The sequence below is a fragment of the Mugil cephalus genome, chromosome 17 (genome assembly GCF_022458985.1).
Source record: "Mugil cephalus isolate CIBA_MC_2020 chromosome 17, CIBA_Mcephalus_1.1, whole genome shotgun sequence".
Taxonomy (NCBI): Eukaryota; Metazoa; Chordata; class Actinopteri; order Mugiliformes; family Mugilidae; genus Mugil; species Mugil cephalus.
The window spans coordinates 22,499,610-22,560,572 of NC_061786.1; the positions used below are offsets into that span (position 1 = coordinate 22,499,610).

Below are 60,963 nucleotides of genomic sequence, written 5' to 3' on the forward strand. Positions count from 1 at the left end.
AACTTCTCTTAAAGGGAAATTCCACCCACTGATCCTCTTAGATATCATCCGAGTGTTGGAGCACGCTCTCCTGGAGCTCGGCTCTCAGCTGTGGGCCGTGCGTGGGTAAAGTTAAGCTGCTGTAGACACTTTACTCCTCAGATGCTTAAAGCAGTACTTTTGTGGCTTCAATAATCTGTGGAGAAAGAACAATATTTGTGGAATAATGAGGCAAAACAGCAGCTTTACTGAGGGTGGTTCTCAGATTTTCAAGGAACTATCACCAAAGGTGTCCAGTCATAAAACGTCTGCAGACCTGCAGCTTTATTCAGTGCTGCTGTTTCCTCCCCTCTCCGTTCTTGTGTCTGAGCTGCACTGCAAAAACAGCATTAATAGAAACTATTTTTTTGCTTTGATGACATTTCTTTTTTGCAGTGTGTAGGTTGGGATGATGGGTTGCAAGCTTTTTCCCCCCTGGTTGGCCAAGCTTTGCAAAAACACCTCCAGTCTCAGAGAAGCATGGTCTGATGTGACCGGTCTTCATCACAGACTAAATGATATGGGTTCCAGGTCTCCAGTTCCTCCCACTGGTCAAACTGACACTAGTGTCCCCGGGATGTGGGCGGGGCCATCTTGTGAGTTTGGAGCCAGACTCTGAGCAGAACTGTCTGAGGGCGCGGAGCGTTCAGATCAATGAGATCAACGTGTCCAAGCCGAGCTGAGCCAAGTTCAACCCCCCGTGCACTAACAACACGGAGGGGGCGGGGCTCCACACGTCCACGCGCTTAGGCTTTTTCAAGGGGCTGTCATTGCGTCCGTTATGGTTGAGCATCACTGTACGTGCAAAAAACACATCTGGTCTCATGAAAAAGAAAAACATTTGAAAAAAATGGATTTGCACCAGAGATCAGGGGGGGAATTCCACTTCTGAGTCGCTGTCATGTCATCCACTGTTTATAGTTTGTAGTTTGTGCTATATACGTCTGAGGCATGTTTGCAGATAACTGTACGCTGCAAAAATACATATTGATATAAAACAAGAACAAATGTGCAAATGTGTTTAAAGACTGAAAACGAGTAGATTTGACACAAGGAAAATGTAACATTGACAGAGTCCGTTCTGTCATTGCTCTGTTTTGTATTTCATCTGCACAGACGTGGTTGCATCACTGCAAAAATTAGGAATTTCAAGAAAGAAAATTTGTTTAGAGACAAAAACTTTGTGCTTATTTCAAGAATTCTTGTCAGTCAAAAGAAAGATTTTCTTTTCTTTCGTAATACAAGATGATTTGATGATTGAATATAAGAATATTTTGCTTCTTTGCAGGGAGATTGTCTGGGTCTTTTGAAGGGGGCCACAGACATTTAAGTCCTTCTACATGCTCTAGTTGTCGTATATTTCTTTTTGCACAATGCATCTATTCTGGAACAGTGTGGGGGTGTGGAGCATCTTTCCGCAAACACAGACCTCCACCCTGTCCCAGCGCCGCCGCTCTCTTCTCCAGCCGCGTTGTGATTAGCGCTGATGCTACAGCGTGAGAACGTCCCTCCAGTGTTTTCTGCGTGTTTGTGTGCGAGGACTCCTCCAAAAAATCCATTCTCCAACCAGGCCTTTCATCTTCCTGTTCTCACGGCCGTCAGGACTTCCTGCTCAGGCCCCGCCCCCCCGGCCCCGCCCATAGCTGTCACTGCAGCCGTGCACTTCCTTCCCTTTGATTGCACCGTGCCCCCTTTAATTGGACGTGTCATTATGCACTCTGAAGCGTGTTGCTGGTGGACTGTGTGTGTGGTTGTGAGAGGAGGTGCATGTGTTTGTGTGCGGCGAGTAAAACAAAGGAGTTTGACATCTGCGGGAAACCGAGATGCTCCTCCGCAGGTATAATTAACTCCAAAGACGTTTGTAAGAGCAGACGGAGATTTATAGCTCAGTGAATGTCTCTGCGACGCTCTCTGCTCCGTTACACAAGCTCTGGTCCCGGCTGCAAATAAACAGACTGGATGGCTCTTATGCAGGGATGGGTCAAACGCTGGATTTATTTAGATTTATTTGCAGTAAGTAGTCATGATGACGGCTTGTGTAGAGATTAGCAAAAAAGACAACACGTAAAGAAGCTTCAAAGAACCACACCTGTGTTTTTTATATTTATTTTATTTGAAGGTTTGAAGCTTTTAAGCTTTTAACCTGTTTTTCATACTTAGTTCTTTTATATGACGCTGTTTGTCAGGGAGACTTGGAAAGCAAGAATTTCATTGCATGGTTTAAACTGACGTTTTTTTTTCTGAGCGTATCACAATAAAAACATCTTCAAATGTTTAATCGTTTAATTACAGGATAAAAAACAAAAATCAACTCACAGATTTTTGAGTTGGTTTAAAAGTTTAAGCTTTAAATCATGAAGCATGTGATTGGAGTCGGCGCTAAACACATAAAACCCAAACAGCGTGAGTGATGTAACAGAACATTATATAAAAGGCATTACATTATGACCACCTACTGAACCGTGTGTAGAGGGGGCCCTGCTCTTAGTGGGGGGGTCTTTGAGTTTGGGATCTAGTGAATTTAGAGGCCAGGTCAACACCTCGTTTCATGTTTTAGTTTAGTTGTTCCTAAAGCGTTTTTGTGTCTGCTGCCATCATGGAGCGTCATTGCTGTAGGGTGGAGGGTGAAGGGCGGGGGGGTCTGGTCTGGTCTAGGTGGGGGCTACATGTCTGAGTAACATCCACATGAATGAATGAATTCCAGGTCCAGAAAGTTTCACAGCAGAACACTGAACTGTCACAAAACGGTTTAAAAGTTCTTCACTCCTCCTGTGAGTGGTCATAATGTTTCGGCTGATCGTGTCCAGGACATGATACAAACGTCCCGAGACCCAGAACTTCAAAATGAATTAAATTTAAAGATGGTCACCGTGTTCTTGTTCTTCTTGGTTCTTGAACAAATGGAAACATCTGGAGTTGACTTTATTTACAGGTTCTTATAATAAAATGTTCATATTAGATCAAATTTTAAAACAGTTTCTGATTTAGTTTGTTTCTGTCCAAGCTGTTGTGTGTAAATATGTTGAATTACTAGCCCATGAATAATCTGCGGTGACTTCACTGGAGAAGTGGTGACGCTGGAGTCTCTTAACAATAATAATATCTGGCGTCTCTTCATCCTTTCATTCACTCTTCCTCCTCCTCTCCTTTCTTTCCTGTGAGAACTCTCCTCTGTGACTCACCGTTCTGCAGGTCTGTCGCAAGAAGACGATGAGACATGCTAACGTCTTCATGCTGCCAGCTCTGTCTGCCTTATTGCCCTTCTGTGTGACCCCCCCCCCCCCCGGTGCAGTTTGGAGAGTGCAGAGGCTATCATTAGCAGGACCTTTGGCCCCTCCCCTTCCCTCTGCAGCCAGCTGCTCCGTCTTTAGCTCGGTCCAGCTCGGCACCGCTCTACCTGCCGGTCACCTGACAAACCTGGCAAACACCACATAACCAGCTCTCTTTAACCTTGCCCCCTCCTCCTCCTCCTCCCCCCTCCTCCTCCTCTCTTAATCTGTCTAATGTGTGTGTAAATAACGCTTGCGTGGTCCAGATAGCTTTTGTTTTAGCATCAAACAAGCCCCGGCCATGGGAACCTGGTCATTAATTACCATGTGATTCATGGTTATGGCTCTGTGTCTCGTCTCACCACCAGTCTGTCATTAAGTCTTTCCCAGACTTCCCATGGCGGCCTCTCCCAGCTAACGGCTCTCACCCACACCAGCACTCACTCAGCTCAAGCCGTCGCACAGTATCAGCACCTTCTCTTCCTCCAGGAAACGCACACTTGTTTCCACGCGGACGACAATTAACACGTCTAGTTTGTGGCCGCGCAATTACAGAAGGCTGGAGGTTTAAATACACAGGAGGAAGTGAGGCGGTTTTAAAATTAATGAACAATGCTCATATTTGAAATGGTTTTTTTCAGCCTTTAATGAGACGGTGGAAGGATCAGCCACAACATTATGACCACTGACAGGAGGAGTGAATAACGTTGTGAGAATTCAAGGTTCTAGTGGGACTTTTTTAGACCTGGTGTTCATTCATGTGGATGTTACTTAGACATGTAGCCCCCACCTAGACCAGACCAGACCAGACCAGACCAGAGCTGAGCAATCCCTCTATGCTGATTGGTTCTGAGCTGATCACGTTAATCTAGCCTTATGCTAGCTAGTTATCTAGACTAAAGGCTTAGAAAAATACATCTAGCGTCAAATATACTGTGAAACTCATGTGTTCATATACATAGACTTTGGTTACTATGGGGCCTGGTCCAGAGCTGTAATTTTAGCAAGTCCGACCAATTCAAATCATGGCGCCATGTTTGCTGCATCAGAGGTTAGATTCTACAGTGTAACCCTATGTTGAAATAAATGTCTTATTTCCACCATTAACGTTCCTATAAATGTTATTACCAACATCTGTCAATATGTAAAAGGCTTTTACACTTAAATATCCCAGCGTCTACTTCCTTTAAATATCTTAAATTAGTCTGTAAAATGCTTTGTAGCCCAATCACCTCATCAGTCATGGAGCTGTGTTTACCTTCTCCTCAGTTTCCGTGTTCATCCATCACCGTTAAAAGGTTGAAATTACTATTAAACTAGTCTCACTGTTATTTAGTATTATTATTATAGCATTAGCATGCTAGCCATAATAACTTAGTGGTAACTGAGGTAAAGTTAGGTGTCAGTTAAATGTGTTTGTCTACATGGACATAAATTACATGAACACATGGGTTTCACAGTATATATGAGGCTAGCTGCTATTTTTCTAAGCCTTTAGCCTAGATAACTAGCTAGCATAAGGTTAGCATGAGGCTAGGCTAACTTCAAACTTCATTCATTTGTAAAGCAGAGATCAAGGTTCACATTAATGATGGTGTGACTTTATTTTTCTATATGAAATCTTCTGAGACATTGACATTTACCTCATCACATAATAGAGAGAAACCAGCTGACGTCCAGTTCTAACTTTTAATCTTCTGCTCCATAACTTTCTCTGTTTTCGTTCACTGGGGAAACGGTGGAGTTTCCTCCGTGTTTTCCTGATCCTGTGCTGGAGCCGTAGGCTGAGCACTGTGGCACATTTTAACTTTTAATCCAACTTTATTCTCTGTTGTTGCCACTTCTCTATGGATGAATATTGGTTAGATGGATCCAACATGGCGCCCATGAAACACGTGACCAGCTCAGAACCAATCAGCATAGAGGGACAGATCAGACGCTCAGTTCCCTGGTTGGACAGACTCTCTGTAATATACGACTCTGGACCAAACCTTCTTGCAGGTTTTTGTGGAAGTTCATTGAACATGTTTTCCCACTCATCCAACCACCAACCTGTTCTCATGCACCTGAAGCCTCCTCTTTGCCCTCTTGAACCAGGACGACTTCACCGTGCAACTCTTATCAAATCATGTGAAAGCTCGTCCACCTTTAACCGTTGGTGCCAATCACTTCTAAAAAGCCTCTGATTTCTAGGTTTTATTGATTTAAACGTCTCGTTTTTTGAAGGAGGAGTTTTCATTGACTGTTTTGTTGGCTCTGAGCTCAAGTTGTGTTTTGTCGTGTTGAAATGAAGGCCGAGGCTCAGAGGAGGAGCAGCAGCAGCAGGCGGGAGGGACGGAGGGAGGAGGAGGGAGGAGGAGGGAGGATGAGGAGGAGAAGGGGGGGGTCTGCTGTCAGTCTGAGTAATGGCTGCAGTTGCTACATTCGGCTGGAGGTTTAGTAACAGCTACAAACTGGAGGGGAAGAAATAATCCCACCCTCCCTACCTACCCCCCGCAGACGCTACAACACACTCTGCTTCCAGTGTGTGTTGTTGTTGCATGTGTCTCTTTCCACAGCGTGAGTGTTAATGGAAGGTCGCTGATGACAAAACCAGTCGGGGAAAGGGGAGCAGTACAGTAACTCAAGTTTAAACCAACATGAGTCATAGCGGCTTAAATCACGGCTGCACGAGTTCAGATAAAGTCTCTGATGACGTCTCTAATAAAAACCCGGTAGAAAGAAAGTGATAAAATCTATATTCTTGACCTGGATAAATATGCTGAGCACAGACAGACAGAGCCTGTATAAAAACATGCAGCACCTCAGCTCCATCAGTAGCATTTGGGTCGATATATAATAATCAGTTTAACATTTTGTCTGTTTTCAGGCCTAAAGTCAACATGGCCGCCTATAATCAATCACCACATGGCACTTTTAGATTCTTCTAAATATTATATTTACAGTTGAGGAAACTGAAATTGAAAGTTCTTTATAGATTTGTGGTAGAAACACTGTTGACATGCGATAAATCCACACTTGACTCACACTCTACTGTATATTAAATAACAACCTTGGAACAGGTCATGTGATTTGGATTTAACAACTTCCTTGAGAGTTGGGATGTTCTTACTTTTAGTGATTTCCATTCATTTTTTATTAGTAAGTGATTGATTTAACTTGGCTACATAGTAAATGAGGCCACTACCTCAATATACTTCAGAGTCTGAGATCAATAAATAAATGACTCTGATCTCTTTTATTCTTTATGAAGCTATGATTTGAAATACACATGTTTTTTTTAGGTTAATAGACACATTAGGGTGTATTTACACAAAGTATACCAGTCTGAATTTTACTTGGTGTTGAATCGGAAAAGAAATCAGTGGCATCGAACATCACTAGTCCTGAAAATGAGTGACATGTATTGTTTGTGCAGTGTATAAGTGGTATCTTATACACTTGATGAGCTACTGCTAGTTTGCTGCAACGTCCTCGCGTGTCGTCCATGTTGTTTTTGTCTCAGTGATTTGATTAAGCAAACTGAAACAGAAATTGTTTCATGCAGTTAATCGCACATGATCAATTAGAAAATTACCAGCAGATGAAAGAGCTTTAGACACACATGACATAACATTCCTCGCTGTGAGTTGACGTTTTTTTTTTTTTCCCGTTGTTGTTTCTCCAGCTGCCCCAGACTGTAACCTACTCCTCTACCCTCCTCATGTGCTCAGACACATCCCACTCCTCGACCTCTCAGGCCAAACAGTTGCTCACGTCACTTCTCTGGAGGCGAGAGGAGCCAGACTCTGATCAAACGGTTCACGTCTAAATCTGCCACCCAGTGTCTCCGTGGCTCCTTTTACCGTTTGTGAGGTCCTGATACAGGATTCAGTGTTTCGGTGCTGCCGCCCACGTGGATCCTGGTTTCATTCAGCTTATTATTAAAATTAAATATTTAATCATAATTATTACTAGTGGTGCATTATTGTAATGTGTTTCTTAATTAAATCCCAGTACATAGTACGGGTTGATTTTTTAAAGTCGACTAATATTTGGTGAAAGTCGAGTTCTCGTTGAATAGTAGTAATGAAACTATATTGTTGACCTAAATGCAAAAACGAAGCTACAGAAGATTTTCTGTCACTTTTCTGAAGCTTGAACACGAGGCTACACCATAATCAACACTATAATCACCGTCAGTCTGACACTTCTAATACGCGACTCTCAGCTCGACCATAACTTCAGTCTCTCCGTGGTGCATTCACTGACATCAAGGGAAAAAAAAACAGCAATAATGTCAACGAATAGAACATAAATGAACAGAATCACATGAGCTTATCAACACTGTGCATTGCAGATACATTACTGGTCAAAGGCTTTAGAACACTTCAATATTTATTATTATTTTGTTATTTATTAATATATGAAGTTTAATGTCTCATTTTACTCTGAAATGAAAGCATGGACCAAATTAACAAATGAAAACCATGGAATCAATAAATAACCCAAAATATATTCTAAACTTTGGACTCATCAAAGTGGCTGATTTAACACGTGAACACGCGTGAAATATTTCTTCCTAGAAATGTGTGTCATCACGAACCGGCTCCATGGGGTTAAAGTCTAGAGTCTGGGCCATGGTCCACTCCATGTTTTCAAGCATCAACAATCTTGTTTTTATCCTGAGGTAGTTCTGGTAGAGCTTGGATTAAAGATATAAGCAATATGATAAATGTCAACTACTTTACTGACTTTACATCTGGTCGTAAATTTGACATAAATTAATTTAAAAATTGCAATAATGTCCATGTGGTTGTTGTTGTTTTTTTTTTATTTTATTATTATAAATACATCCTTTCTACCTTCCTTTCTACTTAAAGCTGACAGGTTACAGGTGACTGTTTTCCTGTGGTTGCACTCGCTGCCCAGACTTTTCTCTCCACTAAATTCCCCTGAACTCCTGCGTTGCTGTTTTTAAATAACTTATTGTAAAGAAGCTTCTTCCCGAGGAAAAGCCCCCGACTATTTTTAGGCGCATCCTGTTTATTATTGAGTGTTTACATGTATATATTTCACTTCAGGAAGTGCAGCGCAAAAAATAGACGAGCAGTGACAGACTGACTGGAACTAAACATAGAAAACTTTTACCAAAGACGTGATTATAGAAAGAAGTTCTGTCATAAAACATTAGAATATACATACATATATATATATATATATGCACCAATATTATTCCAAACTTCTCATTATTCCTTCCTGCTTTATTTTTGTCCACAAACTATTAAAAACACATTAGCGAGCTGCACACGTCCTGCACATACTCTAAATGTGGATTCATATATTACTGTAAAACCAACCATTTCCTCCCATTTAAGGAGCTTTTCTTTCAAACTCTCCAGCTGTTTCATGGAACGACCGAGTCCAACAAAACTATTTGCTTTTAACTATTTTTAAGGATTTATCTCTGAAAACCACAGGATGGAGAGTGCACATTCACACGAGGGAAAAGATTTATCGCATTTTGTTCGGATCAACACAAACACTGACTTTTAGCGGCGCACGTCGATGCACAGATGCCAGAAGCCGCACACGAGGAGTGAAGTTGTGAATTTATGCTCGCTCACGCTGAGCGGCGCGAAGTCCTGGCTCCTGGCAGGTTCCTCTGATCCTTTATGAGCTTCCTCCTATTTTTAGCCACCTCATTAAACGGCCGCTAATGATTCTTAGCCGTGTAAATGGTCTGATAGGCTAATTATTGGAGGAGAAAAACCTATTTCCATCCCACGCGCAGGCCTCTCTGACTGCTGCTCCGTTAAAAAGTCGTGCGATTAATGTGAGGTTTGTTTTTTCTAAAACTGTGCATCCAGCAGATCAGAAACTTTGATCCCTGCAAATACTTTCTGTTGTTCTTCATTTTATTTTGCATGCATTTGTTTTTGTTTTAGACAGTTGATCAGGAATCTGATTCTGCTCCGACAAAGATGCAACACACTGCTTACAAGAATAATACAATTATTGTGTATTACAACTAAATTTCAGTGAAATGAAATGAATTACTGTGAAATGTGCCAGCAACAATAAGTCCGGGCGTTTTACAGGATGATGTCTTGTAGCAGGAAGGACGTCCTGTCGCGTTCTTTGAGACAATGACGTTGTCTTTGAGCTTTTTAGAGAAGATGAACTGTTGTGTTTCTATTATGAGGTGGAGAGGAGGGTGGAACGTCTCGCTTGTTCCTCCAAAAATAGTGGTGATTTATCAGACTTCTGAGCGTGTCCTGATGGTTTTAATGCTATTTACTTCTCCCGTTGGCGGTCATAATGTTATGGCTGCTCCATTTTAGAACTAACCATTTACATTCAGAGGTTTTTTTGTTTTTTTTTATCTCTGTATTGGTTGAAACATGCACCATTATGAAGGTTATGAGTGTTGATCAGACTGGACCATGAATGCGTTTGGTTTCAGTCCAAGTTGTAGATGTTGAGATGTTTCCACTGGCTGCAAGCGTCACAAGACTAACAAGTCAAAAGTCAGTGTTGGCTGCATAAAAACAACAACAACACATGAATTAAAGATTAAATTAAAAGGTCAGAACCTAGAAACCAGTCGAGGATGCACCATTAAAACGGTTCAGGTGAGGACAGCGTCATGGCAACGGCAGGTCCCAGCTCAGTGAGTAGCCAGAGGACATGTCCAGACATGTGGAGTGACCACTCTGCAGATCTGAGGGACCGGAGGAATGTTTGATGAGTGTGTGTGTGTGTGTGTGTGTGTGTGAGTGTGTGTGTGTGTGTGTGTGTGTGTTTTGGGGGGGGGGGGGGGGGGGGGGGGGGGGGGGGCAAGACGCTGCAGAGGTTCAGGTAACCGTCCGCGTGTTGTCACGTGTCTTCGCAGAGGGGGACGACTCAGACACGGGGGTTAAGTTACAGCGTCTTAAATCACGTTCTGTGTTTACACGAAAGCTTCACTCGTCCTCTCGGATGAACACATCCACAGCAGCTCAGTGCTGACAGACGGGAAATGACAAATTACCGTAGCGTAAGCTGAAAATGATCAGATTTTGAGGAAAATTATCGTACATACTCGGTTTGACGTCGCACAGGACCATCTGCTACAGTAAAACATCACCACAGACCTTATAGTAGAGCTCATACTGCAGCTTTACCTTTAAATGAATAATAACCATGTACTGAAGGGTTCAAATTATGAGATTTGTGGAATTATTGATCGTACAGAGGGTGATATTATCGTACAAATACCATAATTATTGTACGTCTGACAGCGATATTCCAGCCTCCTGTGGCCTGATCTCACTCCGTCTGCTGTACATGATCAGAATAAAGAAGCCATCGCCTTTAAGGAGCAAATAAAACAAACACGGGACTGGATTCAACAGATTTAGAGACGTATCCATTCATTTCTGAGTGTCTCTGCTGTGATTAAATACCTGAACTATGTCTGTGCTGAGCAATTAGTCTGATTACAGGTAAATACAGGGCTGGTATCGCCGATACCGATACTTTTTACTTGAAATGTCATGATCATTGAATAACTCTTTTTGCCTTTAGTTCATTAATTGTGAGTGTAATGAAACACATGATAAATATTTCAGATAAATAACCAGTTTTTATGAACCAATTACCATGTAAATAAAGTTTTAACTGTATACAAATTAAATAATCCTCCTTTTATTACACATAATTGTTTCTGGGAAAAAGGTCATAAGTGCAAAATTAGAAAAAGGGACAATGTAACAAAAATATAAATATAACAACGTCAACAACACAACAACAATGAAAAATAAAGTCAGTAACAAACTCAGTCGAGCAACAGTGTAATAATAAATATAGAAACTGCTCAGAGAGGAACATGTTGGTTCATTCACCAAATACGTGAGTCTGCATCCTGTGTAACTGTCTTCTCTTTCAAATACCTGCACATTTCAACAACATATTTATATCCCTCATCCCTAGAATCGATTCTCAAATCAAACTATCGATACTTTCTGTTCTTCAGTCGTTGGAGGTGATGTAGGAGACACAGTGGAAAGTAACTAAATTAAACCTTAAACCTTAGGAAACAGCTCAGGTTAAACATGATTGTGTCTCTGTTTGGTGTTTGTGTTGTTGTATTAGTTTGGCTACATAGTAAATGAGGCCACTGCCTCATTATACTTCAGAGTTTAAGATAAATAAATAAATTAAATCTCTTTTACTCTTTATGAAGCTATGATTTTAAATACACTCCTTTTTTTTTTTAGGGCGTATTTACACAAAGTATCTGTATCGAATTTTCCCCGGTGAAACTCATTGGTATCGAACATCACTACAGGAGAAGCTGCGTTCACATGAACTCTGTGAGGATTTAAATTTATGTTACGTGTAGAAGAGAAACTGTGACACAAGTATCGCACTAGTATCGATCCAGTACCGATACTGGTGCTGATACTTGGGTCGATGGCTCGGTTCAGACCTGGGCTCCTGGTCAGCAGCTCGTCCCGTCTGCACCTGCTGACTGAGCTTCCCTCCGTGACGCCACCGCTCTCCGCTAATCACAACCTCTGGCGAACGAGTGTAAACAGCCTCTAAGCTGCTGCTGCTCCAGGCTGCACTTAAGAGATCGAGCCTGGACGTAGATTTGCCCCCGTGTTGATTGTACAGTAATTTCAGGAGATCAGCTCATCACAGTGTCGCCAGGCTGAGGTCTGTAGCGCCCCCGGGTGGACATGTTTTTATTCTCATCTCTGAGTGCGATTCCACCAAACGTTTTTGTGTGGAAGATGTTGAGGTCTCAGGTGGAGGTCAGAGGTCATGGGGGGGAGGGGGAGGGGGTCTCACCTCATCTGCTGATTTATAAGGTGTGAACCTGGAAGGAAACACTGAAGCATGAAGCTCAGAGGGAGACACAGGCTCAGGCATTAATTAAAATGTGTCTCCACACGTGTCCTCAGCCAGAACTGGAGATCTGATCTTAGTCTGTGTGTAAATCAGCTGCAGCGCCACCATGTGGTCAGTAAGATAATGTATCAGCTGCTGCCTCTGATGGATCTCTACCTACCACTGGACCAGAACCAGGGACACATGGATGGAGACTTGGATTTAGGAACCAGATGGAAAGGAAGGAAGGAAGGAAGGAAGGAAGGAAGGAAGCAAATAAGGAAGGAAACAAACAAACAAGAAAATGGGGAAGGAAGCAAGGAAACAGAAGGAAACAAGGAAGGAAACAAGGAATTAAACACACAAGAAAGGAAGGAAGGAAATAAGGACATATGGAAAGAAACAAGTAAACATGGAAGGAAACAAGGAAGTAAACAAACATGAAGGAAATGAGGAAATAAGGATATATGGAAAGAAACAAACAAGGATACAAGGAAGGAAACAAGGAAATAAGGAAACGGGGTAGGAAACAAGGACATATGGAAGGAAACAAACAAGGGAACAAGGAAGGAAACAGAAATAAGGAAGGAAACAAGAAAACAAAAAAACATGTAAGGAAACAAGGAAGGGAACAAACATAGAAGGAAACAAGGAAATGAGGAAACAAAGAAGTAAACAAACAAACAAGGAAAGAAGGAAATAAGGGCATAAGGAAAGAAACAAACAATGAAACAAGGAAGGAAACAAGGAAATAAGGAAGGAAACAAACAAGGGCACAAGGAAGCAAATAAGGAAGGAAACAAACAAACAAGGAAATGGGGAAATAAGGAGGAAAGAAAAAAGGAAACAATAACATATGGAAGGAAACAAACAAGGGAACAAGGAAGGAAACAGAAATAGGGAAGGAAACAAGGAAACATAGAAGGAAACAATGAAGGAAATAAGGAAGGAAGGAAGTCAACAAACAAGGAAATAAGAAAGGAAACATGGAAGGAAACAAGGAAACAGCTCCTTGCTTCGTGTCATGTTGTGTCTTTTTTTTTTACTTTACATTCAGGCTGATAATCATGTGGGACGATCACGTACTCGGTGTAATTATCAGCTGTTGGCTGTTGTTCCTGCATGAGAGTGTTAGAAAATTTTAAACATGGTTAGAACATGTGTTAGAACATGTAAACATGGTTAGAACATGTGTTAGAACATGTAAACATGGTTAGAACATGTGTTAGAACATGTGTTAGAACATGTAAACATGGTTAGAACATGTGTTAGAACATGTAAACATGGTTAGAACAGCTGTGACATGAGAACTGAACCGAACCAGGAGAACGTCGTTATCACCTCTAACCTCTAACCAACACTTGTTTTCTCCTCGTTAAGACGACGTTTCTGTTGATACCTGGAACAACATTTGAACCATAAGGTTCTCATCTTTCAACATCTTTCAACATGCAGTAGTATTTTTGAAAAAAAAAAAACAATATTTCTATTATAATAAAGTCACCAATGTGTGACAAAATATAAAACAGGTTATTTTAATAACTGAACATGAGCAAAACCAGAATTGCGAACAATGAACGAGTACTAGCTAATTAGCCACGTTGTAGCTTGTTGCTATTGATAACATTAGTTAAATCTGTGGCTCATATCAAACTACAAATGTTAATAAGGATAAACAATAAGTTCTAACCGTAGAATTTGATGAGTTTTTGTTCCTCGTCCACCGTAGAATGAATCCGATGAAACGCTCATGTTTTTACCAACTGCTGTATCGACTCTTTGCTGCCACTAGATGGCGAACTAAAGCGTCCACTTACGAGGACAACGGGTTCAAATGAAGTAGAATAAGCTGCAATAAAACAAAAAACTTAACTGAGATTTTATTGCTTCAATGGCCACATATTATAATAAAATACAGGAAACGTTTCTCCACAGCGGTTTATTACGAATGTGTCATTTTAAACTTATTTCATCATCATCCCCCGGTGACTCTGTTTGATCCATCGGCCCGACCTCAACTGACCTCACCCGGCCTTACCCGACCTCACCCCTGTGATTGAAAATGTGTGCGTGCTCTTTGAACTTCGCCTCCTCCTCCTCCCTCCTCCTCCTCCCTCCTCCCCCTTCCTCCTCCTCGGCCTCCGGAGGAGTCGGGTTTGTTTAGCTGCTGATCAAGTGCTCTTAAATGGAGATGTCTGCTACAATGTGTGTGTCTTCAGAGAGGGAGGGGAGAACAGTGACAGCCCTGGGGCTGATGAATGACCCCCCATCCCTCCCCCCATCCCTCCCTCACCCATTTGCAGCTGATCACCTGTTATTTGGGGGAGGGGGGGTCAGTTTGTAGGTCTTACTTATTGATTTTCTCCTGGAGAGTTTAAAAGTTGCCCCCCTTCATGATCCCCTACGCTGCCCCCAAGTGGCCACATGCTGCATGACGCATGATGACCAAACCCTGGTCCGAGGTAGCAAACATGGCGCCCATGATTCGATATGGACGGATTCCCTCTAATATACGGCTCTGATTGGCCCCACTTTAGAGAAGCTGTCATGAAGTCCACTTTTTATACAGTCTACATGTGGAGTTGAATAACTCTAACTATGGACATCACCGTGAGTAGGTCGACTGTTTGCAGGATTATTTTACTGCCGTCGCCTGTCCCAGTGTTGCCGACTGTCCCAGTTGTGTTTTTTTTTTTGCAGCTTTTTGAAGGAGTTGTTTGTAAGTCACACAGGAAGATCATCATTAAGTGTGTAGATCACAGGGGTAAACGCATGCGACTCGTGTTTTAAGTCGGATTTTCCCTCTAAGCCTCAAACAGCTGTAACTCTGTGATCCCGGGGCGCTTTGTTTTGCCTTCATCCTTCACGACTTCCAGAAGAAAAAAGGGAAGCGTTTCAGCCGCAGGTTCAGCCTCTTTGTTGTTCAGGGGTGGGTGTGGGTGTGGGGGGGGGGTGATTCTCCAGATATCAAATCTTGTTCGAGGCGGGGAGGATAATGCTGACACACAATACGCGCATATCGACGCAGCCCTCCATTGTCCGGCGGCGGTAAGGCGATTCTGCTCGCCGTCACTGGCAACAAAAGCCACCAGAGCCGCCTTTGTGCGGCCAACAAGTGTCGTTATTCAGGCCGACAAACGCATCTGTCGGCTGAGACAGAGGTGGCCCAGGGAAGCCTCCGCAGGTTGAATGAAGCCGGAGCCCGAAGAGGCCAGAAGAGCCTGGTTTCCTGGCAGCAGACGTGGGTGTTGTCACGAGAATAAGGAGTGTTCAGCGTTTTTCACCCTCGCATTCTTCTCCGCTGTTGCTCGTACTGTTGGCAAACCAGAAACCTAATCTAATTAGACTTTGGTAAGGGTTTCGAAAAACTCTGGAGGGCTGTAACGGAGTAAATGTTGCTGTAACAAACTGCGCTTCATGTAAATTTCTCAATAAGGTACATTAGATTAGAACAGCTTCTCTTGGAAAACTGGGACACTGCCCCGAAGTCTTGGGACCTGCAGCACGATGTGAGTTGCGCGACCTTTGCTTCATCGAGCTCTTGGAGGTCTGGGGAGAAACGAAACGTGTGGGCCGGACCCTGGGGTTGTTGTTGGACCCACTCCTTGCTGGGGCGTTCCAAACCCTAACCTAAAAAGCATAAACCTGTTTCAAAATACATCACCCAGAATCGTTGAGGGTTGTGTTGAGTCCACAAAAATGTCCCGGTAGTGGAGCTATGAAGGAAGCATTGTGAGAGGGTCAAGTGTTTAGTTTTGGAAAAGAACCAACCTTTTTTTTTTTGTTGCTCTATTGCTAATTCCTCTGGGTTGCAGGAGGTCTTGAGCAGTACCACAACGCTCCTCCTTAGCAGTGACGCAAACAGTGAAAGCGGCAAAAGAGAAACAAAACTGTAAATCTGCAGACTGGACATCTGAACCTCACCATAAAACCTAACGACGCAGAGAAGAGCTGCAGGTCGTATACACTCAGTTATTCTGATCAGAGTCTGACTTTACTGTTTTCAATAAAACGATCTAATCAGATTTACGTGCTAAACATCTAACCTGGAAGATGTTCTGGAGTCTGATTCTGCAGGTAGGGGGCGGGGCTTCATGTGTTGATGGACAGTAGACATGCACATGATCCGTCTCTGATTGGTTGGAGAATTCCCCTGTTGATGCACATGTGTCTTTTCTCTGCATCAGCTGAAACCACAGTCTGTATAAAGATGGAGGAAGAACAAAGCAAGTAGAGCTCCCCCTGGTGACTGGCTGCAGTATAGGTCATTAGCTCCACCCCCTCCATGTTAGTGGGTGGGACTTTGGCCAAAATAAAACACAATACACGTTGGCCAATGCAAAGAAATATATAAGCATCAAACACGACTAAACTTTATTAACAAATCAGTTCTGCTCTTGAACGTCGTACCAGAAGAAGGAGAAGGTTTTCCTCCTCCATCTTCCTACTGTCCAGAGTCTCTACATGGATTCCAGTTTGGTTCGTCTTTTTAAAGTACCAAAAACTCATACTTTAGTATCAGTGTAGTATTTCCCAGGTCCACATAAAGAACTTATTTCTGGCCACATGTCATTGTTTGTGGATCGTTTGTTATTTGGTAGTTTATATGGATCATTGATGAGCCCAACTGTCCTTAATTTGATCTGATAATGCACATTTTTCCAGGTCTCTCTGTATTTACTGATTCATTTCACCATGTGTCTGCGACTCAGGGGGCGTGGCCTTGGCAGGAAGTGACATCAGTGCGACTGATTTATTAAGTCTCCATGGAAACATTAACGCTTGAATCAGATCAGAGTGATTGATGAGGTGGTTTCAGTCTGAGCTGACAGAAATAATCAGTGATTTAAAGCTGCTGATGTGAAGCGTCGCTTTGTTTCGTGAATCGTCGGAGCAGCTTTTCTGTGTGAACATGATCCGATGTTTCCTGGAAAACCTGAACATGAAGGAGAGAAAACGACACCAACAAGCACCGGAAATCCCTCCGTCACCAGCAGGAGGGGTGACGATGGCTGTCATCCTTCACTTCTCCATCACACTCCTCTCACCTCCTCCATTCTTCTTTTATATCACCACCATCCACTCCTCCTCCACACTCATCACTTCTGTTTCTTTTTCTCACATTTTTTTTGCATTCCTCCTCTTTTCTATTCTTCTCTGTGAAAGTCAGATTTCAGACTTACTTACTTCTACTTGCCCTCATTCTTATCGCCTCCATCTCCCTCTCTTTCACCTCTTTACTCACATGTCACCTCCTCATTTCCACCATTATCTCTCCTCCTCCTTCTCCTCCTCCTCCTCCTCCTTCTCCTCCTCCTCCTCCTCCTCCTCGTGGCCGGTGGCTGAGCCCTGATTGACGGTGGGAAGAAAAGAGAGAGTGTTTTATATTTATCTTGATCCCTCGCTCGCCTCCTCTGACGGGACGTGTAATTATCGCCTCAGAGAGACGAGCTTTTATGGGAGGAAATGACTTCTACCGAGTTGGAGGTGACGGAGAGGAACATGTGTGTGTTTGTGTTCGGGCATAATGTGTAATCATGTGTTGGGGTTTGTGTAAACAGATTTCTCACACTGACAGTCTCCATTTCCTGCAGCCACAACAAAGACCGACTGAGCAGAGGCGCAGCTAGTGAACGAAGGGCCCCGGGCCAGTGGGGGGGCCAGACTGGGGGGGGGGGCCCCGAGGCGGAGACGTATATTAGAGAGAGTCTGTACAACTCAAATCATGGCGCCATGTTTGCTACATCAGAGGTTAAATTCTACAGTGTAACTCTACATTTGAATGTCTTATTTCTCCATTTACGGGCCTATAAATGTTATTACAACATCTGTCAATATGTAAAAGGCTTTTACACTTAAATATCCCAGCGTCTACTTCCTTTAAATATCTTATATGAGCTGTAAAATACTTTGTAGCCCAATCACCTCATCAGTCATGGAGCTGTGTTTACCTTCTCCTCAGTCTCCGTGTTCATTCATCACCGTTAAAAGGTTCAAATTACTCAGAAAAATTAGAAAAACTATTAAACTAGTCTCACTGTTATTTAGTATTATCATTATTGCATTAGCATGCTAGCTATAATAACTTAGTAGTAACTGAGGTAAAGTTAGTTAAGTTAGTCATAGTATATATGACGCTAGCTGCTATTTTTCTGAGCCTCTAGTCTAGATAACTAGCTAGCATAAGGTTAGCATAAGGCTAGGCTAACTTCAAACTTCATTCATTTGTAAAGCAGAGATCAAGGTTCACATTAATGATGGTGTGACTTTATTTTTCTATATAAAATCTTAACAAACGTCAAAGAGAGACATTAACATTTACCTCATCACATGATAGAGAGAAACCAGCTGACATCCAGTTCTTCCTTTTAATCTTCTGCTCCATAACTTTCTCTGTTTTTCTTCACTGGGGAAACGGTGGAGTTTGTCCCAACTAATTTTCCCCGACGTTTAGTTTTTCCAGGGACCTTTTGTGATTTGTAATAATCACGGAACACGTCTGTGATCTTAATCCCGTGCCCAGTCACGTCCGACATCTGGTCATCAGCAGCGCAGACGTCTCCGATGTGTTGCATCTTGTCCTCTATAGACACAAAGGCTGAGCTTTAATCGAATGTAAAAACAAAGGTTTCTGTTTCTGTTGTGACACGACTGGTTGGAAGAAGCGGTTTGATTAGAGCGTTAATTCCCCGCTGTGGTGATTAAATCTTATTTTATTTAAGTCGCTGACGTGAAGCTCGTTTAGTTCAGGCGTCCAGTCTGATCTGAACAATAACAGGAGGATATAATTATGTGTTCTATATAATTATTTAATTAACTTTATCTTCACAAATCATTTTATGACGAACCTGACGTTTAAAATACAGATTGGAGCTTTTATTTAAAACTTTACAGTTAATATCTTCTATCTTCTTCCTCTTTTCCTCTTTCCATTCTCCATCTCCTCCTTTTTCTACTCATCTTGTTTCCTCCTCCTCCTTCTTTTCCTTTGGAGCCAGATTGGACCCTCTGTTGGTCCAGTTTTGGACCATGACCCTCATGTTTGATACCAATGCTAGCTATGAGCTTCATTTCTTTTCTATCTTTTCTTTCTCTCCACACTTAAATGTGATGCAGACAGGATGAATGAATGAATGTGTCACTCCACCCTCTCCACAGCGCCTCCTCTCTTTTATTGCCTTTTAAACACATTTTCACAAATAACGCGACCACATCTAGTGTCTTTAGGAGCGCTCGCTCATTCCAGCCTGATTTACCCATAGACGACTTTTACTTCTTAGTTTTTCCTCCAGCGCAGTAATTACACTCATGTGGTTATAATTCATTGTCCAAAAAAAAAAAAAAAAAAGCGTCCCGAGGGTTTTTATTATTTTTATTTTTTATCTTCATGCCAAGATATGATGTAGTCAGTGAGGCGGAGACGAGAGACAGAAGACGGCGTGGAGACGCTCGGCGGCACCAGACCCGTCAGATCTGCTTTCTCCATCCTGCGCCGCTCTTAATAAAAGTCAAATGTGGAGGATTTTTTTTTTTATTGTCTTTGGTGTAAATCAGACCTCTCCTGCATCAGAGAGCACAGCTTTTGTTTCTGAAAATAGAAAAAGCTTCAGAGTCGGAGCCGTCAAATAAAAAGAGTCTTGTAAACGTTGGTGGAGGTGGCGTCCGTCCAGCAGCTCCCATCAACTCATCGGCTTCACTGACATAATTACTGTTTTATATGGATGCAATGAAAAGGCAGCCTCACATTTTTATTTATTACTTTCCAGCTGTGATAGATGACTCAGGAATTCATCGCCCTGACATCATTTGACATCGTTTCTTTTCTCCTCTCGGAGACGGAGCAGGTCATGACAGAACGTTCAGCTTTTATCTTTTAGTTTACGATTCTCAACAGTTTCATCCGCAGACTCTGGTTATTTAAACTTTTAAAGACGTTCTTTCTTTCTACCGTCTATTTAAGAGCCAGACCATAGCATATTAGCATTAGCATGCTAATGTTGAGCTTTTCGCTGTTAATGGGCAGAAAAACTTTCTGTCAAACTAAATCGTTTTCGAGACAAACGTTAAGGTGCAGCCGTGATTGATGGCTTTCTTTTCTTTGCAGCTTTTTCCCGTGACTCCTCCGAGATGATTTTCAGAGAAAATGTATGAACAAGACACAGCAACATGCTAATGCAGGTTCTACACATGCTTATGCTTCATGTTATTCTTGTGAACTCGATATTTCAGTAAGACCTTGGGGACTTTTCCTAGAATCTGACACAAGGATTAACGGGACCTGTTGGCTGTACAAGCAAAAAGATGTAAGAGTAAAAACAAAACACGATTCTCTGTTGCATTCGACCAGTGCATGTTCTGCATCTGCAAACTTTATTTGTTAATTCACCTGAAATATTCAGGGAACATGGTGTCCGGGGCACATAGCATGTCCAAAAATGTCCACACTGTGGGCATGTGCACAGACCACATGGGCCCCAGAGTGTCCTTTGCATGTGCACACAGTGGGATGTAGAACTGGGGCTCACACCTGCAGGCTCATACAAGATGGCGGAGGCATAGCCCATGTTAGGGGGGGGGGGGTTTCATCGTCTCCATCCTTCCTGACTCCATCTAACTCCCGGCTCATTCACCAGCAGTGGTCAAAGCGGCGCCTGTGAGGACACCCGGCCGTCACTCAAAGCGGCCACGCCCCTTTAATGCTGCAGAACATTTAATCCTTAGAAGTTTAAGCAGGTCGCAGCGTGATCTTAAAGAACGAGGAGCCGTCTCATTCTTTAAGATCCTTCATCCCGTCCCGGGATGAAGGTGTGTCCAGAATATTTGTGTAGGCGGCTGAAGGAAATTTATCCTTCGCTGTCAGGCCGCAGGAGATGAAGCCACCGCCCACGATCGATTAGATAGAATCTGCGGCTGATTTATCGGACAGGTTTCCACAGATTGTATGAACTTCGGCTCAGACTGAAACTGTTCGCAGTCGCAGGATTCATTTAGAAACCGCTCTGAAGCTTTTGCTTTACCTGCTGCAGATGAAGATCATGTGACTGAACGCGCCACAGTCGCTCATGTTTGGTTTTGGAAAGAACACACACTCTTTTTTTGTCCTCGTAGTTTAAAATCACAGGCTGTTCTCCCGGTTGATCTTTGCTGAGTGGAGTGACCTGGTGTGGCACTGCTGCACCTCAGCGAATAGAGCAGAGAGGGAATAAAGGACAAAGAAGACGTGGAAGGATGGACAGAGGAAGGAACTGATGGAGAGGAGAATCCTGTGCTTTCTAAGTCACCTCACTCATGATTAAAGGAGTCTGTGTAGATCTCTGGAGAGATGGGAGTCCAGGTACGTGAAGGAGTCCCAGTGGAGGAGCTGAGTCAAAGATAGAGGCAAATCGGGAAAGAATGAAGCTCAGCTCACGTTAGGCAGCGTTCATCAGTTCTTCAGGATGTGACCCATGATGAGACCTTCACCAGGGCCCAGAGTCAGGACACGTCTCTATATCTTTTCTTTTTTTAACAGAGAATAAAGACGGAGTGAAAGTCAAAAATCTTGATCTGCTGTTTTATTTTATTTTGTGGTCCAGTGAAACCGTAGAAATCTCAGGTTCTCATTCCGGGTTTCCAGCAGATCCGTGGAGCCAAAATGGCCGACGATTGTCACCGATGCTGATAAACTACGACTGCAGAGGAAATCCTGCAGAGTTCAGTGTGACTCCAGCACTGAAGCTGTCTCTGACCTCCGCAGATTATTTCTGACCTCTCTGGCGTTTGCATAAAGACGCCCACGGAGAGTCACGCTCTGCTCGGCTCTGCAGCACCGGACCGGATAACAGGCTGATCGCTTCCTAGCTTCCTAGCCTCCTAGCTAACAGCAGCTCGCCCCAGATCCAACACGGAGCCCTCTTATATATGCAAAATGCCATAAATAAATAAAAATACAATTATAATAAATAAAAAAGATGTAGCCTCCAGCTAATAACCAAAATTATTGGAATCCAAATGACTGATTTGATTATTATTCTGATCTGTTGTTTTTATCTTATTTTATTCTGCTTTCTGTCTTATTTTAAAAATTTATTTTATTTTTTTACTTGGGTTGGGACAGTGCACATTGGTGAACACTAATATAGAAGAATATTGTTGTAATTGTTGCAGAGCAGCTAATTTGCATCAGTAGTAGTAGCCTGTTCATTAATACAATGAACGTCCTCAAACGAGTACTTGCTAATTAGCGACGTTGGAGCTCGTTGCTGTTGATAAGATTTTTGCAATTTGTGGATCATATCAAACTAGAAACGTTAATAAGCGTAAATAAATAAGTTTTAACCATAGAATTTGATGAGATTTTGTTCATCCACTGTAGAATGAATCCGCTGTTATGTTTTTACCGACTAGTGTATTGACTCTTTCCTGCCACTAGAGGGCAGACTAAAGTGTCCACTAATGAGGACGACAGGCTTAAATGAAGCAGAATAAGCTGCAATAAAACCTGAAACTTAACGATTCCCCATATGAGGACGCAGGGTCTCCTCGAGGAGGTTAATAAAGTTTTCTCTTTCTTGCTTCCTGCCTCCACATAAAAAACTATTTTAGCCTGGAATGATCAACAACATGCATCCACATCTCTTCCCTCCAGAGGGTTTTATATTGTCGAGCTGTGATTACTACGTACTACTGCAGATGATAAAAGAGGAAGGAATCTAAAAAACAAAAAAAGAACATTCTCAAAACGCCCGTAAAACTGCAGCCGACACCAGTCGTCGTCCGCGCCGTTGTTTTATTTGCTGCGGGTGGATGTTTGGAGATGCTGGCACAAATCAAAAAGCCCCGACCAAACCTCAGACCCTCAGACCCCCAAACTCCAGCGGCCGCCGTCGCTTCTAATATTACTTCTACTACGTCTCCTAAAAACAGCTCTGCAGCAGAGGCTGGTGTAACAAACCTTTATTGCACCACTTGAAATGATGTATTTGTTGAGCCAGGACAAACGTTGGTCACAGTTTCCCCACGCTGGGTTTGTCCTCTGGCTCTCAGCGTGGTAGTTGTGTAATGTCATAACGGGCGCTGGAAGAGACCATGACACCAACAAATAACATAGCACGGGACGTTTGTTTTTTCTTTTTTGCTTTTTGTTTTCCTGGTGTTGTAATCCTACCGCTGTAACTGAAGTGCTTGAATAGAGAATAAGAAGAAGGTTTCGTTTCGAGCTCCTATTGAAAATACGAGGCCTGACCCCCTGGTTTCCATGCCTCTCCTGCCATGGCAACAAAACATGGAAATGTGAAAACAATGCGAGCGGTTTCGGGCCGGGCCCACCGCCACAATGAGCCGCACAATTAGCCGTTTCCACCGGGGGGAGGGAGGGATGGAGGGAGGGGCCACTTACTGGATGCGAGAGGGCTGCTAACGCTGCTCCTGCGTGGCGGGCGGACGGACGGACGGACGGACGGGGGCCACTTCAGGGACCCTGCTTGACGTCGGCGGTGCAGGATCTGGCGTCGGTTCTGGTGTTTCGGTGCCGGTGGAGTGCCACTACACCTCCCAGCTGCAAAAGCAATTAGCCTAATGGAGCTCTCAGCCGGCTGCACATCACTGGTGTCACCACTCCACATAATGAACTGTGTTTGTGTTATTCAGAAAAAAAAAAAAAAAAAAAAAAAGCTGCTGCATCCATTGACCCAGAATCGTAGCATCTATAAAACCTCGTGTCACAGTCTTAATTAGGTATTTTTATACATTACGGATGCAGATGAAGCCGGTCAGGTCACAGATATATTCTACTAATGCACCAACGGGATGATTGTGGGTTTGCTTTAATTAACGTCCTCCCCCTCCAATAAATGAACAAATACATTTCTTAATCAAAGAAGCTGCAAAAGCTACATTAGAGGCAATAAAATAAAATCTATAATGCAGATGAAGATGAGATGAGAAGAAGTGACGCGGTTTCACTGTAAACCTCCAACACAAACTCCAGCTGGACTCAGAATGTGGTGAATTCAGCGCGAGTGGGAGGTCGACTGTGGTTTATTAGGAGCCTTTTCGATCTCTGGCCTCATTTTAGCTTTGAGTGATAAATAAAATGCTTCCACATCTCCAGATTCAACGAACTGTAGATGATCGTAAGGGGATAAAACTAAAATAAGAACATGCTCTAAAAACCAATAAAACTGCAGCCGGCTCATGTTGTGCTCCGTCCTGTTACTGTTATGGTTGTTTTATTTCTTGTGGGTGGATGTTTGGAGCTTGTGTTGGAGATAAACGAAGCTCAAGCCAAACCTCAGACCCTCAAAAGCCTTTGTAACACCACTGCTTCTCCTACTGTACGTCCAGTAAAACCGGTGTCAAGAAGAACGACGGCTCTATTTGTAGTGTTTTCATGTAGTTATTTGAAGCAGGCGACAGCAGATTTGCTCACAAATGGTTTATTGAAGGTATTTCATCCAAGTCTTCAGTCCTAAAAGGACGTATCAGGGACGTATCTCCACGTACTTTAGGACAAAAGAGTTTATAATCAGAGTAGAAACAGCAGCTCAGACGGGGAAATAAAAGTCTCCCGTATTAAAAGAACATGAATAAAAGAAAGATGCAGGATATATCAGTTAAATTTAAATCGTAAAACCTGACTTTGGGACTGAGCTGTGTGTGTGGAGCCTTCGGGGACGTGGTTTTGGTTCATGGCAGAGCTAAAATAAACGCTTTGGCTGAAGCCTGAAACCGATCTGATCCCATCATTTTCGCCTGGATCGGCCCCGATACCGACCAGGACGTGACGCCGTGGCCTCTCCTCCGATGCTTTGTGCAGTTTTTATCACACGTTGGTTGTGTTAGCGCTAATGTGTGGGTATTTGAGGACATGGAGGAAACCCACAGATGTTCCTGTTTAAGCTCCTCCACCTCCTCCTCCCTTAGAGCTGAAGACTTGGATGAAACGTCTCCAATAAACTTTACACGTCCAGTTGTTGTTGTTTCAGTTTGTTCTGTTTTTCTGAAAACACCCTGAACCTGGGGGACTGAGAACCTTCACAGACACACAAAAATAAATCAAACCCATGTTTGTTGACATTTTACAGCATCTCATCATGTCGTTCTGTCTGCAGCCCTCCTAATAAATGAGTCTGAGATCAGTCAGATTCCTCCCTAATGATGAAAGATGTGACAGTATCACATATTTAAAATGACACATGCTGATTTATTTATTTATTTTCTGAGAAAATCTGAGACTATAATCTGGATTATTACACAAAGACCTGGATTCCCTGTGGAGGAGGACACAGGTTCTCCACCTCAAAATACCTGTTTCTAAAACCTTTTATGATTTATTTTATTCAAGCAAGAGTAGAGTAAAAGAAAAAAGACAGAATCGTGGCGTTAAGAGCAGTTATGTTGATTTTCTACAGGAACTTTTATTGCACTGAAATTTAAATTTATTTTGTTCATCTCCACATTTAGAGTCTGATAATGATCTTTTTTCTTTTTGTGTCACAGAAGATCATAGGAATTCAGATGTTCATCTTATTTCAACAGTTTCATTCATCTTTAGTTGTTTAGAAAGCGTTTGCATTGGATTTAAACCCCAGAACAAAAGCTGCAGCCACCAACAACCACACACTGAATGCAGTGAACATTTGTTGTTGCACACAGAGAGATTATCAGGAGCATCAGCAGGTGTCGTGAAGGCATCCCGAGGCCTCCCAGAGCGGAGAGATTTACCCGAGATATGTGAGGACATGCTGCTCTCTGGTGTTGCATTCAGGGTAGTGCACAACACATCAGTGACTACTAATCTAGATGATTCCCCTCATTGCTGATCACTAACTACTGCAGATTCGCCACAGTCTGAAGATGCTTTGAGGGATTTCTTGACTTTCATCCATACATTTATGAGTTAGCAGGTTTTCATGTTCTTCACTGCATCAGTTTTTCAATCATTCTGTTCCTCCAGGTTTATTCCATTTGCATGCAACAGCAAAACTAAACCACCAAGCTGTTCCAGCAGGTGAAATTCTGTTATTAGAAATATTTTATTTACAAATGAATATTGTGCCTTAGACTCAATGAGACCACGTGTATTTCAGTCATAATTTAGACACTGCGCACTTCAGGGTTTTGACACTAACTAATTTAAGGATATTATCATTAATGATATAACAGAAATCTTCAAAAACAATAGTAAAATACTGGATTTAAAAACAGGAATCATTTACTTGCAACTGAAATAAAGTTTTAAATATCTGGAAACTACATGATTTTAAAGATGTTTGTTTTGAAATATATCATGAAAAATTAAGTAAATATTTTTTTTACTAGCTAATATCATAATTACGCTGATTTGTTCTCAAAATGTTTTTCTGGACAGAATAATTTAACATTCAATAAAAATTCATCAGATAAAAAAAACACTTTCTTAAGATAGAAAATGTGTTATTATTTTTGAGGTTGTTGCTATGAATATTATACATTATTATTGTTCCACATATAATATTTAGTTTGTTAAAATATTTTCTAAAAAAAATTAACGCTTTACACTTAAATTTAAGTTTTTAATACGATATTTGTTCATATTCTCTTTTACGACGGTTTTACGACGGTAATGAAGGCATCACTTCACATAGCGATGTCGGCTACTGATGACGTAACAAATCCTCGACGGTCGTTGTCAATTCGTTTGTTTACGTTGAAGGAGCCAAAAAAAATGAACCGTTTTCTGGTTGTAGCTGTTAAAAGACAGACGTGTAAAGGTTGAACAAATAAATATGGAATCTCGGAGCTTTTATTAAATATATTTTAACCTCGCAGTCAGATGGATTTCTGCAGGAAACAAGTGAAAACGGACTGCGAGGAGCTGCTGAGCCGCTTCCAGAAAACAGACTCGGTCCGCTTCGAGGTTTTCTCCAAAATATGGAGAGAGATGAAGTTCTCAGAGATTTTCTAGTAAGTTTAAACTAATCCAAACTTTCTGCAATAATGTTTAAGTGTCGCTCTTTAGACTAAATCTTTTTTAACTCGTTTTCTTGACTTGGCGTGATGGAAACCATGAGTAAAGTTGTGTTTTTTTATTGACGAAATTAGACAAAATAATAATAATAATAATAATAATAATAATAATAATAATAATAAGTAAATTAAGCATTTGTTTATTCCAGAGTAAAAAGACAAAATGAAAGATTAAAAGAAACTTTGTTACCCAATTTTTCTTAAGCAGATCACATTTTACAGAACAACTTATAGACAAAAATACATAAGAATTATGTAAATAAATCCACACAAACACGCAAGAAATATTCAGGGAAACATTTGGAAGCAGCTGCAGCAAGAGAAGAAGGAAATAAATTCATTAAATGAAATGGAAGAAAAACAATAATATCATAATTTAATGAATATTACAGGAGAGTTTTTGAAATGTGTGGCATTAAATTGTCAATAAGGAACATTGATTTAGACTGAAACTAATGGTCTGTGTGTTGTGTTTATGTTTAATTGTTTAATATTATTATTATTATGGATTAATGTGTTTATTCTATAAGAAATCAGCTGTTTGTTTGTACCACTGATCATTTAAAACATTAAAATCAGAGGTTAAAACTATTTCCATATAAATATTATGATGTAAAACAGAGAAATAGTTATTGGTTCTTACCTGAATGCAATAAAATGGATTAAACTGAATTCTGAGCTGTTACAAAGACGTTGTTGTGGTAGATTTTCAAAATGAAATGTCAACACTCTCATTTATAGAAAAACTGACTTAAAATAAAATCACAGACGTTACATAATCTTCTGTCTGTTTTACTCAGTAATGTTAAAGTCAGTTTTTCCTTGTCGCAGCGGCACAACGAAGCCGGAGGAGCGGCCGTTCAGCCGTCTGGTTCTGGACGTGGCCTCCAGCTTCTTCCTGCCTCCGTTCAGCTTCCAGATCCGAGTGGGGGGACTTTACCTGCTGTACAGTCTGTACCACTGCCAGACCACCTCGCCCTCAGAGCAGGTCCGGACTGCAACACACGTACAACTCCTGGTGTTTGGAGGCTCGGTCACACTTTAAATAACCTTCGTATTCTTTCCCGGGTGCAGATCCGCCTGGCGCTGAAGGACTGGGAGGACGTGGAGAAGTTTGAGAGAGACGCTGTGGACGCTCAGCACTTCGACGTCGTCTACATCCTACGAAAACTGATGTGCTGCAAAGCTTTCCAGTTCACTGCCATGCCTTCTCTGGTGAGCGCCTGAAAGGGAACTTCTTATTTTGAACTTTGAGCTCCACAAAATCAAGATCAAACTTTACTTCCACACGTGACTTCAATTAACTGAAAATGGAAAGTGTAAAATATAAATGTAAAGTATTTAGCTTTGCAGATCTTGATGTTTGCTTCAGAAAAAATTCATGTTTTGAAATAAATCCAAGGAAATTAAAGTTGTAGTTGTCTCGTAGACTCACTCAAATTGTCTTGCAGGGTTTCTCTATATTTTTATGCATTCACTTCCGAGGTCCAAGGCCTTTTGCCTATTTTGCCTACAAGCACAATGCTACCACCGCCGTGCTTCTAAGTGGGGTTGATGTGTTTCTGGTGATAAATCCACCAAACAAATAGTTCCACTCCTTCTCCTCTCCCTCCAGCTCGCCTACAAGAAGAAGAGGAAAGTGGAGGTGGCAGCGATGCGCGAGGAGTTCATGGAGCGAGCGTCTCGTCCTCAGGAGCTGATCAACGTGGAGCTGCTGGAGGTTTGCACAGACCCTGTTCTCCTGCTCCTCGACTCCCAAAATACTAGATCATCTACAGACGTGTGCACTCACTGTACACTTCATACAGCAGATAAACTACCTCCAGGCATTCTGGATTTACAGACCAATGTACCATTTCTGAAAGAAGTAACCACCACATTATCCCGATTTACTGGCTGCAACATTTTCCCTGTCCGTATGCACACTTGGAAGACTGGACACATTCAACATAGACTCAAAACAAATACACATCGCCAACAAAACAATGCTACTCAATTGGCAGAACAAGAAAAAGATTAACACCACACAATGTCTGGATGTATTAATACAGGAGTCAGCTTTACAAACAAATCAACCTGAAGAATGCAGTAATGTATATTCAGCTATTCTGAACTCCATTCTTCTGCTGATAAACTGATGTTACATCTCACTACAACAAATACTGCGTTTGTCTTCTTGCAGGAGTTGTCCAACGTTCACGAGCTCTACGAGAAGATGAAAACCACCGTGTGTGAGACGTCGCCGGCGGCCGATCGCTCCGTCAACCTGATCCGCAAGAACCTCGTCCCTCAGCTCCGCAGCACCGTGATGAACTTCTACACGTGGCAGAAGAGAAAGGTGAAGTCTTTAATGAACTCAAACAACATTTCTACATGAACTGCAATAATTACAGCTAATTAATGGACACAAATGAACCCATGGCCTCTTCTGCGTCTCGTTCTGTTTCATCAGGAACCCATCGATGAAGCTGAAGACAGCGGCGAGGGGACGTCCTCTCGGCAGGAGGTGAGTCCGTTACTTCATCAGTGTCCTCTCAGTCAGAGTGAAGGAGCTTTTTCTCTGAGCTTTTTATTTAGGTTGTAGTGCTGACTTTGTCCAGAGAGCGGCGCTGTTGATCCGCTGTTTTGTGTCCTCAGAGCTCCCAAAGAGCCGGCCTCCTCGCCTCCATCAAGTCTAAGGCGTACGGACAAGCAGCGGAGGTTTGTGTGCTTTTATATATTTATATAGATCCACCCTACGTACAGTCCTAAACATTAGTTAATAAATAATTAAATAATAATTTTTTAATCAACATTTTACTAAATATATAGTATTTAATTTAATTTTAACTAATTAAATATTTAATTTACTTCTTTTTAAGTCACCTTGTCACCATCTTTGTTTTTCCTGGAAGAAGATGAGAAATGCTTAACTTTTTTTTAATTCTTCATTATTTTGTATTTGAGTCCGTTTCCTATTTAATGCTAAAAACAACACATTGATATATTTGTGTGCGTGTTTGTTTGTCAGATCTCGAAGTCGAGGCGTCATCGGCAGGTGGAGGTGGATTTTACCAGTAACGAGGCCGGACCCAACAACGAGCCACGTCTCTCCAGAATAATCAGACCGTCGCTCAAATCCAGAACCAATGAGAGCGTCTATATCTCAGGTAAAACCTCCAGCCTCCTGCTGCCTTCACGACCAAGCAGCACAGATAAAATATCAGCAGAGGAAAGTTTGACCTGAGTCAGGTAATGATGAGTTTTGCTTCTTCACACGTGGCTGCGTCTTCCTCAGGCGACCTGCAGAAAGAAGCAACAACGAGCACTCACATCCATCGTCTGGTCACGCTGGACTCTGACCAGGAAGGTAAACGGCACCGCTCTCTTTTACACTCTTTATTATTTGTTTATCCATTCATTAACATCCATGGTGCAATTTCTTTCTCTCCTTCCAGAAAAACCAAAAACATACAAAAGATTCAAGTGGTGATGAGAAGAAAATGCTGGAGGCTGATGCTGCTGTTTTATGGACGTTTGGTTTATGTTTTATTCCTTTTCAGATTATCATCAGACTCTATGATGGTCTGAAACTAAATGTTGTTTTTTAGATTTTTAACATGTATTATTTTATTTATGGAGCAGAACTTCAGGTTTCTGTTGAAAAATCTCTGGTAAACTTTGCCTACAACAACAAAACAAAACAAAACATGAATGTAATGTGAACTTTTTCCTCATAAAGCTGATGTACAGCTTCATTTCTGATACGTTACGACCTCCTCCTGAGCTTCGGCTTTTCTGCTCCTGTTTAAATACCTTTAAATGCCCGACCAGAGAAAAAGGCTGCACGCTTCTAATATTTTGTTGGATTACTTTGATTACATTCTTCGGGCATTGTGTTCACCCATCTCAAACAGATCGACATCTTTTCCACCACCATGAGATGTGTCTTTCCACATGGATGTTTAAGAAATGAGCCCATGTAATAATTATCCAGCTGGAGGCTCGTACCTATTTGCTTAATTAAATGCATGGGGCGACTTTTTATTTTGGCCTGGCAGTGTATTTTATCACGGTTTTATATATGTGTATGTATATATGTATATAAAAAAAAGTTTTTTTACTGCTCTTATGTTGGTCTGTCTCTTTCTTGTGTGACATTTCAGAGGTTGTTGAAAAACACAGATACCTACTTTAAATTCTCTATTTTTACTACCATAACATTCAATTACTTGAATTGTTAATATATTATTTTAACTTGCATTTACCTTAATTTTGGCAATCAATAATACAGTTTGATGATATGTCACGTCATGAATTTGATCTAGTTTAACAACAAGAAATTGGAGGAAAGTTAGATTTCACTTTAGCTGAAGTTAGCAGACAGTTAGCTTTGGCTAATACCGAAGTCTAACTTAGCAGCGCTGTTTTGGGCCTGTGAACTGTGAAGTAACATTTAATACCAACATTTATTTGTATCTAATCATTCACTTAAAAGCTATAAGTGATTTTATGCTAAATATTTTAGGCTTAAAACTATGTAGCATTTAGCTTTAGCTTGCGTTTGGTGGTTGTGTAAAGTTCAAATACCTCGAGCTAAATATGAGACAGGCGATAGTTTGTTAACTATTATTTATTATTTGGAGCGACTTCCATCTAATAAGCAACAAAACTGTTATTAGTTTTTATTTTTTGTGAATAAAATATTTTGCCAAAAGCAAGTAAATGTAAGAGCAAGCTCATTAGGAAATTGGAATTATTTTATTATATTCTAATATATCATAATATATAGATGCAAAAATAATGTAGGATGTAAAACAAGAGTTTATTATTATTATTTTTATTATTCCTGACATGTCTTATTGTTATTCTGCATTGTTCCAGTCCTCCTGTGTTCCCTCCACATAAAGGTGTCAAAAGTAAACACAACAGACCAGTCATGCAGGATTAACAGAACCTTTAGAGCTACATGCAGGTGAGCAGTGAGAGGAAAGTTGCCTGGCTCATCATACTTCATATACTCTTATAAACTTTACTGTGTTGGTGTTTTATTTTCAGAGGAATTCTTCAGGGCTCCATCATGATAAACAAGGTCACACCAACAACAAAACTGAGCACTCTCATAGTGGAGTGATCTGGGCTGCATGGACTGTGGTGTCGTTTTAGACCGTGACTGTGGAGGATGGACTCAGCAGGTGGCGTCATCCAGGAGAAAAACAGTTAAACCAGAACATCGTGTCCATTGATGCCTCCTGAGAACTTCGTGAATGAAGACAGTCGTATGTGCACAACCAAAGACTGAGTGTTTCGACAGACACTTGAACAACTGCAGCCATGGTTACGCACCTGCTTTTTTTTGTGAACCGAACCCCATGAGTATTGTGGAAATAAAGCTTGTTGTGCCACATCCAGACTCTCCTGCTGTGTTCCCTTGTTTCCTAGTTTTTTCCTTTCTCCTCCTGGGGGCGGTTCCAGGTGTAGTCATCTGCTGCAGGACACACACCTGTTCTCCATCAACTGACGGCTTAAATACGCCGGCTCTTCATTCACTCGTCTCCGGATCTTTGCAGGTCTCAGTGCGGTGAAACTGTTGGCTCACTTCTTAGATTTATCACCTTCTCTGTCCTTTGTTGTCCCCCTGTATTGACCGAGGTGCTTCCCTGCCACACAACGTCACTACACTCAATAAAGATCAACAAACTAGTTCCCAGGGCTGAAAAAATAAAAAAGTTTAGTACTCGCGAGTACTAGATTATGCAAGCGGGTTATGGTCAGCTTTCACAAAATGGCAACATGATTAGGGATAATATATTTTAATGTTGTGTGTGTGTGTATTTCAAGTATGCAGATGTTAATCTTATTTTCCTGTTTTCCCACACATGACTCTACATCTCTTTGTTCCTGTTTGGGTTAAGTCTAAACCACGACTTCTCCCACCTGTGGCCAACCAGTCATAGTCATTTTGGTGAAACTGTTATAATGTTGTGAAACTACTGAAAATCATCCCTTTCTGGGATGTTGGCCAAGATCGACTGAACAGACAAGGTCCGTGCGCATGAATTTCTATATTCCAAAACATATTTGAATAAATAGCTTAAACTGACAGCAAGAAGTCCTTATAGTGGTTTTTCCAGAGGAATTTACGAACACACTGACATCACCAAGACTGTGTGTCGGTGTTTGGCTGTTTGGCTTAATAACACGTCCACTAGGAGGCGACAAACACAAAATAAACTGCAGGAAGCCATGACATCTGCACAGCCATCAGAGACGAGAGAGCTCCACTAATGCCAACAACAGACAGGAGTTTTTTAAAACTTCAGCATCAACTTTATGTCAAATACATAATTAATTATATATCATACCCTGCCAGCTGACTGACAGGTATACGACAACCAAAGTCAGAAATCCTCCCAAAAGAACAAGAAAAGTAAAGGCACATGCTACATCTTCTAGCAGCCTCGCTTCTCTCACGATGCCACGGTGCATAACCATGGTGACATCACACGTGAGCAAATAACAAATGTAAATGTATTTATTTTTTCTTAGTTTTAAGTTATAAAGGACACACAGGTCATGGACTCTGCCAGCGACGCTGTCCACATGCAAATGCAAAAACACAGGGGAGGCGTTGTCAAGAGTGTGGCAAACCGATAGGCATCAGTTTAACCCTGAGCTCATGTTGGCCTGTCAGAAGCCTGACAGAGGCACTTATGAGTGTGGACCATGTAGCAGGGACCTCTGCACCACATTCTGGAGCCTCTGTTCCTCATGTTGAAGGGTCACAGGATGTGAAAGGTCATGTTATAACCCGTATATTTGTGTCTCTAGGCATCACCCATTCACCCAACGTTCCTCTGCTCCCCATCCTCTTAAACTATGTCTGAGTCTGGTGACGTGAGGAACTGGCCGACCTGCAACAACTGGTGCTGCCCACACTGATGTTCACAAAGTTCCTTCAGGAGTGCTGTGAGTGGTGCCCATTTTTATTAACAGTCAGTGGGGAAAGAGAGAAAAGAGAGAAGCTTTGACGTCTTTAAAGTCACAAAGATAGAGACAAGGTCTGAGCAAAAGAGTCTTCCATGTGAAATCTTTCTCTTCCTAAAGGAGCAGTCTGACACATTGGATATATATTTGATAGTTAAACATGCAGAACACTGGAAACGAACCCATAACCAAAATATTATTAATAATAATAATAATATAAATACTACTACTAATAATAATAATATGACAAATTATCATTACTCTCCTTGTTCTCATCCAGGAGTAGGGAGATGTTATATAAAATTAAAATAAAAAAATAAAAGATTATTATCAGTGACTGATCTAAACTCATGTAACATTAAGATTTGAGAAAAAGAAAAGAAAAAAAGAATTTGAATTCATGGATGTAAAACATTCCACACAGAATGAAAATACATTGATGTATTCTACGACAATAACCAGTTTGGATCGGTTCAGTTAGAGTGATGGGGGTTTTCAAACACTTTGAAAAGTTTGCTCTGTTGTCATGTGGTGGAGTGGATGTGTTCTTTGCTCATATATGGGATTACTGAAGCCTGAGTTTATCTGAAACAGTTTGACTGTTGTATTTATGGTCATGTTTGAGTGTCTTCTTTGTCACCTGATAAGAGCGCTTATCTGCACGCGTTGGCCATCTTCACCAGCACAACACGTTTTTGCTGACTGGCCTGCTGACCACTTTGCTTCTTTTTTTTTTTACCTTATATTACTTCCTCTATGTGGTGAACCATGTTATGGTCGTCCGTTTTTCATACCAATCTTTAACCAATCAGCATTCGACCCAGCAAAAACCATTTGCAAGTTTGACAAACTGCATCACCATCTGGATGAGAAACTCCTCACTCTTTGAACAGACGCTCTACTCATCAGCTCCAGCCTTGACACCTTTAAGGGCCATCTGAAAACATGACTTAGACTTTGTTTTAAAATCGTTTCATTATTTTCAGCGTACCGTTACGTGAGCAGTAAAAAAGCAAACAAACAAACAATAGGAACAGTCATTGTTGTCTAATGGAATGACATTAACACCTGCCAACCCACCAAATGGGGGTGAATTTCAGCTGTGGAAGCACTGCCACTGATATGGAGGACCAATTCTGTCATAATAAATAAATAAATAAATATATGACAGGAATAATGAATTAAATAAATAAATACCTAAATATGTGCCATAAATGCTATTTATTTATTTATTTATTTATTGACGCACCACTTCACATGCTCAATGAAATGTTATTCAAACGAGGGGGCTGTCCACACTGGCTGAACGTTCACCGATTGGTTGATCGATCCATGAGTGCACGGATCGACTGCACATGCCTTTTCACAGCTAGCCCGGTAGCTTGATTGCTAATATAAACATGGCGGTAATAAAGAGTAGATGCCGGCGCATTCATGGACAATGAAGAGTAGACTCAGCATTGACGGCTCCAGTGCAGAAACGTCGCCGCCATCTTGGACCGGTCTAAACTCAGCCTCCAGCTGCAGCTGCTAAGGTGTTTACACAAAATACTGTGCAGCTTCTCCCACAACAGGACACGAGGAATTACTGTTCACAAGTAAGACTGAACATCTCTACTGGTTATTGATTCACTAGTTACTGTCCTGTAATAATCTGTGAAATCGTGGCTAGCTAATTATGGCTAGTTGTTGTTGTTGTTGTTGTTGTTGTCGTTGGTTGTGTCCATGTTCCTTAAAATCTTAAAATAAGCCTTCACCACATCATCAAACTCACCTCTGACATTACAGAGTGGCAGTAAAAGAAATATGCTTTTTAAAACTGTCGTCTTTCAATGGTTTAACAGGCTCAACCCCTTTCACAGAATAGATAAAATAGGTTAGATAAGATTATTAGGTTACATAAAATGAATAAGACTGATTAGATAAGATAAAATAAGGAAGGTAGGATGTAGGTAGAAATATGTATATATTGTTTATTGGTGTGAATAATGTTAGAGATTTGTTTTACATATTTCAAATATCCTTATGTTATATATGTTGACCTGTCAGAAGGCTGACAGAGGCACCTATGAGTGTGGACCATGTAGCAGGGACCTCTGCACCACATTCTGGAGCCTCTGTTCCTCATGTTGAAGGGTCACAGGATGAGAAAGGTCATGTTATAACCCGTATATTTTTGTGTCTCTAGGCCATCTTTACCAGCACGAAACGTTCTTGCTGACTGTCCTGCTGACCACTTTAATCTTTTTTACCTTACATTACTTCCTCTATCTGGTGAACCATGTTGTGGTCGTCCGTTTTTCGGCGGCGTTGGCCATCTTTACCAGCACAACACGTTCTTGCTGACTGGCCTGTTGACCACTTTATTCTTTGCTTCTTTTTTTTTTTTTTTACCTTATATTACTTCCTCTATGTGGTGAACCATGTTGTGGTCGTCTGTTTTTCATACCAATCTTTAACCAATCAGCATTCGACCCAGCAAAAACCATTTGCAAGTTTGAGAACTATATCACCATCTGGATGAGAAACTCCTCACTCTTTGAACAGACACTCTACTCATCACTCTTTGAACAAGCGACTCCACCAAATGGACAACAAACTGTGGTAAGTAGAGTTAATTCTTTCGTTGCTGTTCTCAGGCTTTGACGTGTGATGAACTGTGTTTGAGAGAGACATCAGAACCAGTAGATTTCTATGAAAAAGTGCAAAAACCCTCACAAAATATGTTTTGTGCACAGGATTGCATGCTTTTGGAAAATGGCCATGGCTGCACTTTTGGCAGCAGCGCCAATGGGAAAGGTAGAGTGATCTGCTTCCTGCTTTGAACTGTGTTCATAAAAAAAAAAAAAATGAGATCACTGGAAGATTTAATTTTATTTATTCTGTATTTATTGCTTTTCCAGAATGATGCCAAAGATGAAATCCAGCTAAATATGGCTCCAAACTCTGTTGATGACATGTACGCTGGATGTGAAAAGAAGATGGAAGCTCTAGTGAATAGCACGTACTTGGTGAATGAATTAAAGAATGACAAAGTTTTTGAAAAGGCTTGGAAGAATGCAAAGATAAATAAAAATCCTGAGCTGTCAGAGTATCAGAGAAGGGCTGTTTATGTTTATACAGATAAAAATACAAATATCTATTCCGTCTTCAATGAAAAGGTTCGAAACCACACGTCCAGTTACGACAGTTTCAAGTATCATTCACTGCACTTCTTCCTCACACGCGCCCTTCAAACTCTCAAACTTAAAAATAAAAAGTGTCTCACTGGATACCGCAGAACCAACCTCAGCTTCACCTACAACTCCAAAAACCCAAAGTTTCGCTTTGGGTCCTTCACCTCCAGCTCACATACTACATACGCTAATGATACATTTGGAACTAAAACGTGCTTTGAGATATACACCTGCTTTGGAGCCGAAATCTCATCGTATTCTATGTATCCGTCAGAGAGAGAAATCCTGATTCCTCCTTATGAGGTTTTTAAAGTCACAAAGACAGAGAGAACAACAAAAAAGAAACCTCTTCCATGTGAGGTGGTCTACACAGTTAACAGCACAAAGGCAACTCAATCCAATTTGAATTGTGCTCTTGTGAAAAAAAAGTGACACATTTAACAGATGTTTGCTATTGTTATATATATATATATTAAAAAAAAAACATACAGAATTGTGGCAGATTAGTCAATTAATATTTTAGAATCTATTTAAAATTGGACCCACAGATTCACTGCAAATGTTAAAGAACATGATAGATGTTTTTTTCCACATTTACAGACAATTGTTTTATCCTTTATGCTCGTGTTAAAATACTTTGTGATCCGTCTAATCTTACACCCTGGGTGTGACTTAACTTTCTGCTTTCTACAAAAGTGTACTAGCCTCACTTGTCCTCAGCTATGCAACAGAAAAACTCTTTGATTGGTTCAACCTTACAAATAAACTAGTGGCAGAAGTTCCTTTTTGTAGTAAACATACCAAGAAAAGTAAAAATACATCATCACAAGGAAAGATTCGTCACGAAAACACTTAATTAAAAGTATTATCAGCAAAGACATATTTCCAATGTTGTTGGTTTTGTATGTCGTTCACATTGAAATGTTGAAGTTTGCTCTATGTGTGAGCATGTGCACGCTGTCCAGAAGTTAAAGGGGGGAGGTTTGCTCTCTGAGGGTGTGAGAGGAAGGGGAGGTTCAGAAGACTGCGAAGACCTGGCTCTTCTGCACTTGGCGTTTCCATCTTCTCCTTATGTGTAACAAATGAATCTATATGTTGGAATTATTGTACATAATTTATCCCATATTTACTCTGAGTGTTTATGTATCTATTAATCTCCAGGTAGGCCAATGTGCAACAGTATATGTCTGTAGAGTTGCTTTGCAGGAAGGAGAAGTAGGGGAACGTGATTTCTGCTGAGTCGTCCCAGAACCATCAGTGACATGCAGAAAGTGCGTCCTCGCCGCAGAAATACGGCTGAAGACGGAGCATACCGTCCCGAGGACAAAGTCAAAGCGAGTAAACATGTACCAAGAAGATAGTGCTTGTATCGTTTGAGAAGTTGCAGCTATGTGCTCCCCCTCCCCATTAGCGCTGCAACTTCTGTTGTAACCAGGGACCTCCCTAAGGAAATAAAGAAAGAGGGTACGGCGAGGTACGCTTCAGAGCGGTAGGAGATTGTAACTGAACGTATCTCTGCCGTTCTCCTCGCGAGTAAAAAGGAACTCTTGTCCTTCTCTTCTTTGTGCAATGTTTATGAATGTTTTAGGTTGTTGAACCTGACATTTACTTGGTCCTTCGAGCCGGATGCCAACACGCCTGAGGATTCCAGCAGGTGCGGTGGAATCCAGGAAAGACCGTGGCCACGGCAGAACTCCGTTAGAGAAAGTTTCTCAGACCCTTTCCGGGCCTGGAGATCAGCCTGCCGGCTGGGATCCGACAACAGTGGTGAGTGGAATTTCACTTAAAAAGTGGCGAATGACTGAGGGTCATTGCACGTAGAAAAAAAACCCTGGAAATCCTAGGCACTAGCAGTTACTGAAGGACGGCGGAGTCCGAGAAATTCCGTGAAAAAGTAAAGGACGGCGGAGTCCTCTACCGCAGTTAAATTCCGTAGTATAAGTGATAGGATGTCGGAGTGCTGCAGTACGTACGCTTAAATTCCATGTTAAAAAGGTGAGTGATTGTGTGTGTGATTGAAGATTAAAATACCACTAGGTGTTTTATCTCATACCAAAACAGTAGGATTGTGAGTAGCGAACCTCTTGTGGATGCAAAGGCAAGAACTCTCCACTCGAAAGAGTTGAAGCGAGGGTTACCACAAAAGGTAGTTTGATCGCTGCCCTACTGGACACAACCCAGTTTTTAGAACACCCTAGGTGTTAATAAACTGGACCAAATTCTCAAAAATGGGAAAAGGGGGAAGCAACATCCATCCTAAAGAACAACTGCAGTCTGAAGATTGGAAGTTTATAGAAAAACGGCGCCCTGATAAAAAAAAAAAAAAACATCTAGATAAATGGATTGTTTAAATACTCAAAGAATAACCGCATTACAAGATGCAATAAAAGAAAAAACTAAAATGAATTAAAAAAAAGATGAAACAGGAAGGATACGAGGTAACAGAACACTGGATGAAGGTTGCCGTAAAAAGAGAAGAGGGAGATAGGAAAAAGAAAAACAGAAGAACAAGAACGTGCAAAGAAACAAAAAGCTGAAGAACTGTTGTTCCATAGAAAAGAAGACGATGAGACAGGTCCAGCTGGACAATCGTGCCAATTGTCAATCTTAATGTTTCCAGAGTGTCCCGTCAACCTCCTAGGCTGAGACGGTTTGCTGTTATTGGGCTTAGCACTAATACCTACACTTGAGGGACAGATTGTGGTAAAAAGAAAAACTGAATTGAAGAAAGGAGATTTCTTTGTACTCCAAGGGACAGGACAGCCACATTACTACTACACCCTCGACGTGCCTCACAAACCTCCCTGTAATACAGCATCCGCCTTAATGGCTGAAGGGAGAAATGCAATCCCAAAACCACAGGATGAGATGACGGAGAGCGACCTACATGTCACTCTCTGGTACAAATCAACACCTGGCCCAGATGAAGATTACGAAGATAAGGTAAAGAAAGTCACTCCTACCAAGGTTACTTTAAATTATCTGTATGGAGATGTGGAGAGTGCAGTAGTAGCTGGAATGACATTGCCTGACGAAATCACCAAGCTGTATAGGATGTGGACCCCTCCCCACATATCTCTATACAAAGCAAAAAACCAACAGTGGAAGGATTTGGGCAAAATAGTGCAGATGGGAGAAAGTGCGACTGATTGGGGAGAGACATCAGTAAACACATGGTATAGCTGTAGCACAGGTCTAACAAAGAAAGCCTTATTCTGGCCAGTCCAAGTATCGGCTGGTTTACACCTTGATCAAAACAAAAGAACTCAATGATACGTAATGTTAACTGAGACTGAGGAGCAGCTGTTAAAAGATGTTCCAGACAAATTATGGTCTAAAGGGCCTACTGATGTGGGATTGGTGAAAGGTGCACTGCCCATTCAAATCAGACCCAATACAGAATATAGGCCGTGTGTGAGACAATATCCTTTAAAGCAAGATGCACAAGAAGGAATAAAACCGGTAATTGAAGACTTGATTGCAGCAGGGGTAATAATCCAATGTGAAGACTCCCCCTGTAACACTCCTATTTTTCCCGTTAAGAAGCAAGTTCCATCCGTAGGATGGCGCATGGTCCAAGACCTGCAAGCTGTAAATAATGCTGTAATCCAAAGAGTCCCGTGTGTCCCTGACCCTGACACACTACTAAATTCCTTATGACCAGATGCAAAGGTATTTACAGTAGTAGACATCAGCAATGCATTCTTCTTAGTGCCAGTGGACAAAAATAGTCAGTTCTGGTTTGCATTTACCTTCGAGGGCCAAAGATACTCATACACCAGGCTGCCCCAAGGTTACTGCAACTATTTACTCCCAAGTAATGAGTGCGAGTGTGGCCAAATTCCAACCTCCAGGAGGGAGCCAAGTATTGTTGTACGTAGACGATATCTTACTGGCCTCCCCTGATATGGAAACGTGTAAAAAAGATACACTCGCACTCCTAAGACATCTAGCCGAGGAAGGTCACAAAGCAAGTAAAAATAAGCTACAAATGTGCAAAGACCAGATAAAATATCTAGGACATAGTCTTAGTGCAGGAAGACGAACAATATTAGAAGACAGGAAAACTGCAATTCTCCAAGCTCCAAAACCAAGAACGAAGAAACAGATGATGTCCTTTCTGGGCCTGACTAATTACTGCAGAACTTGGGTGCCTTATTATGCAGAAATAACAGCACCACTGAGCCAATTAATGTATGAAGAAAACCTCAAAATGACATCCCCTCTGAGCTGGACCGCAGAAGCTGAAGAAGCATTCTGCAACATAAAACAAGTCTTAGTGTCCAGCACAGCATTAGCGTTGCCAAATTATAGCAAAACCTTTGTTCAAATGGTAGACTGCAAAGGTCATTTCATGACCTCAGTATTGGCTCAACAACATGGAGACAAAATGAAACCTATAGCGTACTTCTCATCTAAGTTAGACAGTGTGGCATGTGCACTTTCGTTTACAAACGAACATGACATTCTTGTCACCAGCAAGACATTCATCATGCATGTCTACGCTACTATCACAACCTCACCTCACTATAGAGAGATGCACCACGCTGAATCTCGCCACATTATTGCCTCTACCCAGGAAACGGTACACAACACGATAGTCAAGAGCTAGCGGAACAAACGGCCAAAAGCAGAACCGATCTGACAGGTCAACCATTAGAAAAAGGAGAGGTGCTGTTTGTAGATGGTTCTGCTAAAAAGAATGAACTAGGAAAAACCCTATCAGGCTATGTGGTCGTGACCCAAAAAAACGTGTTAAAAGCAGAACAGCTGCCTTCACACTACTCAGCGCAAGCAGCAGAGCTAGTAGCATTAACTGAAAGGTGTAAATTAATGCAACACAAAGAAGTAACAATCTACACTGATAGCCAGTACGCGTACGCTACGGTTCATACCTTTGTGCAGTACTGGAAGAACATAAATGGGCGGCTATATTAAGCCATGGTTCTACGCATGTCTCAACAGGAGGGATGGTAGGACAGGTACATCAATGTTATACCACTTAACTCTTATTCAAAACATTTTTGTAGAGCATGTTTAACGTGTGCTAGACACAACTCACAAGGAAACCTGAGACCTCGTAGAGGACGGTTCCCTTCACCTCAATATCCATTCCAAATTATCCATATGGATCTTATAGAACTGAACCAGAGTGAAGGGAAAAGGTACTGTCTAGTCATAATAGATGCATTCTCAAAGTGTATTGAGCTCTTCCCAAATAAACATCCAGACAATCTGACGTGGCAAAAGCACTCTGTAAAGATATAATCCCCAGCTATGGAATACCTGAGAAAATATACAGTGACAATGGAACTCATTTTGTAAATCAAATTGTGAAGAAGATTGATGTAATGTTCCACATTGATCTGAAAAACCACTGTGCTTAGCATCGTCAAAGCGCTGGTTTAGTAGAAAGGATGAATGGAACAATTAAAAATAGATTGAAAAAATGTATTAAAGAGACGGGGAGACCATGGACACAATGTTTGGACTTAGTGAAATTATAAATCAATATTACATGCACCTCAGGTCTGACGCCATATGAAACGCTGTTTGGAAGACGGTGCAGATTACCTCAATTTAAAAGTCAATGGGAAACAGATGATGAGACAAATCTAGCTGACTATATGAGAACAATGTTGGAAAAACAGAAACAGAAACAAACTGATGAGAACCCCTCCACTAGCTTATCCAGCATTATGCCACAACAATGGCAACGTAAGAAAAGGTCTCTAGCCCGGCAGGGTGCAGATGATCCGACATTCATTGACGCCGTCGGGATTCCACGTGGTGTTCCAGACGAATACAAAATTGGCTGATCAGATAGCAGCAGGATTTGAGTCCTCAATTTGTTGGTGGTGTACAACTAACAAGACCGTAGACGGGATCAATTACGTCCATTACAACATACAAAAACTGGGAAATTGGACACTGAGTGGTTTCGAGGCAGTCCACGATCAACTGGCTGCAACTTCCCTCATGGCTTTCCAGAATCAAACAGCCCTGGACATGCTATTGGCCGAAAAGGGAGGTGTTTGTGCTGTGTTTGGTGAACAGTGTTGCACATTTATCCCTAATAATACCAAGGCCATAGAGGGGCTCTGAACACTCGATGGAAAGATGAAAGAACACTCTGGATGTGGGACTCCTGGATGGATGCCTTTGGGAAGTATAGAGCACTTGTGTCCTCTGTTCTGGTTTCCATAGCAGCATTTGCTGCAATTCTAACCTTGTGTGGATGTTGTCTGCCCTGTGTGCATGCCTTGTTTGACCGTCTCATTACCACAGCTATCTCACCCATGGAAAACAAAATGGCGCAAATGTATCCCCTGCTCGGCAGCGATCCTCAGAGCGATGAGGGGGACAGTGATGACGAAAAGGAGCCAACCTTTTCCCTGCCTGACCTGTACCCCGAGCCTGCTGAATACGACTCCGACTGTTAAGTAGCTCTGAGTGTAAATGTGTTTGTGCTCATAAAAATGACCTTACAGCTGAAAATCTAATTGAAGTGGCTGTTCCAAAGTGAAATGAGAATTTGAGCAAAAATGTGATAAACAAAACAAAGTACACATTTGTCAAAACTGTACATAACTCCAATACTACATGCAAAAGTTACTTTCCACCACTTTTCAGCAGACGGAGAAAAGAGAAAGTGTCTTTAGCAGAGGATGAACTTTGGCAGGTTTAAAAGTAACAATGGCAAATGTTGATTAGCAGTGGCGCTAAAATATTCTATATTCAATCTTAAAGTTGTTTTGGGGCCTTGGAGGCGTTGGCAATCTTTACCAGCACAACACGTTCTTGCTGACTGGCCTGCTGAACACTTTATTCTTTGCTTTTTTTTTTTTTTATTACCTTATATTACTTCCTCTATGTGGTGAACCATGTTGTGGTCGTCTGTTTTTCATACCAACCTTTTAACCAATCAGCATTCGACCCAGCAAAAACCATTTGCAAGTTTGAGAACTATATCACCATCTGGATGAGAAACTCCTCATTCTTTGAACAGACACTCTACTCATCACTCTTTGAACAAGCGACTCTACCAAATGGACAACAAACTGTGGTAAGTAGAGTTATTTCTTTTGTTGCTGTTCTCAGGCTTTGACGTGTGATGAACTGTGTTTGAGAGAGACATCAGAATCAGTAGATTTCTATGAAAAAGTGCAAAAACCCTCACAAAATATGTTTTGTGCACAGGATTGCATGCTTTTGGAAAATGGCCATGGCTGCACTTTTGGCAGCAGCGCCAATGGGAAAGGTAGAGTAATCTGCTTCCTGCTTTGAACTGTGTTCAAAAAAAAAAAAAATGAGATCACTGGAAGATTTAATTTTATTTCTTCTGTATTTATTGCTTTTCCAGAATGATGCCAAAGCTCCAATCAAGCTAGATATGGCTCCAAACTCTGTTGATGACATGTACGCTGGATGTGAAAGCAAGATGGAAGCTCTAGTGAATAGCACGTACTTGGTGAATGAATTAAAGAATGACAAAGTTTTTGAAAAGGCTTGGAAGAATGCAAGTAAAAAACACAATACTGAGCTGTCAGAGTATCAGAGAAGGGCTGTTTATGTTTATACAGATAAAAATACAAATATCTATTCCGTCTTCAATGAAAAGGTTCGAACCCAGAGGTCCGGTTACAAGACTGAGGCATTCAAGTATCATTCACTGCACTTCTTCCTCACACGCGCCCTTCAAACTCTCAAACTTAAAAATAAAAAGTGTCTCACTGGATACCGCAGAACCAACCTCAGCTTCACCTACAACCCCAAAAACCCAATGTTTCGCTTTGGGTCCTTCACCTCCAGCTCACATACTACATACGCTAATGATACATTTGGAACTAAAACGTGCTTTGAGATATACACCTGCTTTGGAGCCGAAATCTCATCGTATTCTGCGTTTGAGTCAGAGAGAGAAATCCTGATTCCTCCTTATGAGATTTTTAAAGTCAGAAAGAGAACAGAGCCAAAGAAATCTCTTCCATGTGAGGTGGTCTACACAGTTGAAAGCACAGGGAAAACTCAATCCAATTTGAATTGTGCTCTTGTGAAAAAAAAGTGACACATTTAACAGATGTTTGCTATTGTTATAAAAAAAAAAAACATACAGAATTGTGGCAGATTAGTCGATTAATATTTTAGAATCTATTTAAAATTGGACCCACAGATTCACTGCAAATGTTAAAGAACATGATAGATAGATAGATAGATAGATAGATAGATAGATAGATAGATAGATAGATAGATAGATAGATAGATACTTTATTCATCTCAATGAGAAACAGTCATTTCAGTTGAAATATTTAATTAAACCCAGTTATTTAAAAGTATGAATTTTAATTTAGAAACTGAACAGCCAGATGTTTTTTCCACATTTACAGACAATTGTTTTATCCTTTATGCTCGTGTTAAAATACTTTGTGATCCGTCTAATCTTACACCCTGGATGTGACTTAACTTTCTGCTTTCTACAAAAGTGTACTAGCCTCACTTGTCCTCAGCTATGCAACAGAAAAAGTCTTTGATTGGTTTAACCTTACAAATAAACTAGTGGTGGAAGTTCCTTTTTGTAGTAAACATACCAAGAAAAGTAAAAATACATCATTACAAGGAAAGATTCATCACGAAAACACTTAATTAAAAGTATTATCAGCAAAGACATATTTCCAATGTTGTTGGTTTTGTATGTCGTTCACATTAAAATGTTGAAGTTTGCTCTATGTATGAGCATGTGCACGCTGTCCAGAAGTTAAAGGGGGGAGGTTTGCTCTCTGAGGGTGTGAGAGGAAGGGGAGGTTCAGAAGACTACGAAGACCTGGCTCTTCTGCTCTTGGCGTTTCCATCTTCTCCTTATGTGTAACAAATGAATCTATATGTTGGAATTATTGTACATAATTTATCCCATATTTACTCTGAGTGTTTATGTATCTATTAACCTCCTAGTATGCCAATGTGCAACAGTATATGTCTGTAGAGTTGCTTTGCAGGAAGGATAAGTAGGGGAACGTGATTTCTGCTGAGTCGTCCCAGAACCATCAGTGACATGCAGAAAGTGCGTCCTCGCCGCAGAAATATGGCTGAAGACGGAGCATACCGTCCCGAGGACAAAGTCAAAGCGAGTAAACATGTACCAAGAAGATAGTGCTTGTATCGTTTGAGAAGTTGCAGCTATGTGCTCCCCCTCCCCATTAGCGCTGCAACTTCTGTTGTAACCAGGGACCTCCCTAAGGAAATAAAGAAAGAGGGTACGGCGAGGTACGCTTCAGAGCGGTAGGAGATTGTAACTGAACGTATCCCTGCCGTTCTCCTCGCGAGTAAAAAGGAACTCTTGTCCTTCTCTTCTTTGTGCAATGTTTATGAATGTTTTAGGTTGTTGAACCTGACATTTACTTGGTCCTTCGAGCCGGATGCCAACACGCCTGAGGATTCCAGCAGGTGCGGTGGAATCCAGGAAAGACCGTGGCCACGGCAGGACTCTGTTAGAGAGAGTTTTCTCAAACCCTTTCCGGGACTGGAGATCAGCCTGCCGGCTGGGATCCGACAACAGTGGTGAGTGGAATTTCACTTAAAAAGTGGCGAATAACTGAGGGTCATTGCGCGTAGAAAAAAAACCCTGGAAATCCTAGGCAGTAGCAGGTACTGAAGGACGGCGGAGTCCGAGAAATTCCGTGAAAAAGTAAAGGACGGCGGAGTCCTCTAGCGCAGTTAAATTCCGTAGTATAAGTGATAGGATAACGGAGTCCTGCAGTACGTACGCTTAAATTCCGTGTTGAAAAAGGTGAGTGATTGTGTGTTCGAGTGGAGATTAAAACACCACTAGGTATTTTATCTCATACCAAAACAGTAGGATTGTGAGTAGCGAACCTCTTGTGGATGCAAAGGCAAGAACTCTCCACTCGAAAGAGTTGAAGCGAGGGTTACCACAAAAGGTAGTTTGATCGCTGCCCTACTGGACACAACCCAGTTTTTAGAACACCCTAGGTGTTAATAAACTGGACCAAATTCTCAAAAATGGGAAAAGGGGGAAGCAAAATCGATCCTAAAGAACAACTGCAGTCTGAAGATTGGAAGTTTATAGAAAAACGGCGCCCTGATAAAAAAAAAAAAAAAAAACATCTAGATAAATGGATTGTTTAAATACTCAAAGAATAACCGCATTACAAGATGCAATAAAAGAAAAAACTAACAGTGGAAGGATTTGGGCAAAATAGTGCAGATGGGAGAAAGTGCGACTGATTGGGCAGAGACATCAGTAAACACATGGTATAGCTGTAGCACAGGTCTAACAAAGAAAGCCTTATTCTGGCCAGTCCAAGTATCGGCTGGTTTACACCTAAAACAAAAGGACTCAATGATACGTAATGTTAACTGAGACTGAGGAGCAGCTGTTAAAAGATGTTCCAGACAAATTATGGTCTAAAGGGCCTACTGATGTGGGATTGGTGAAAGGTGCACTGCCCATTCAAATCAGACCCAATACAGAATATAGGCCGTGTGTGAGACAATATCCTTTAAAGCAAGATGCACAAGAAGGAATAAAACCGGTAATTGAAGACTTGATTGCAGCAGGGGTAATAATTAAATGTGAAGAATCCCCCTGTAACACTCCTATTTTTCCCGTTAAAAAGCAAGCTCCATCTGTAGGATGGCGCATGGTCCAAGACCTGCAAGCTGTAAATAATGCTGTAGTTCAAAGAGTCCCGTGTGTCCCTGACCCTGACACACTACTAAATTCCTTATGACCAGATGCAAAGGTATTTACAGTAGTAGACATCAGTAATGCATTCTTCTTAGTGCCAGTGGACAAAAATAGTCAGTTCTGGTTTGCATTTACCTTCGGGGGCCAAAGATACTCATACACCAGGCTGCCCCAAGGTTACTGCAACTATTTACTCCCAAGTAATGAGTGCGAGTGTGGCCAAGTTCCAACCTCCAGGAGGGAGCCAAGTATTGTTGTATGTAGACGATATCTTACTGGCCTCCCCTGATATGGAAACGTGTAAAAAAGATACACTCGCACTCCTAAGACATCGAGCCGAGGAAGGTCACAAAGCAAGTAAAAATAAGCTACAAATGTGCAAAGACCAGATAAAATATCTAGGACATGGTCTTAGTGCAGGAGGACGAACAATATTAGAAGACAGAAAAACTGCAATTCTCCAAGCTCCAAAACCAAGAACGAAGAAACAGATGATGTCCTTTCTGGGCCTGACTAATTACTGAAGAACTTGGGTGCCTTATTATGCAGAAATAACAGCACCACTGAGCAAATTAATGTATGAAGAAAACCTCAAAATGACATCCCCTCTGAACTGGACCACAGAAGCTGAAGAAGCATTCTGCAACATAAAACAAGTCTTAGTGTCCAGCACAGCATTAGCGTTGCCAAATTATAACAAAACCTTTGTTCAAATGGTTGACTGCAAAGGTCACTTTATGACCTCAGTATTGGCTCAACAGCATGGAGACAAAATGAAACCTATAGCGTACTTCTCATCTAAGTTAGACAGTGTGGCATGTGCACTTTTGTTTACAAACGAACATGACATTCTTGTCACCAGCAAGACATTTATCATGCATGTCTACGCTACTATCACAACCTCACCTCACTATAGAGAGATGCACCACGCTGAATCCCGCCACATTATTGCCTCTACCAGAAAACGGTACACAACACGATAGTCAAGAGCTAGTGGAACAAACGGCCAAAAGCAGAACCGATCTGACAGATCAACCATTAGAAAAAGGAGAGGTGCTGTTTGTAGATGGTTCTGCTAAAAAGAATGAACTAGGAAAAACCCTAACAGGCTATGTGGTCGTGACCCAAAAAAACGTGTTAAAAGCAGAACAGCTGCCTTCACACTACTCAGCGCAAGCAGCAGAGCTAGTAGCATTAACTGAAAGGTGTAAATTAATGCAACACAAAGAAGTAACAATCTACACTGATAGCCAGTACGCGTACGCTACAGTTCATACCTTTGTGCAGTACTGGAAGATCAGAGGCATGATTACATCAACAGGGAAGCCAGTGACACATGCCGAACTCTTAACAGATTTACTGCAAGCAGTACAATTACCTAAAGCATTAGCTATATGTAAGTGTGCGGCGCATACGTCTGGCACAGATACCGTTTCTCTAGGAAACGCCTTCGCAGATGAAACAGCAAAGGCAGCAGCAACAGGCCAGATCAGCGTTTTAACAGTAGAAAAAAGGACAATAATTTACAAGAAATTACAATCTGACGTATATGTGTGACCAGACAACAAACCTATCCTACCAAAAAACATGTATAAATGGGCGGCTATATTAAGTCATGGTTCTACGCATGTCTAAACAGGAGGGATGGTAGGACAGGTACATCAATGTTATACCACTTAACTCTTATTCAAAACATTTTTGTAGAGCATGTTTAACGTGTGCTAGACACAACTCACAAGGAAACCTGAGACCTCGTAGAGGACGGTTCCCTTCACCTCAATATCCATTCCAAATTATCCATATGGATCTTATAGAACTGAGCCAGAGTGAAGGGAAAAAGTACTGTCTAGTCATAATAGATGCATTCTCAAAGTGTATTGAGCTCTTCCCAAATAAACATCCAGACAATCTGACGTGGCAAAAGCACTCTGTAAAGATATAATCCCCAGCTATGGAATACCTGAGAAAATATACAGTGACAATGGAACTCATTTTGTAAATCAAATTGTGAAGAAGATTGATGTAATGTTCCACATTGATCTGAAAAACCACTGTGCTTAGCATCGTCAAAGCGCTGGTTTAATAGAAAGGATGAATGGAACAATTAAAAATAGATTGAAAAAATGTATTAAAGAGACAGGGAGACCATGCACACAATGTTTGGACTTAGTGAAATTATAAATCAATATTACATGCACCTCAGGTCTGACGCCATATGAAACGCTGTTTGGAAGACGGTGCAGATTACCTCAATTTAAAAGTCAATGGGAAACAGATGATGAGACAAATCTAGCTGACTATATGAGAACAATGTTGGAAAAACAGAAACAGAAACAAACTGATGAGAACCCCTCCACTAGCTTATCCAGCATTATGCCACAACAATGGCAACGTAAGAAAAGGTCTCTAGCCCGGCAGGGTGCAGATGATCCGACATTCATTGACGCCGTCGGGATTCCACGTGGTGTTCCAGACGAATACAAATTGGCTGATCAGATAGCAGCAGGATTTGAGTCCTCAATTTGTTGGTGGTGTACAACTAACAAGACCGTAGACGGGATCAATTACGTCCACTACAACATACAAAAACTGGGAAATTGGACACTGAGTGGTTTCGAGGCAGTCCACGATCAACTGGCTGCAACTTCCCTCATGGCTTTCCAGAATCGAACAGACCTGGACATGCTATTGGCCGAAAAGGGAGGTGTTTATGCTGTGTTTGGTGAACAGTGTTGCACATTTATCCCTAATAATACCAAGGCCATAGAGGGGCTCTGAACACTCGATGGAAAGATGAAAGAACACTCCGGATGTGGGACTCCTGGATGGATGCCTTTGGGAAGTATAGAGCACTTGTGTTCTCTGTTCTGGTTTCCATAGCAGTATTTGCTGCAATTCTAACCTTGTGTGGATGTTGTTGTCTGCTCTGTCTGCGTGCCTTGCTTAACCATCTCATCACCACAGCTATCTCACCCATGGAAAACAAAATGGCGCAAATGTATCCCCTGCTCGGCAGCGATCCTCAGAGCGATGAGGGGGACAGTGATGACGAAAAGGAGCCAACCTTTTCCCTGCCTGACCTGTACCCCGAGCCTGCTGAATACGACTCCGACTGTTAAGTAGCTCTGAGTGTAAATGTGTTTGTGCTCATAAAAATGACCTTACAGCTGAAAATCTAATTGAAGTGGCTGTTCCAAAGCGAAATGAGAATTTGAGCAAAAATGTGATAAACAAAACAAAGTACACATTTGTCAAAACTGTACATAACTCCAATACTACATGCAAAAGTTACTTTCCACCACTTTTCAGCAGACGGAGAAAAGAGAAAGTGTCTTTAGCAGAGGATGAACTTTGGCAGGTTTAAAAGTAACAATGGCAAATGTTGATTAGCAGTGGCACTAAAATATTCTATATTCAATCTTAAAGTTGTTTTGGGGCCTTGGAGGCGTTGGCCATCTTTACCAGCACAACACGTTCTTGCTGACTGGCCTGCTGAACACTTTATTCTTTGCTTTTTTTTTTTTTTTATTACCTTATATTACTTCCTCTATGTGGTGAACCATGTTGTGGTCGTCTGTTTTTCATACCAATCTTTAACCAATCAGCATTCGACCCAGCAAAAACCATTTGCAAGTTTGAGAACTATATCACCATCTGGATGAGAAACTCCTCACTCTTTGAACAGACACTCTACTCCTCACTCTTTGAACAGACACTCTACTCATCACTCTTTGAACAAGCGACTCCACCAAATGGACAACAAACTGTGGTAAGTAGAGTTATTTCTTTTGTTGCTGTTCTCAGGCTTTGACGTGTGATGAACTGTGTTTGAGAGAGACATCAGAATCAGTAGATTTCTATGAAAAAGTGCAAAAACCCTCACAAAATATGTTTTGTGCACAGGATTGCATGCTTTTGGAAAATGGCCATGGCTGCACTTTTGGCAGCAGCGCTAATGGGAAAGGTAGAGTGATCTGCTTCCTGCTTTGAGCTGTGTTCAAAAAAAAAAAAAATGAGATCACTGGAAGATTTAATTTTATTTCTTCTGTATTTATTGCTTTTCCAGAATGATGCCAAAGCTCCAATCAAGCTAGATATGGCTCCAAACTCTGTTGATGACATGTACGCTGGATGTGAAAGCAAGATGGAAGCTCTAGTGAATAGCACGTACTTGGTGAATGAATTAAAGAATGACAAAGTTTTTGAAAAGGCTTGGAAGAATGCAAGTAAAAAACACAATACTGAGCTGTCAGAGTATCAGAGAAGGGCTGTTTATGTTTATACAGATAAAAATACAAATATCTATTCCGTCTTCAATGAAAAGGTTCGAACCCAGAGGTCCGGTTACAAGACTGAGGCATTCAAGTATCATTCACTGCACTTCTTCCTCACACGCGCCATTAAAACTCTCAAACTTAAAAATAAAAAGTGTCTCACTGGATACCGCAGAACCAACCTCAGCTTCACCTACAACCCCAAAAACCCAATGTTTCGCTTTGGGTCCTTCACCTCCAGCTCATATGATAAATACGCTAATGATACATTTGGAACTAAAACGTGCTTTGAGATAAACACCTGCTTTGGAGCCGAAATCTCATCGTATTCTGCGTTTGAGTCAGAGAGAGAAATCCTGATTCCTCCTTATGAGATTTTTAAAGTCAGAAAGAGAACAGAGCCAAAGAAATCTCTTCCATGTGAGGTGGTCTACACAGTTGAAAGCACAGGGAAAACTCAATCCAATTTGAATTGTGCTCTTGTGAAAAAAAAGTGGAACATTTAACAGATGTTTGCTATTGTTATAAAAAAAAAAAAACATACAGAATTGTGGCAGATTAGTCGATTAATATTTTCGAATCTATTTAAAATTGGACCCACAGATTCACTGCAAATGTTAAAGAACATGATAGATAGATAGATAGATAGATAGATAGATAGATAGATAGATAGATAGATAGATAGATAGATAGATAGATAGATAGATAGATAGATAGATAGATAGATAGATAGATAGATACTTTATTCATCTCAATGAGAAACAGTCATTTCAGTTGAAATATTTAATTAAACCCAGTTATTTAAAAGTATGAATTTTAATTTAGAAACTGAACAGCCAGATGTTTTTTCCACATTTACAGACAATTGTTTTATCTTTTATGCTTGTGTTAAAATACTTTGTGATCCGTCTAATCTTACACCCTGGATGTGACTTAACTTTCTGCTTTCTACAAAAGTGTACTAGCCTCACTTGTCCTCAGCTATGCAACAGAAAAAGTCTTTGATTGGTTCAACCTTACAAATAAACTAGTGGTGGAAGTTCCTTTTTGTAGTAAACATACCAAGAAAAGTAAAAATACATCATTACAAGGAAAGATTCGTCACGAAAACACTTAATTAAAAGTATTATCAGCAAAGACATATTTCCAATGTTGTTGGTTTTGTATGTCGTTCACATTAAAATGTTGAAGTTTGCTCTATGTGTGAGCATGTGCACGCTGTCCAGAAGTTAAAGGGGGGAGGTTTGCTCTCTGAGGATGTGAGAGGAAGGGGAGGTTCAGAAGACTGCGAAGACCTGGCTCTTCTGCACTTGGCGTTTCCATCTTCTCCTTATGTGTAACAAATGAATCTATATGTTGGAATTATTGTACATAATTTATCCCATATTTACTCTGAGTGTTTATGTATCTATTAACCTCCTAGTATGCCAATGTGCAACAGTATATGTCTGTAGAGTTGCTTTGCAGGAAGGGTAAGTAGGGGAACGCGATTTCTGCTGAGTCGTCCCAGAACCATCAGTGACATGCAGAAAGTGCGTCCTCGCCGCAGAAATATGGCTGAAGACGGAGCATAGCGTCCCGAGGACAAGGTCAAAGCGAGTAAACATGTACCAAGAAGATAGTGCTTGTATCGTTTGAGAAGTTGCAGCTATGTGCTCCCCCTCCCCATTAGCGCTGCAACTTCTGTTGTAACCAGGGACCTCCCTAAGGAAATAAAGAGAGGGTACAGCGAGGTACGCTTCAGAGCGGTAGGAGATTGTAACTGAACGTATCTCTGCCGTTCTCCTCGCGAGTAAAAAGGAACTCTTGTCCTTCTCTTCTTTGTGCAATGTTTATGAATGTTTTAGGTTGTTGAACCTGACATTTACTTGGTCCTTCGAGCCGGATGCCAACAGGCCAGAGGATTCCAGCAGGTGCGGTGGAATCCAGGAAAGACCGTGGCCACGGCAGAACTCTGTTAGAGAGAGTTTTCTCAGACCCTTTCTGGGCCTGGAGATCAGCCTGCCGGCTGGGATCCGACAACAGTGGTGAGTGGAATTTCACTTAAAAAGTGGCGAATAACTGAGGGTCATTGCGCGTAGAAAAAAAACCCTGGAAATCCTAGGCAGTAGCAGGTACTGAAGGACGGCGGAGTCCGAGAAATTCCGTGAAAAAGTAAAGGACGGCGGAGTCCTCTAGCGCAGTTAAATTCCGTAGTATAAGTGATAGGATGTCGGAGTCCTGCAGTACGTACGCTTAAATTCCATGTTAAAAAGGTGAGTGATTGTGTGTGTGATTGGAGATTAAAATACCACTAGGTGTTTTATCTCATACCAAAACAGTAGGATTGTGAGTAGCGAACCTCTTGTGGATGCAAAGGCAAGAACTCTCCACTCGAAAGAGTTGAAGCGAGGGTTACCACAAAAGGTAGTTTGATCGCTGCCCACCTGAACACAAACAAGTTTTTAGAACACCCTAGGTGATAATAAAATGGACCAAATTCTCAAAAATGGGAAAAGGGGAAGCAAAATCGATCCTAAAGAACAACTGCAGTCTGAAGATTGGAAGTTTATAGAAAAACGGCGCCCTGATAAAAAAAAAAAAAAAAACATCTAGATAAATGGATTGTTTAAATACTCAAAGAATAACCGCATTACAAGATGCAATAAAAGAAAAAACTAACAGTGGAAGGATTTGGGCAAAATAGTGCAGATGGGAGAAAGTGCGACTGATTGGGCAGAGACATCAGTAAACACATGGTATAGCTGTAGCACAGGTCTAACAAAGAAAGCCTTATTCTGGCCAGTCCAAGTATCGGCTGGTTTACACCTTGATTAAAACAAAAGGACTCAATGATACGTAATGTTAACTGAGGCTGAGGAGCAGCTGTTAAAAGATGTTCCAGACAAATTATGGTCTAAAGGGCCTACTGATGTGGGATTGGTGAAAGGTGCACTGCCCATTCAAATCAGACCCAATACAGAATATAGGCCGTGTGTGAGACAATATCCCTTAAAGCAAGATGCACAAGAAGGAATAAAACCAGTAATTGAAGACTTGATTGCAGCAGGGGTAATAATCCAATGTGAAGACTCCCCCTGTAACACTCCTATTTTTCCCGTTAAGAAGCAAGCTCCATCTGTAGGATGGCGCATGGTCCAAGACCTGCAAGCTGTAAATAATGCTGTAGTTCAAAGAGCCCCGTGTGTGCCTGACCCTCACACTACTAAATTCCTTATGACCAGATGCAAAGGTATTTACAGTAGTAGACATCAGTAATGCATTCTTCTTAGTGCCAGTGGACAAAAATAGTCAGTTCTGGTTTGCGTTTACCTTCGAGGGCCAAAGATGCACATACACCAGGCTGCCCCAAGGTTACTGCGAGAGCCCAACTATTTACTCCCAAGTAATGAGTGCAAGTATGGCAAAGTTCAAACCTCCAGGGGGGAGCCAAGCATTATTGTACGTAGACGATATCTTACTGGCCTCCCCTGATATGGAAACGTGTAAAAAAGATACTCGCACTCCTAAGACATCTAGCTGAGGAAGGTCACAAAGCAAGTAAAAATAAGCTACAAATATGCAAAGACCAGATAAAATATCTAGGGCATAGTCTTAGTGCAGGGGGACGAACAATATTAGAAGACAGAAAAACTGCAATCCTCCAAGCTCCAAAACCAAGAACGAAGAAACAGATGATGTCCTTTCTGGGCCTGACTAATTACTGCAGAACTTGGGTGCCTTATTATGCAGAAATAACAGCACCACTGAGCAAATTAATGTATGAAGAAAACCTCAAAATGACATCCCCTCTGAGCTGGACCGCAGAAGCTGAAGAAGCATTCTGCAACATAAAACAAGTCTTAGTGTCCAGCACAGCATTAGCGTTGCCAAATTATAGCGAAACCTTTGTTCAAATGGTAAACTGCAAAGGTCACTTTATGACCTCAGTATTGGCTCAACAGCATGGAGACAAAATGAAACCTATAGCGTACTTCTCATCTAAGTTAGACAGTGTGGCATGTGCACTTTTGTTTACAAACGAACATGACATTCTTGTCACCAGCAAGACATTCATCATGCATGTCTACGCTACTATCACAACCTCACCTCACTATAGAGAGATGCACCACGCTGAATCTCGCCACATTATTGCCTCTACCAGAAAACGGTACGCAACACGATAGTCAAGAGCTAGTGGAACAAACGGCCAAAAGCAGAACCGATCTGACAGATCAACCATTAGAAAAAGGAGAGGTGCTGTTTGTAGATGGTTCTGCTAAAAAGAATGAACTAGGAAAAACCCTAACAGGCTATGTGGTCGTGACCCAAAAAAACGTGTTAAAAGCAGAACAGCTGCCTTCACACTACTCAGCGCAAGCAGCAGAGCTAGTAGCATTAACTGAAAGGTGTAAATTAATGCAACACAAAGAAGTAACAATCTACACTGATAGCCAGTACGCGTACGCTACGGTTCATACCTTTGCGCAGTACTGGAAAAACAGAGGCATGATTACATCAACAGGGAAGCCAGTGACACATGCCGAACTCTTAACAGATTTACTGCAAGCAGTACAATTACCTAAAGCATTAGCTATATGTAAGTGTGCGGCGCATACGTCTGGCACAGATACCGTTTCCCTAGGAAACGCCTTCGCAGATGAAACAGCAAAGGCAGCAGCAACAGGCCAGATCAGCATTTTAACAGTAGAAAAAAGTACAATAACTTACAAGAACTTACAATCTGACGTATATGTATGACCAGACAACAAACCTATCCTACCAAAAAACATGTATAAATGGGCGGCTATATTGAGCCATGGTTCTACGCATGTCTCAACAGGAGGGATGGTAGGACAGGTACATCAATGTTATACCACTTAACTCTTATTCAAAAAAAAATTTTTTGTAGAGCATGTTTAACGTGTACTAGACACAACCCACAAGGAAACCTGAGACCTCGTAGAGGACGGTTCCCTTCACCTCAATATCCATTCCAAATTATCCATATGGATTTTATAGAACTAAACCAGAGTGAAGGAAAAAAGTACTGTCTAGTCATAATAGATGCATTCTCAAAGTGTATTGAGCTCTTCCCAAATAAACATCCAGACAATCTGACGTGGCAAAAGCACTCTGTAAAGATATAATCCCCAGGTATGGAATACCTGAGAAAATATACAGTGACAATGGAACTCATTTTGTAAATCAAATTGTGAAGAAGATTGATGTAATGTTCCACATTGATCTGAAAAACCACTGTGCTTAGCATCGTCAAAGCGCTGGTTTAGTAGAAAGGATGAATGGAACAATTAAAAATAGATTGAAAACATGTATTGAAGAGACAGGGAGACCATGGACACAATGTTTGGACTTAGTGAAATTATAAATCAATATTACATGCACCTCAGGTCTGACGCCATATGAAACGCTGTTTGGAAGATGGTGCAGATTACCTCAATTTAAAAGTCAATGGGAAACAGATGATGAGACAAATCTAGCTGACTATATGAGAACAATGTTGGAAAAACAGAAACAGAAACAAACTGATGAGAACCCCTCCACTAGCTTATCCAGCATTATGCCACAACAATGGCAACGTAAGAAAAGGTCTCTAGCTTGGCAGGGTGCAGGTGATCCGACATATATTGACGCCGTCGGGATTCCACGTGGTGTTCCAGACGAATACAAATTGGCTGATCAGATAGCAGCAGGATTTGAGTCCTCAATTTGTTGGTGGTGTACAACTAACAAGACCGTAGACGGGATCAATTACGTCCACTACAACATACAAAAACTGGGAAATTGGACACTGAGTGGTTTCGAGGCAGTCCACGATCAACTGGCTGCAACTTCCCTCATGGCTTTCCAGAATGGAATAGCCCTGGACATGCTATTGGCCGAAAAGGGAGGTGTTTGTGCTGTGTTTGGTGAACAGCGTTGCACATTTATCCCTAATAATACCAAGGCCATAGAGGGGCTCTGAACACTCGATGGAAAGATGAAAGAACACTCTGGATGTGGGACTCCTGGATGGATGCCTTTGGGAAGTATAGAGCACTTGTGTTCTCTTTTCTGGTTTCCATAGCAGTATTTGCTGCAATTCTAACCTTGTGTGGATGTTGTTGTCTGCTCTGTCTGCGTGCCTTGCTTAACCATCTCATCACCACAGCTATCTCACCCATGGAAAACAAAATGGCGCAAATGTATCCCCTGCTCGGCAGCGATCCTCAGAGCGATGAGGGGGACAGTGATGACGAAAAGGAGCCAACCTTTTCCCTGCCTGACCTGTACCCCGAGCCTGCTGAATACGACTCCGACTGTTAAGTAGCTCTGAGTGTAAATGTGTTTGTGCTCATAAAAATGACCTTACAGCTGAAAATCTAATTGAAGTGGCTGTTCCAAAGCGAAATGAGAATTTGAGCAAAAATGTGATAAACAAAACAAAGTACACATTTGTCAAAACTGTACATAACTCCAATACTACATGCAAAAGTTACTTTCCACCACTTTTCAGCAGACGGAGAAAAGAGAAAGTGTCTTTAGCAGAGGATGAACTTTGGCAGGTTTAAAAGTAACAATGGCAAATGTTGATTAGCAGTGGCGCTAAAATATTCTATATTCAATCTTAAAGTTGTTTTGGGGCCTTGGAGGCGTTGGCCATCTTTACCAGCACAACACGTTCTTGCTGACTGGCCTGCTGAACACTTTATTCTTTGCTTTTTTTTTTTTTTATTACCTTATATTACTTCCTCTATGTGGTGAACCATGTTGTGGTCGTCTGTTTTTCATACCAATCTTTAACCAATCAGCATTCGACCCAGCAAAAACCATTTGCAAGTTTGAGAACTATATCACCATCTGGATGAGAAACTCCTCACTCTTTGAACAGACGCTCTACTCCTCACTCTTTGAACAAGCGACTCTACCAAATGGACAACAAACTGTGGTAAGTAGAGTTATTTCTTTTGTTGCTGTTTTCAGGCTTTGACGTGTGATGAACTGTGTTTGAGAGAGACATCAGAATCAGTAGATTTCTATGAAAAAGTGCAAAAACCCTCACAAAATATGTTTTGTGCACAGGATTGCATGCTTTTGGAAAATGGCCATGGCTGCACTTTTGGCAGCAGCGCTAATGGGAAAGGTAGAGTAATCTGCTTCCTGCTTTGAACTGTGTTAAAAAAAAAAAAAAAATGAGATCACTGGAAGATTTAATTTTATTTCTTCTGTATTTATTGCTTTTCCAGAATGATGCCAAAGCTGAAATCCAGCTAGATATGGCTCCAAACTCTGTTGATGACATGTACGCTGGATGTGAAAGCAAGATGGAAGCTCTAGTGAATAGCACGTACTTGGTGAATGAATTAAAGAATGACAAAGTTTTTGAAAAGGCTTGGAAGAATGCAACGATAAATAAAAATCCTGAGCTGTCAGAGTATCAGAGAAGGGCTGTTTATGTTTATACAGATAAAGATACAAATATCTATTCCGTCTTCAATGAAAAGGTTCGAACCCAGAGGTCCAGTTACAAGACTGAGGCATTCAAGTATCATTCACTGCACTTCTTCCTCACACGCGCCCTTCAAACTCTCAAACTTAAAAATAAAAAGTGTCTCACTGGATACCGCAGAACCAACCTCAGCTTCACCTACAACGGAACGTTTCGCTTTGGGTCCTTCACCTCCAGCTCACATACTACATACGCTAATGATACATTTGGAACTAAAACGTGCTTTGAGATAAACACCTGCTTTGGAGCCGAAATCTCATCGTATTCTGCGTTTGAGTCAGAGAGAGAAATCCTGATTCCTCCTTATGAGGTTTTTAAAGTCACAAAGACAGAGAGAACAACAAAAAAGAAACCTCTTCCATGTGAGGTGGTCTACACAGTTAAAAGCGAGAGAACTCAATCCAATTTGAATTGTGCTCTTGTGAAAAAAAAGTGACACATTTAACAGATGTTTGCTATTGTTATAAAAAAAAACATACAGAATTGTGGCAGATTAGTCAATTAATATTTTAGAATCTATTTAAAATTGGACCCACAGATTCAAATAAAGGTATAATATTATTACTGTTCCAGTGATATATGTACTGTGTAAAGCACGTTCTGTTTTGTAAACCACAGTTTCATAGACTATTACATGTACTGTCGACTATATTGTGCAAATAAAGGCCAAATGTAAAACAAATAAAGATGCTTGATTCTCTTGTTCTTTCTTGTGCTGGTGACAGAAACCAGCGCTCAGTAGACGGCATGTGTCTCTACTGGACACCTTCACTGCAAATGTTAAAGAACATGATAGATAGATAGATAGATACTTTATTCATCTCAATGAGAAACAGTCATTTCAGTTGAAATATTTAATTAAAGCCAGTTATTTAAAAGTATTAATTTTAATTTAGAAACTGAACAGCCAGATGTTGTTCCACATTTACAGACAAAAAAAAAAGTGTACTAGCCTCGCTTGTCCTCAGCTATGCAACAGAAAAAGTCTTTGATTGGTTTAACCTTACAAATAAACTAGTGGCGGAAGTTTTTTTGTAGTAAACATACCAATAAAAGTAAAAATACATCATTACAAGGAAAGATTCGTCACGAAAACACTTAATTAAAAGTATTATCAGCAACATTACGCAGTCTGACATTATTAAAGCTAAATTATATCAGTGTGTCTGTAGCTGCTGAGGGCAGAGCTAGTGTACAGTACTTGTATATACTTTATATCCAG

General features: G+C 41.3%; 5 protein-coding genes and 1 long non-coding RNA gene across 6 annotated transcripts in view; all 6 read left to right on the plus strand.

Annotated features, from left to right (window-relative positions):
* LOC125023502 overlaps positions 1-7,144 on the plus strand; it is a 14,634-nt gene extending 7,490 nt beyond the window's left edge. Inside the window, exon 3 of the long non-coding RNA XR_007114626.1 lies at positions 6,955-7,144. This is a non-coding gene — a long non-coding RNA (uncharacterized LOC125023502). The remainder of the gene's footprint in view (positions 1-6,954) is intronic.
* A 19,641-nt stretch (positions 7,145-26,785) lies between these two features.
* snapc1b (small nuclear RNA activating complex, polypeptide 1b) lies at positions 26,786-31,238 on the plus strand. The gene is made up of 10 exons (XM_047610796.1): positions 26,786-27,068; positions 27,963-28,119; positions 28,206-28,346; positions 28,747-28,851; positions 29,314-29,469; positions 29,584-29,637; positions 29,769-29,831; positions 30,142-30,280; positions 30,409-30,480; positions 30,569-31,238. The coding sequence occupies exons 1-10, from the start codon at positions 26,938-26,940 to the stop codon at positions 30,601-30,603; spliced, it is 1,053 nt and encodes a 350-aa protein (XP_047466752.1). The 5' UTR covers positions 26,786-26,937; the 3' UTR covers positions 30,604-31,238.
* Positions 31,239-36,031: 4,793 nt separating this feature from the next.
* Positions 36,032-37,735, plus strand: LOC125023498 (ecto-ADP-ribosyltransferase 5-like). Its single transcript, XM_047610798.1, has 3 exons — positions 36,032-36,701; positions 36,836-36,896; positions 37,001-37,735. Exons 1-3 carry the CDS (start codon positions 36,685-36,687, stop codon positions 37,703-37,705), a joined length of 783 nt encoding a protein of 260 aa, XP_047466754.1. The 5' UTR covers positions 36,032-36,684; the 3' UTR covers positions 37,706-37,735.
* Positions 37,736-44,268: 6,533 nt separating this feature from the next.
* Positions 44,269-46,562, plus strand: LOC125023499 (NAD(P)(+)--arginine ADP-ribosyltransferase 1-like). The gene is made up of 3 exons (XM_047610799.1): positions 44,269-44,339; positions 44,474-44,534; positions 44,637-46,562. The coding sequence occupies exons 1-3, from the start codon at positions 44,323-44,325 to the stop codon at positions 45,339-45,341; spliced, it is 783 nt and encodes a 260-aa protein (XP_047466755.1). The 5' UTR covers positions 44,269-44,322; the 3' UTR covers positions 45,342-46,562.
* Positions 46,563-51,509: 4,947 nt separating this feature from the next.
* LOC125023496 (NAD(P)(+)--arginine ADP-ribosyltransferase 1-like) lies at positions 51,510-54,414 on the plus strand. Its single transcript, XM_047610797.1, has 3 exons — positions 51,510-51,747; positions 51,882-51,942; positions 52,045-54,414. The coding sequence occupies exons 1-3, from the start codon at positions 51,731-51,733 to the stop codon at positions 52,756-52,758; spliced, it is 792 nt and encodes a 263-aa protein (XP_047466753.1). The 5' UTR covers positions 51,510-51,730; the 3' UTR covers positions 52,759-54,414.
* A 3,947-nt stretch (positions 54,415-58,361) lies between these two features.
* LOC125023500 (erythroblast NAD(P)(+)--arginine ADP-ribosyltransferase-like) lies at positions 58,362-60,400 on the plus strand. Its single transcript, XM_047610800.1, has 3 exons — positions 58,362-59,180; positions 59,315-59,375; positions 59,479-60,400. Exons 1-3 carry the CDS (start codon positions 59,164-59,166, stop codon positions 60,175-60,177), a joined length of 777 nt encoding a protein of 258 aa, XP_047466756.1. The 5' UTR covers positions 58,362-59,163; the 3' UTR covers positions 60,178-60,400.
* The last annotated feature ends 563 nt before the right edge of the window (positions 60,401-60,963 follow it).

Coding starts and splice junctions, on each gene's coding strand:
- snapc1b (XM_047610796.1), top strand. CDS start 26,938: ATGGATTTCTGCAGGAAACAAGTGAAAACGGACTGCGAGGAGCTGCTG. Junction 28,120..28,205: donor CCACCTCGCCCTCAGAGCAG/GTCCGGACTGCA, acceptor TCCCGGGTGCAG/ATCCGCCTGGCGCTGAAGGA. Junction 30,481..30,568: donor GCTGGACTCTGACCAGGAAG/GTAAACGGCACC, acceptor CTCTCCTTCCAG/AAAAACCAAAAACATACAAA.
- LOC125023498 (XM_047610798.1), top strand. Junction 36,897..37,000: donor CAGCAGCGCCAATGGGAAAG/GTAGAGTGATCT, acceptor TTGCTTTTCCAG/AATGATGCCAAAGATGAAAT.
- LOC125023499 (XM_047610799.1), top strand. Junction 44,535..44,636: donor CAGCAGCGCCAATGGGAAAG/GTAGAGTAATCT, acceptor TTGCTTTTCCAG/AATGATGCCAAAGCTCCAAT.
- LOC125023496 (XM_047610797.1), top strand. Junction 51,943..52,044: donor CAGCAGCGCTAATGGGAAAG/GTAGAGTGATCT, acceptor TTGCTTTTCCAG/AATGATGCCAAAGCTCCAAT.
- LOC125023500 (XM_047610800.1), top strand. Junction 59,376..59,478: donor CAGCAGCGCTAATGGGAAAG/GTAGAGTAATCT, acceptor TTGCTTTTCCAG/AATGATGCCAAAGCTGAAAT.